The following is a 67830-nucleotide window of genomic DNA, read 5'->3' as shown; positions in this document are numbered from 1 at the left end:
TCTCACTCCAAGCACAAAGCGTGCGCAGCACGAGTCTTGGCACAGCAAAACACTTCCTTTGGCATGCCCTTTGCAGCCTCACTCCAAACGGGGCTCTCCGCTTCATCCATCCCCTGACTCCATACTAGCACCAACGGGCTGCTAAAGCGTTTCGCAGAAAACACCAAGGAACCTGTTTCTCACTCCAAGCACAAAGCGTGCGCAGCACGAGTCTTGGCACAGCAAAACACTTCCTTTGGCATGCCCTTTGCAGCCTCACTCCAAACGGGGCTCTCCGCTTCATCCATCCCCTGACTCCATACTAGCACCAACGGGCTGCTAAAGCGTTTCGCAGAAAACACCAAGGAACCTGTTTCTCACTCCAAGCACAAAGCGTGCGCAGCACGAGTCTTGGCACAGCAAAACACTTCCTTTGGCATGCCCTTTGCAGCCTCACTCCAAACGGGGCTCTCCGCTTCATCCATCCCCTGACTCCATACTAGCACCAACGGGCTGCTAAAGCGTTTCGCAGAAAACACCAAGGAACCTGTTTCTCACTCCAAGCACAAAGCGTGCGCAGCACGAGTCTTGGCACAGCAAAACACTTCCTTTGGCATGCCCTTTGCAGCCTCACTCCAAACGGGGCTCTCCGCTTCATCCATCCCCTGACTCCATACTAGCACCAACGGGCTGCTAAAGCGTTTCGCAGAAAACACCAAGGAACCTGTTTCTCACTCCAAGCACAAAGCGTGCGCAGCACGAGTCTTGGCACAGCAAAACACTTCCTTTGGCATGCCCTTTGCAGCCTCACTCCAAACGGGGCTCTCCGCTTCATCCATCCCCTGACTCCATACTAGCACCAACGGGCTGCTAAAGCGTTTCGCAGAAAACACCAAGGAACCTGTTTCTCACTCCAAGCACAAAGCGTGCGCAGCACGAGTCTTGGCACAGCAAAACACTTCCTTTGGCATGCCCTTTGCAGCCTCACTCCAAACGGGGCTCTCCGCTTCATCCATCCCCTGACTCCATACTAGCACCAACGGGCTGCTAAAGCGTTTCGCAGAAAACACCAAGGAACCTGTTTCTCACTCCAAGCACAAAGCGTGCGCAGCACGAGTCTTGGCACAGCAAAACACTTCCTTTGGCATGCCCTTTGCAGCCTCACTCCAAACGGGGCTCTCCGCTTCATCCATCCCCTGACTCCATACTAGCACCAACGGGCTGCTAAAGCGTTTCGCAGAAAACACCAAGGAACCTGTTTCTCACTCCAGCAAGCACAAAGCGTGCGCAGCACGAGTCTTGGCACAGCAAAACACTTCCTTTGGCATGCCCTTTGCAGCCTCACTCCAAACGGGGCTCTCCGCTTCATCCATCCCCTGACTCCATACTAGCACCAACGGGCTGCTAAAGCGTTTCGCAGAAAACACCAAGGAACCTGTTTCTCACTCCAAGCACAAAGCGTGCGCAGCACGAGTCTTGGCACAGCAAAACACTTCCTTTGGCATGCCCTTTGCAGCCTCACTCCAAACGGGGCTCTCCGCTTCATCCATCCCCTGACTCCATACTAGCACCAACGGGCTGCTAAAGCGTTTCGCAGAAAACACCAAGGAACCTGTTTCTCACTCCAAGCACAAAGCGTGCGCAGCACGAGTCTTGGCACAGCAAAACACTTCCTTTGGCATGCCCTTTGCAGCCTCACTCCAAACGGGGCTCTCCGCTTCATCCATCCCCTGACTCCATACTAGCACCAACGGGCTGCTAAAGCGTTTCGCAGAAAACACCAAGGAACCTGTTTCTCACTCCAAGCACAAAGCGTGCGCAGCACGAGTCTTGGCACAGCAAAACACTTCCTTTGGCATGCCTTTTGCAGCCTCACTCCAAACGGGGCTCTCCGCTTCATCCATCCCCTGACTCCATACTAGCACCAACGGGCTGCTAAAGCGTTTCGCAGAAAACACCAAGGAACCTGTTTCTCACTCCAAGCACAAAGCGTGCGCAGCACGAGTCTTGGCACAGCAAAACACTTCCTTTGGCATGCCCTTTGCAGCCTCACTCCAAACGGGGCTCTCCGCTTCATCCATCCCCTGACTCCATACTAGCACCAACGGGCTGCTAAAGCGTTTCGCAGAAAACACCAAGGAACCTGTTTCTCACTCCAAGCACAAAGCGTGCGCAGCACGAGTCTTGGCACAGCAAAACACTTCCTTTGCATGCCCTTTGCAGCCTCACTCCAAACGGGGCTCTCCGCTTCATCCATCCCCTGACTCCATACTAGCACCAACGGGCTGCTAAAGCGTTTCGCAGAAAACACCAAGGAACCTGTTTCTCACTCAAGCACAAAGCGTGCGCAGCACGAGTCTTGGCACAGCAAAACACTTCCTTTGGCATGCCCTTTGCAGCCTCACTCCAAACGGGGCTCTCCGCTTCATCCATCCCCTGACTCCATACTAGCACCAACGGGCTGCTAAAGCGTTTCGCAGAAAACACCAAGGAACCTGTTTCTCACTCCAAGCACAAAGCGTGCGCAGCACGAGTCTTGGCACAGCAAAACACTTCCTTTGGCATGCCCTTTGCAGCCTCACTCCAAACGGGGCTCTCTCGCTTCATCCATCCCCTGACTCCATACTAGCACCAACGGGCTGCTAAAGCGTTTCGCAGAAAACACCAAGGAACCTGTTTCTCACTCCAAGCACAAAGCGTGCGCAGCACGAGTCTTGGCACAGCAAAACACTTCCTTTGGCATGCCCTTTGCAGCCTCACTCCAAACGGGGCTCTCCGCTTCATCCATCCCCTGACTCCATACTAGCACCAACGGGCTGCTAAAGCGTTTCGCAGAAAACACCAAGGAACCTGTTTCTCACTCCAAGCACAAAGCGTGCGCAGCACGAGTCTTGGCACAGCAAAACACTTCCTTTGGCATGCCCTTTGCAGCCTCACTCCAAACGGGGCTCTCCGCTTCATCCATCCCCTGACTCCATACTAGCATCAACGGGCTGCTAAAGCGTTTCGCAGAAAACACCAAGGAACCTGTTTCTCACTCCAAGCACAAAGCGTGCGCAGCACGAGTCTTGGCACAGCAAAACACTTCCTTTGGCATGCCCTTTGCAGCCTCACTCCAAACGGGCTCTCCGCTTCATCCATCCCCTGACTCCATACTAGCACCAACGGGCTGCTAAAGCGTTTCGCAGAAAACACCAAGGAACCTGTTTCTCACTCCAAGCACAAAGCGTGCGCAGCACGAGTCTTGGCACAGCAAAACACTTCCTTTGGCATGCCCTTTGCAGCCTCACTCCAAACGGGGCTCTCCGCTTCATCCATCCCCTGACTCCATACTAGCACCAACGGGCTGCTAAAGCGTTTCGCAAAAAACACCAAGGAACCTGTTTCTCACTCCAAGCACAAAGCGTGCGCAGCACGAGTCTTGGCACAGCAAAACACTTCCTTTGGCATGCCCTTTGCAGCCTCACTCCAAACGGGGCTCTCCGCTTCATCCATCCCCTGACTCCATACTAGCACCAACGGGCTGCTAAAGCGTTTCGCAGAAAACACCAAGGAACCTGTTTCTCACTCCAAGCACAAAGCGTGCGCAGCACGAGTCTTGGCACAACAAAACACTTCCCTTGGCATGCCCTTTGCAGCCTCACTCCAAACGGGGCTCTCCGCTTCATCCATCCCCTGACTCCATACTAGCACCAACGGGCTGCTAAAGCGTTTCGCAGAAAACACCAAGGAACCTGTTTCTCACTCCAAGCACAAAGCGTGCGCAGCACGAGTCTTGGCACAGCAGAACACTTCCTTTGGCATGCCCTTTGCAGCCTCACTCCAAACGGGGCTCTCCGCTTCATCCATCCCCTGACTCCATACTAGCACCAACGGGCTGCTAAAGCGTTTCGCAGAAAACACCAAGGAACCTGTTTCTCACTCCAAGCACAAAGCGTGCGCAGCACGAGTCTTGGCACAGCAAAACACTTCCTTTGGCATGCCCTTTGCAGCCTCACTCCAAACGGGGCTCTCCGCTTCATCCATCCCCTGACTCCATACTAGCACCAACGGGCTGCTAAAGCGTTTCGCAGAAAACACCAAGGAACCTGTTTCTCACTCCAAGCACAAAGCGTGCGCAGCACGAGTCTTGGCACAGCAGAACACTTCCTTTGGCATGCCTTTTGCAGCCTCACTCCAAACGGGGCTCTCCGCTTCATCCATCCCCTGACTCCATACTAGCACCAACGGGCTGCTAAAGCGTTTCGCAGAAAACACCAAGGAACCTGTTTCTCACTCCAAGCACAAAGCGTGCGCAGCACGAGTCTTGGCACAGCAAAACACTTCCTTTGGCATGCCCTTTGCAGCCTCACTCCAAACGGGGCTCTCCGCTTCATCCATCCCCTGACTCCATACTAGCACCAACGGGCTGCTAAAGCGTTTCGCAGAAAACACCAAGGAACCTGTTTCTCACTCCAAGCACAAAGCGTGCGCAGCACGAGTCTTGGCACAACAAAACACTTCCCTTGGCATGCCCTTTGCAGCCTCACTCCAAACGGGGCTCTCCGCTTCATCCATCCCCTGACTCCATACTAGCACCAACGGGCTGCTAAAGCGTTTCGCAGAAAACACCAAGGAACCTGTTTCTCACTCCAAGCACAAAGCGTGCGCAGCACGAGTCTTGGCACAGCAGAACACTTCCTTTGGCATGCCCTTTGCAGCCTCACTCCAAACGGGGCTCTCCGCTTCATCCATCCCCTGACTCCATACTAGCACCAACGGGCTGCTAAAGCGTTTCGCAGAAAACACCAAGGAACCTGTTTCTCACTCCAAGCACAAAGCGTGCGCAGCACGAGTCTTGGCACAGCAAAACACTTCCTTTGGCATGCCCTTTGCAGCCTCACTCCAAACGGGGCTCTCCGCTTCATCCATCCCCTGACTCCATACTAGCACCAACGGGCTGCTAAAGCGTTTCGCAGAAAACACCAAGGAACCTGTTTCTCACTCCAAGCACAAAGCGTGCGCAGCACGAGTCTTGGCACAGCAGAACACTTCCTTTGGCATGCCCTTTGCAGCCTCACTCCAAACGGGGCTCTCCGCTTCATCCATCCCCTGACTCCATACTAGCACCAACGGGCTGCTAAAGCGTTTCGCAGAAAACACCAAGGAACCTGTTTCTCACTCCAAGCACAAAGCGTGCGCAGCACGAGTCTTGGCACAGCAGAACACTTCCTTTGGCATGCCCTTTGCAGCCTCACTCCAAACGGGGCTCTCCGCTTCATCCATCCCCTGACTCCATACTAGCACCAACGGGCTGCTAAAGCGTTTCGCAGAAAACACCAAGGAACCTGTTTCTCACTCCAAGCACAAAGCGTGCGCAGCACGAGTCTTGGCACAGCAAAACACTTCCTTTGGCATGCCCTTTGCAGCCTCACTCCAAACGGGGCTCTCCGCTTCATCCATCCCCTGACTCCATACTAGCACCAACGGGCTGCTAAAGCGTTTCGCAGAAAACACCAAGGAACCTGTTTCTCACTCCAAGCACAAAGCGTGTGGCCAGTGCTTTTGCCCCGCGCAAGGCTGAGTGCTGCAGCTCGTGTCCCTGTCGGGACCTGGGCACCGGCAGTCCCCATGCGCACAAGGAGGGTGTATGGCTTCTCCAGAGGTACCTTGGGTAGTCGGGGATGCCGGCTCACGTGCTGGCGTGTGTTCCTTTGCAGCAACACAGCAGAGGTGTGGAGGAGCCTGGCGAGAAGCGCCGTGGGCTGCCCAATCCTCGTCCGTTTAACGCAGAAGTTGGGGGCAGCCGGGAAGAGCAACGGGACCGACTGCTGCGCTGGGGAGCTGGGCAGCAGCCGGGCTGCCCTGGAGCCTCACATGGTATGGCCAGTAGCCCCGGCGGCCGTGCCGCTTTGCACGTGCTTTCCAAGCGGTGCTTGAGTGCGAGCGGGATTCCTGCCCTTTGTGAGGGCCCGTGGAGCCTTGTGGGGTGCTGAGCTGGTGTGGTAGCAGCGTGGGGAGCTGGGACAGCTTGTGGCTGCCAGGCTGAAAGGCTCTCCCTGCAGTGAGAACTAGAGAGAGTAAAAGCCCCCAGGCTGTCACGGGGACGTGGTCCGTGGGCAATGGCCTTGTTTTACCAGGCGGTTCTTAACTGAATTTCTCTGTAGATCACTCGCGCCCTCTGTGAGGTGGTGTCAGCGCTGAGGAGTGACACCCTGGTTCGGCGCCTGCTTCCCTGGCTGCTTCCAAGCCTCCTGGAGCAGCTCAGTGAAACGCTCAGCGAGGAAATGGACCTGCCCCTCGGAGAACTGAGGAGGAGTGACCCACCGGGCGGGTGAGGAGCAGCAGGGGCAGAATCTCTGTGTGTGGCCCATGGCCTTGCAGGAGCACCTGCCTATTGCCCTGGTGCTGGGCTGCCTCCGGGGTAGGTGGGACTGGGCTCTGTAGGGCAGTGCACCGGGCATTGGGCCGTTTGTGCACCTCAGCTGAGTGTTGCAGCTGGAGTCCATAGTGGGGCTGTGCTAAAGAGCAGCTTCCCACAAAGTGCTGCGCCTGGAGCTTTCCTTGGCTTCTCCTTGCAGCCTGTTTGTGGAGGCACTGGAGCTGGTGCTGGCCAAGAGCCTGGAGCACCGGTGGCTGCGGCTGCTGCGGGAGCAGGGAGCGTGGGCGTCCTTGGCAGCGCCTCAGGCTCACACAACTGGCGTGTGTCTGCTGGCGAGGTGAGAGCCCCTGGTGGGACCGTGATGGAGGAAGGGCTGCCGGGAGCTGGGGCCTGCCCCGAGCTCTGCTCCAGTGCGAGCGGCGTCTGCACCGGGGTGGGCACAGCTGGGAGCGGTGCCGCGGGGCCGTGCTGTGTGAGCACGTGCTACAAGGCTGTTGGTGCTCTGTGCGCAGTGTGCTGCTGCGCGCGGAGCGGGTCCCGCAGCGCCTGGTGCAGCGGCTCTTCAGCTGGCTGCGTTCCCGCTCGGCGAACCTGCGGCTCACAGCCACCGCGTTCTGTGCCGAGGTGAGGCAGCCGCGGGGCGAGGGGGCTCGCAGGGCTTCCTGCGTCTCACCCAGGTGAGGGGTGCTCCGTGCCAGCACTCACGTGTCTCGATTGCAGCTCATGAAGGACCAGCTAGTGAGGGAGAGGAAGATCGTGACGCCCCTCCTAGAGGCGCTGGCAGAGCGATCGCGCGACCCTGTCAGCAGCGTGAGACGAATGGCCGTGAGGGGCCTGGGCAATGTGGCCACAGGAGCACCCACCAAGGTGAGGCAGGCTCTGGTGGGCTTTGAGTGCAAGTCAAGCTGGGGAGGAGTGCGGAGGCACTCGAGGAGCCGAGGCAGGTGCAGGGCTGTGCCGAGGCAGTGCCCTGGCATCAGGGCTCTCCCCTGGGCTTGCTCTGGAAAGCGCTGCCGCTGGCACCGCAGCGGGGAGCAGCGCTGAGAGACAAGAGCTCATGTGCGTGTCGCTCTGCAGCTGCGGAGGCACTGGGCCACGGTGGTGAGAGCACTGCTCAGGGGCCTGGAGGACGTGGGCAGCCTCAAGGTGGCTGCGGAGAGCCTGGTGGCACTGACCAAGGTGCTGGGACAGCTGGAGGCGAGGGCCATGGGCTCTGCCTTTGGAGAGGTGGCCAGGAGCTGCCGGGCGCTCTGGGGGGCGGTAAGTGGAGCTGCTGGCTCTCTGTGGGCAGGCGGGAGCCCACGCGCGTTGCTGTCCCCTGCGGGCTGCTGTTGGCAGGGGGCAGCCGTCGCCGGTCGCCCGCCCTGTGGGCAGCGCTGCGCGGGTGCCAAGCACTGTGTGCTGGCAGCCTGCCCGACGGTCTTTCTCATCACAGGAGGAAGAGGAGCTGCGCTGCTCGGCCTTTGGCCTCTATGGCGCCCTGGCCTCCTCTGCATCGGGGAGGAGGTCGTTTTTCAGCAGGGAGGTGGAGGAGGCCTTTCCCAGCCTGGTGCTGCACCTTCGCGACCCGTCCCCGGCTGTGTGCAATGTAAGAGCCCCAGGCACCCCACAGAAAGCCCCGTGGAGCTGGCTGAGCCATGGGGGCACATGCTGCCTTCTGCGTGGGGCTGCAGGAGTCTCCACGGGCCCTGGGTGATGCTGCCCTGCTGGCAAGGTTCCTTCCTCAGTGCCCGGGCAGGTGCAGAGCATCCCCATGACAGGGCCCGGGGCTCTTTTGCAGGCCTGCAAGGTGACCCTGCACCTGTGCGCCCCATTTCTGGGGTCGAAGAGGCTGCGGAGGCGCCTCAACATCAGTGTTGGGCTGAGCGCAGAGGAGACACAGGACGAGGTCTGCAGACACCTGGTGAGTGAGCTGTGCGCTGGGGCTGTGTCCCTGTGCTGGCCGCCCACCCCGTGACTCCCGCGTCGTGGGGTCGCCTCCGGACTGGCCATGGGTGGGCAGGCGATTGGGCAGAGGGGAGCAAAGGGGGCTCTTGGAGATGGGGATGAGCTCCCGCTGCCTGCAGTGTGTGTTGTCGCAGGCCCAAGACTGCCCCGCGCTGTTCAAGCAGCTCCTGAGCACATCTTGGAGCTGCTGCGTGGGAAGCCACCAGGCACCGCAGGCGGCAGCCGTCCACGTCCTGGGTGAGCAGCAGTGTGGGGGGCTGAGGCGCTGCTCCTGGCCGAGGCCCCGGGTTGGGTTCAAGGTCGGGCTCTGGGGCAGGTCGGGGCTGCGGCCATGCCCGTGCCCTGGTGGCCATGTCCCCGTACCAGGCCTGCTCCGGGACACAGCTGCAGCCACATGGCTACAGCAGTGGGGCCTGGCTAACGAGGCGCCCAGAGGTTCCGTGGGTGCCAAAATCCAGGGGGCTCGGGGATGGGGGCCTGTGTGGCCCCAGGGGTGCATCAGGGAAGACACCCCAGCCGGGCACCGTGGGGCATCAGGAGCCTTGTGCCCATGCTGCTCCCCTCAACGTCGGTGTCTTTGCAGCTCACCTTAGGCCGGAGCATGTCGAGGAGCCCCGTGCTCGACGGGTGGTAGCTGCAGAGCTCTGCACCGGGGGAGGCCAGCAGCACAGAGCAGGAGGCAAATAAAGCCGTGTCCCTGTGGAGAGGCACTGTCTGTCAGTGTGGGGCTGTGTGCGGTGCGGCAACGACCCTGGCCCTGCCTCCCTGGGGATGTGGGCCCTGCGTGGAGCTGCTGGGGACAGTGGAGAGCAGAGGGACTGGAGGGAGGGGGTTTGCAGGCACTGAGCTTAGGGGGCCACTGCCAGGTGCTTTGGGGCACCAGGGTGACTGGGAGCACTGGGAAGAACCTGGGGGCCCCAGTGAAGGATCCCAAAGCAAAGCCAGCTCCGCTCTCCGCTGGCAGCAGCCCATGGCAGCGGATGAGCAGATCTGCTGCCCCGCAGCCCTGCTCTGCTGCACTGCTGGCCTGGCACAGCTGCAGGTGCCAGGGAGAACCCCCTGCCGCACGGTTTGTTGGTGCCAGCAGCGCGCGGGCAGAGCTGCTCAGCCCCTCTGCAGCACCAGGAGGCTCCATCGTCACCAGAAATGGGAACAAACCCACCCAGCCTGCCCCAGCTTCCCCCAAAGCACCCGCCAAGGACATTACCTGCCAGCAGTTCCCTCCAGCCCCTTTCCCTCTCAGCGCCCACAAGCTCCCACAACCCACAGTGGGGCTGGAAGGCCCAGCAGTGACCAGCTGTTGTTGCTCATGTGCCATTACACAGCAGTCAGAGGTGGCCCATCCACAGGCAGGCCCATCACTGCAGAGCACAAGGTGAAATAAAGCCCCCAGGCCACCAGCAGGCACTTCCAAATGCCACTTTCAAACCTGCATCAACAAGTCCCCAGCTTGGGAACGGGAGGCTGCCACAGAAGCGCTTCCAAAAGGAAACTGTTCAGCTGTTTCCTCTTTCTCATTTGTGTTTTGGGGAAACAGGCACTGCCACAGCAAATATGTGGCCTTTAAAAGCAGGAGAGTCTAGTGCAGCTTTGTTCTTCCTTGCCCCGCTGGCTTGCAGACGACAGGCAGAGCAGGCAGAGCCCTGGCAAGAGCCCTGCAGCCGCGCTGCCCTGTTCCTGTGCCCGGGACACAGCGCTGCCGAGAGCAGCCCAGCCCAGCGTGGAGGGGCTGCAGAGTTTCCCCGTCACAGGGCTGCTGGGAACTGAGCCACACATCTGCTGTCCCCCATGCACAGAGCTTTGGACATGCTTCTCTTTGGCACTCACTTCTTTTGCCTCCTCCTGTCTGCCGGAAAGTTGAGAAGAACATGATGGAGAAATTGAAAGAGGAGCAGAAAAGAGAAGAAAGCAAAAGCCGTCACAAGGTAGAACCTGATCAACTCCAGAGTATTTCTGTGTCTCAAAGTAGCTTTTCCCATGCAGAGCAGATCAGACAGCTATGGGTAGAGAAGTTTGCTCTGAATCAAGAGCTTCTCCTTTGAGCTGCTCTTCAGCTCAGCTGCAAGAAGGTGTGGAAACATCATCAGGAATGATGTTCCTTTTTCAAGAAGATGGAGCACAAAAGCACTGTTGGGGATCCTTCCAGTGCAGCTGGTACCTTCTCACTGGCCTTGAGGAGAGAGCAGTAAGGATGGGCAATGATAGAATATCCAGGTAGGCGCTTCTCCAATATCCTAAAGTTCCCATCAATCCTTGTAATTCTTTCCTAGATGGGGGCATTTGTAGCTCTTCATTTTTTCTTAAGGTATCTGCAGGAATCCCTGCACTGCCAGCTATCCACCAAGGAAGGACAAGCTGCTGTGCTCTTAAGAGATGTGAAGCCAGAACTGTTCCCCCATTCTCCATTTACCTATACTGAACATGAACACACTTTCAACCCCTCACTGAGATTTATAAATGACATTTTAGGAATGACACTTAATCAGTTAATCTCTTATATCTAGCCCTTAGCAAAGCCATATCAGCATTGAAGTATAGGAGAGTAGAGCTTACATCTCCTTCAAAATACAGGCCAGGCTTTTTTTTTAAAAAAAAAAAAAAAAGAAATATTTACCCTTCCAGCAGGTTTTTCTACTATATGATGGAGGAGTGATCTCCAACACAAGACATTTTTAAAGTGCCAGATTGAATTCCTCAAGAAGAGTGTGTTTGGAAAGAAATGTGTCATCTGCTAAGCCTGCAGAAGGAGGTCTGTTGTGCTGCTCAAGAGTTTCTTATACAAGTGCTGGAGACTTCTAACCAAGCTGATTTGTTACTGAAAATATTAGGTACGTGGAAAACTCGGTAAGAGAGATAAAAGAGAATGGATGGGGAATGTAAGAGGAGCAGTGAGAACAGTTGTAGGGAAAAGGATTCTAAAGTGAATATACTGCTGTGAACAGAATAACTGCCCTAAATGCCTGCAGTTTGTCTGTGTGAAGGGGTCTCTGCAAAGCCAAACTGAATTATCTAGCATAGGGAAGAAAAACAAGTAAACCTCTGTTATGCACCCACCTGAGGACCAAAAGAAACCCAAGTTTAGTATCAAGGAATCTCTTCTAGTTTTGTAGCTTTTTAGTTCATTTTACTTAAGTTGCCTAAGTGTCCTTGTATAAGAGCTAAAAGGTAATTGGGATAGGTTCACAGAAGCTAATTTAAATTGTCCTGGCTTCCTCATCTTCAGTGGAAAGAACTAAGATCATTTTCTTTGCCTGGTATTTGGGACCTCTGCCAGCCATGTGCTGTTACTTTTGATAGCAGTTGATTGGTAATTATTTTGTGCGTAGTGGTAAACAAAATACTTTGGGCACAGAAGACATGCCTTATTTGTCATCATGGTCAATTAGTTTTACACTGTGCAGGGCAAGCAGTCTGATATCAAAAGCACTTTTCATTGTTTAAGACCTTGACCTTTCCAGGCTAAACCTGTAAATTATTTCACACTCTTTGCCTGTGGTTTGATTAGACTGCTCTTATTAGCAGTGAAATTTAAGTCATTAAAATGGAGCGTCTTTGAAATTATAGGTCAGAGTCAAGCCTGAATTTCACATGTGAGTAGAGAAAATGATTTCTTCTAATTGTCTTACATGAGGTGCAATAAGGAGCCCAGCTGCTCTCTTTATTCAGGTGCAGTTTCCTTGACGTGTGGGGTCTCTGTTAGAAAAATCTGCAATTTGTTTGCTTCACACGATGTTTTCCTCCAGACATCCTGATGTGTTTCCATGGGCTCACCCTGCAAGGCAGGCACACTTATCTCCCAGTGCATTATCAGGCCATTCTGTGTATTTGCTTCTTGTTAGCTAGAGGATAATTTACAGACTGTTATTATATGCAGAGAGAGAGATGTTTGAGTGAAGTGAAAACAGGATTCAGACTAACCAAGTATGAACTAGTTGTTTATATAAGGACATTTTCATGGATTTGGAGCTTTCTGAAGCTGTAACATTGCCCATGCTAGCTATGGTCTCCTTGTAGCATTCTCAAAACTCGTTATAGACAGGGCAGGCTAGATCTCAAGCATGAACCTGCTCAGCTGGGTGAGCTGCAAGCTGAAGTTTTGACCTTGCATTCACTCTTACCTCTCCTCCAATGCCAGCAGTTGCCAGTCGGCATTTTATGATATTACGCCTGGAAATGCTATTGTGTGACTGCTGCCCTGGTAATATTCTTGCTGACATAAAATTTCAGTTAACGTAGCTGAGGATATGATTTCAGATTCAATTTCTTGTCCAAATATAGTCATCTAGTATTAACTAATTGTTGTGCATCTTCAGGGCTTTTCCGAAGACATTGTATGAACAACATGCAGTGAGAGAAAAAAAAATGTTTTCTATGCTTTGTTGAATATTAGGTTTCTCTTATAGCCTCCAAAGTTCATAACACTTTTAATGGCACTAGCTTTGAATCCCAGATCTGAACAGGAGTATAAAATTAGAAGCAAACATTAGTCTGTCCTGATACCAGAAGATTCTGCTCTGAGGAGTGACAATCTCAGGAGGAACTTTCAGATCAGATACTTTAGCTTTTAACTTTCTTGAGATAGACTTGATCCATGGTTCTGTGTGTTTAAAATTTGAGACAAGATTGCCTTTTCTCTCTGCTTTTACTAAATACGTGTCTAAGTGCCTGAGATCAATCTCAGTGTTCGGCCAAAATTGCCTGGATCTAAATCTTTGTGCTGATCTCTGCACTCAAATAATGTTGGAGGTTGCTAATGGCTGCTTGCCATTGGAAGTACATTACAACATCCTCATGTTGTAATTGTGTTTAAATTCAGGTTACTTGCATAAGATGTGGAAGACTGAAAAATCATGAAGTTTCTCTGGAACCAGAACACTTCGTATTCTTCCTCTAGAGAGTTTGTGTAGGGTGGAATATGGAAATGCTGGTCAGCAAATCCAGGAATTTAAAGTAATAGTGTTTAATAAGGAACCAGAATGACTTTGTGAAGACAGGAAGAGAAAGCATGTTGTTGTTTTCTCAAGAGTTTCCAGCATCAGGCTTCAGGCTAAGCTTTGATTTATTTTTTTCACTTGTGTCACTCTATGATATAAATATATTAGGATACTGCCTTCAGGTCTTCAGTAGGCATGTTCAGGAAAAGATATTTGTTGAAGAGCCCAATATTTGACAGGGAGCACTTGACACCTGCAGATCCTCACCCTGCTAAGAGCAAAAGCAGCTCCAGCAGTGAAACACTGTCTGGGCTGATTTCTCTGCCATCTCCAGGCTCTCCTGTCCTGTGGAAATGGAGAACTGATGAGCCAAGTCCATTATTTCCTTCTTGATAGCTACGGGGATATGATTGATTTTAAAGAGTCTTTCTTCCATCAAGGTTATTCATAGACATATGAAAATTTCTGAACAAACAGGGTATAAAAAAGAGGCTGTTAAAACAAACAAACAAAAAAACAAAAAAACATTATTTTAGGTGAGGGCAGAGAGCTGACACTAAAAATCTGCTTTGTCCCTGATGTCATCTTTGGCGCAGAGAACTGCAGTGGAAATTCTGTTTTGGTTCTTTCTTTTGGCTGTTGGAGTGTCAGAAAAGAAGCACAGACTATGTCAGAAAATGATAGTGAAACAAGAAATGCCCTGTCAGAGCAACAACTCTATCTAAGTGGAATTACTGATTTGGGCAAAACTCGCTGTATCCACAGCCCTGGCACTATAATTTCCTCTCTGCAGTGTATTGTTGCTATGGCAGATGAAGCCCAAACCTCATTTTTCAGTTCTCCAAAGTCAGTGTTAGTGGCCCCTGTGAGGTAAAAGCGCACAATAAAATCTGGGGTTTGGTTCCACAAACGTACATATCCTAATTGCCCACCCAAGGAACTCCATTGAGTTCCAGTGGGATGGATCATAGGTGTCAAACTATCCATCTGTACAGATTCATATGTGCAGGTATCCATATGTGCAGATTCAGGGCTGTATGCTGTTGCAGTAGACAGGAAACTACTTCAGAGAAGAATAAAATGGTTGCTGAAAGCACAAATAAAATACATATTTGTTTAAATTAATAGGGAGACATTTTTTTAATAAACCATTGGGAAAACTTTCAGTTTTCTTAGGAATATCAAAACATTGCTAAAGTATTAGCAAATCTTGTAACATTCCTGGTATGTAGGTAAACATATTTATCCATTTCACAAAAGTCTCATTTATGGGATGGAATGGACAAGCAATTTTTCAAGAGTACAGGGTCACAAATCAGTGTCGTAGGTGGGGGCCTGATTCACCAGATCATACTCCTATGGGAATGAATTTCCATGTTCAAAAGAACAAAGAGAGATTGGGGTGGGAGGGGAAACTCTTGCACATTTATATTCCTTTCCAATAACCATTTCTGATCACAGAGAGGCTTTGTGCTCAGCAGCACACAATTCAAGCCTGCTCTTTTGAATCTCCTAAATAATACAGTACAAAATCATAGCTCTACTATTTTGTGATGCTGAAGTGATGCATATACCATTCCCATGCATATACCATTTCCATATACCATATCTTTATTGACGCGGTACCTCTTCATCGTCACCTTTTGCACTGTTTTCATTTCTGCTCTTGTATTAGTTTCTGATACTTTATTAGGAGAAAGGTATTTTACAGTAGTGTTACACTCAGCTGAGGTGAATATTTAACCTCTTTACAAATACAGCTATTATCTGTGTGTGTCCCCATAGTTATCTCCATTCCTTCAAAACTATGTGAATGATATATCTATAGGTCTCCTTTTTTCTTTTCTTTTCTTTTTTTTTTTTAGATACAGTGTAGCGGTGTATATATATAGCAAATACTACTCTTTTGGCTTTCATCACTTGTATGGTTTTACTGCCACATAATGTTGGTGGTATTTGTGTAGTGTGTGGGCTTAAAGTGCAGAATTTGGGTTGAGTTCATTCATCACAGAGTACATTTGCACAGTGCTTCACTGAAATGCTGCACAAGCTCAACATGAGGATCTGTGTCTCCGCAAAGCGTCAGTCGAAGAGGTGGCGCTGCCCTGGTCTAGCAGGGACAGACATGTAGCTTCAGGGGTAGGGAAGAGCAGCAGCAACTTATACTTGCCATTTTGCTTGTCTGTCATAGATGTGAATGTGCTCTGGAAGAGATGCACTAGCGCACTAGAAAGCAGGGAGCTGGCTCTTTGTTCAAGGCTTTGAAAGATTTTGATCTTTTTATTTGTTTTAGGCTGACAGGAAACGTCCTTGGTTCTAGGTGTAGATTCATCTGTTTAATGTCCTCCAAGCCGAAGGTGGTGGTTATCAGGTAAAACAGGGAATAAGGCAAGGGGTACTTCAAGGAGACACGACTGTGTCCTTGAAGACTTTCTGCCTTCCACAGAAAGCTTGTTAACCTTTGCTTTGGAGGGATGGGAAGCTGCTATTTTTTTTAGCAGTGCTTTACTAGTGTCTCTACAGTCATACAAAGGAATGAATGCATTTCTGTAAAGTACCTTATTCTGATATTGTACGTTCATGAATAACAGCTTAGGCTTCAGCTTCTGTTGCGTAGAAGTGCTGAATGTTTGGTGCAAACTCCATATGTTTGTGTGTGTTTCAGATTCTAAAAGTCTGCAAGTCTCAGAAGTCTTAGTCTTTGACATGATATTCCCTCTTTTTCATAAGGCACTCTGAGGAAAGTATATCTAGACTGTATGGACACTTAAATTTCATCTTCCTCATAAAGTATTGCTCCCATCACTACAGGAGCTTTCATGGCATTGAGTTCTGTCACTTGGAAAGTCCTTTTTCAGCATAATTATGTTTTGCTTGCTGCTGTAGCAGATGCCAACAGCCATGCTTCTTGTATTGGCCTGCCTAACAGCATGCTTCCCAATTAATTTGGCACATTCAGTCTAATGCTTTTTTCTGTACCGCAGCCCCAGACTTGCAGTCTTGGAGATGGAGTTTTGGGAGGCTCCTGCTGGGAGAATAGGTCTGACTTGCCTCCTCACCCACAGAGTGGAAGCCCCTGCATCCATCATTGATCTGATTGGAGCTGCTTCTTCCTGTTCTGATTCTCATCTGTGGATGGTTGCCTCCAAGTTCAGCTCAACTCTGGAGGGAACGAGAGTAGAAGTGGACTAGGAAATATCAGGCCCTCTGCTAGATGGGAAGGGGGAGATAGTGACAAAGGACTTCGGAAGGGACGAGATGCTTAGTGCCTTTTTTGCCTCTGTCTTCCCTGGCAAGACTGGCCTTCAGCAATCTCACCTTCAAATCTCCAGCCAGTCTTTCTTTGCTAGTATAAAGCCCAGCAGAACAGTAGTGCCTCCCCTCTGCCCACAAAATCTCTTGGCTCCAGCTAAACTTTGTGCCCGCGAGTGCAACCCTTAGCTCTGCCTTTCTGCCAAGTAAAGGAGATAGTGTCCAAAGTGTTGCAGAAGACGAGGTAGACCACATGCTCTGCCCTCCCCTCCTCTACCCAGACATCATGGAGGGCTCTCAAGAGTGGGTAAGCATGGTTTCCCCTTGTGGATGCATGTCACTACCCTGAGCTCCTTCTTCCCAGGCTGGAGCTGGCGTGCCCATGGAGCCACCGGGTGCCCTGGGGCTTCTGCGGGGCTGCAGGTGAGGCTGCTGGACCTGCTGTTGCCAATGGCAGTGCCTTGCCTGGCAGGAGCTGGTCCCGCAGCCAGAGCATCTGCGCAGGCAGTGCGGGGCAGAGTGCTCAGGGAGGCATCACTGCTGCCATGAGCAGGGCCAGGAGCAGGGGGCCTTCCTGCCGCTCCATCCCAGTGTCCCCTGCCTGTGCAACTGTTGAGATCAAGGGGAGGGTGAGATTGGGGAAGAAGAATCACTCAACTCCTGCTACACAGCACACAAGTGTTTATTGCACATTTACTGCACTGTCCCCGGTGAGAGGGACACCCGGCTCAGCACGGGGCTGGTTAGCGGTGTCTCTGCCCTGCGCTGAGCTCTCCGGTGCCCCGCAGCTGCTCCTCCTGGCCTGGCAGCCCCATCAACTTCAACAGGACCAAGGCCAGGAAGAGCCGGGGAGGCCCCCATGAGCTCTGGGCCTCCCCCAAGTCTCTGTGTCCTGAGCTCAACTCTGAGCTCGGCTGTTCGGCCACTTCTCAGGCCATCTTCTGGCTGCTCGTCTCGCCCGCGCTTCCTGAGGTGGCCGAGGATCGTTGTTGTGGGAGCCCGTGTGCAGGGAGGGGTCACTGTTGGCAGGGACAGGAGCAGGGGGGCTTCCTGTGGCTCTGTGCTGGTGCTCCCTGCCTGGCTGTCTGGCAAAGGTGAGAAGTTTTGTGGGCAGAGGAGAGGCCCAGGGAGAGGCACTGGAGTCCTGTGCCTCTCTCTGATGACAAGGGCCTCATGTTCTCCATCGCCGTGCACAGATGTTTTTTGCACCGCCCAAAAGGGGACAGGGCACCAGCAGGCCCAGGGAGAGGCACTGATGGGTTGCGCCTCTCCCAGATGACAAGGGCCTCGGGTACCCTGTTGTGGTGCACAGATGTTTTGTGCACCGCCCAAGGGGACAGGGCACCCGGAGGCCAAGGGAGAGGCACTGATGGGCTGCACCTCTCCCAGATGAAAAAGGCCTCAGGTACCCTGTTGCGGGGCACAGATGTTCACCCCAGGGGGACAGGGGCACCGGGCCGGTGGGCGCTGCTCAGCACAGCCTCTGTACAGGGGCTGTGCTTCACAGCGTCCCACTGGTGTCATGGGCGGCCCGGCGGTCCCTGCGCCCTCTCCTCCTCCTCAGGGCGGCGACGCGGCGGCGGAGCCCCCTGCCCAGCGCCCGCCAGCCCCCGCAGGAGCAGCCGGGGCAGAGCAGGGAGCGAAGCGCCGCTCGCCAGCCGGAGCCGGCTGCAGGAGGGGAGGGAGCCTCCGTGTCCCCGGAGTCCACCGTTTCCCAGCGCTGCAGCGCTGGGACAGTGGAGGGCTCCTCGCTCCCGGAGCTGCTAGAAGGCTCGGGCTGGGGTGGAGACCCAGATGGGCTGGTCTCCACCAACAGGATGGGTGCCCAGAGGCGCAGCAGGGTGGATTTGCGCGCCGCAGTTGAGGGCCGATCCAGGTGGGGCTCCCTGGGGATGAAGCCAAGGAGTTCCTTGCCCAGCCCCAGGAACACCACCTGGCTGGCCCCGAACTGCACACGGCGGCGAGGTGGGGAAGGGCCATGAGGCTCCCCGGTCACCCCGCCGTCCGTGCCTGGGCACCTGGGAGGGAGAAGGCAGGTCAGGAGGGGGCCCGGGGCTGCCCAGTGTCCCCAGCAGGAGGCCCTGGCGCTGGCGGGTCTGAGGGAACCCAGCCCAACTCTTGGCCTCCTGGCCCACCCTGCTCCTGCTCGTGGGACCAAGCCAGCGCCTCAGGGCAGCCATGGCAGGGCCGGGCTCCACTTACCCTTCCAGCCCCCTCCCAGCAGGCTTCTCCGGGAGCTCAAAGGGGAACACGGAGACTGTGGGAGAGAAGGCAAGAGGCTGTCAGTGCCGTGGGGCAGCCCCTGCGCAACCCCAGCCAGCAGAGGGGTGGGCGCCGGCAGCCAGGGTGCTGGCCAGGAGCCACTACCGTGGCTACGCTCAGGACAGGGCTGCTCACCTGCAGGGATGAACATCATAGCCATCCAAAAAGACGCCAGGACGCGGCAGGCCGAGGGGATGCCCAGGATGGTAAGGAGCACGAGGCTCAGGGCCACAAGCTGGCACGCGGCTCGCACGCGAGAGTCCATGTCACCGAGGTGACAGGGCCTCGCGTGCGGCCGGCGCCGAGCTCTTCTCCCAAGTCCTGTTTGCAGAGGAAAACATGGCCCAGCTCATGTTAGTGGCCCCAGCAGTGACCCGCAAGCCCAGCCCCAGGCTGGGCAGCGGCACCACAGCCCTGCCCAGCTGCCTTCCCACCCACTGCACCCGCTCCTGGCCCCAGCCCCTCTGCTCTGGGCTCACCCTTGCGCCTGGCGTCCACAGCAGAATAAATCCAATAATAAAATCAGGTCAAGGCCGACGAGAGGATATCTGGGAAGAGAAGGGCACCCTGTACTCACTCCATGTGCCCTCCCTGGCACCAGGCAGCAGCTGGGGGCCCTTGGGAGGTCACTGAGCAAAGGGAGAGCCATGAGGGTAGGGAGGCTGGAGAGGGGACCCTGGAGTGGCTCTTACCCCGCAGCCTCACTCCTTGACCGCAAAGTCAAGTCTTTGCCCGTTCGCGAACGGGCAAAGTGAGCCAAGGCCACCCCAGCACCACCTTTATAACGGGCCTGGGATTGTGATGCAATAGCGGTGTCACAGCAACAGCCCTGGGCCACATGGCAGGGGTTCTGATGCGATGCTGACATCATGGCAACATCCCTGACTCTGGTGACACACGAGGGCTTGGAATGTTGTGTGATGCAGACGTCCCGGCAACATCCCTGGGCCCAGTGATGCCCCTGTGCTGTGCTGACATTGTCATCACCCAAACACCAACACTGCCCAGCACTGCAAGGAGAAGCCCAAGGCACCTAAGATCCATCATGGCCAAGTCCATGTGCAGATTGCAGCCTTTGCCTGGCAATGATGGACTCTGGTGTCCTGGTCTTGCAGGGAAAGGCAGCACAGATGTGTCTCCAAATGCTTTGCTTCCCAAAAAGACCTTGTTCCCATCAGCGCTGTCTCTTCTTGCAGACTCCATCTAAGGAATGACTTTCAGGCAGGAAAATGATGCACTCAATATCCACCTCCCAGACCTCCCTGGCCCAGTAGTTACTGTGAGTGTGCATGATCACAGATTCACTGAATTAAGTGGAGAACAGAGGAAGCGTGTGTGTGATGCGGAGGATTACCCTGGGGTAAAGGAGGTGTGAAAAGTCAAAACGCTAGCACAAAGTTAGTTGGGTCTTTCTGTACTTTCATTGCATATTATTTCCTCTTCTGCAACTCAATATATGTGCCTTGAATATTGCCTTAGAGTACAATAAGAGCAGTTATGCAGACCGTTACTTTTGCAGCATAAAATAATCTTTTAAAAACTGCAATCCAGTAAACAAAGCCCTAGGAGATAAACATCCTTTACAACTGTCAAACTCTGAGCAAATTCTCATTTTTTTCATTGCTGCAAAGCATGCCTTATTCTGAGAAAGGAGAGAGAATAGCCAGTATCATGCCTAATATTTGAATGATCTGTTTGCAAGAACAGATATTGATGTTACCTTAAAGAAAAATGGTTGAGGGCTAAAAGGTAATAAACAAAAGTGCTGAAATACCAAGCACTACGTCTAACCCTACAGCTCAAGGGCTGTAAATTAATGGCATACTTTTTCAACATAGCAATGAACTACAAAAATTGTGCAGTTTCATTCCTTGCAAGGCCAACACATCTCTGAAACCTAAGTGACCTTTTGCCAAGTAAGACTGATCTTGGAAACACATGAGTGTTTCAAATCCTGCTTCTGGAAGGGTCCGTGTGAAACCTTTTGTAATGACGTTTCAGTTTTGGGGTAACGCTGACTGTCATTTTTACTAGCCCAAAGCAAAACCAAACATAGTTAACTAAGTCTCTTGTAGTGGATTCTATCAGCTAGATAAGACATGCAGTACTTAATGTACAGAACATTTGCTGATTGTGGATGTAGTTCAAGAATGTGAGGCCAGCTCATCTTTTTTGGTTAAAAGCTCTGAGCAGGACAGTTCCATCTCTGCATAAAGAGACTATCATTACGTCACAGATAGTTCACCTCTGTTCCCATTTTTCAGGCTTATGCATGCAGTAAAAAGTTTACACAATGCATGCTGGAAATTGGTGGAAGAATTCCTACTGATTTCCATTAGACTGTGCCATAATATGGGGCCTTGTGTTTTATTGCGTTGCCTTAGCACTTGGTCATTAGTACTGAAGTGTCCCCTAATAAAAACTAAGGAGCCTTGGCAATTTTTTTTTTCTCGTATGACTCATAAACAGCTGCATATAAAAATGAGAATATCAGACAAAGGTAAGTTCTTATATCATTTATACCTCCTTAATTATCTTTGCCAGAAGATCATTAAAACCAAAGTTATCATTGCTTTTAATTAAGCAAGCGTCCTTAGAATGGCAAGACGTGCTGCCTTGTGTTTATCCCTGATGGAAATGTTTATTTCTGTTGAGAAATTTTAATATGAAATATCAGGAGGAAGGAAGGAGAGTAGAGGCTTCAAATATCCTGGCTCCTGGTCCTGTATATTATGTTTTCCAAACTGTGCCTTCAAGGTGAGCAGTCAAGATAAGCCACAGATCTGCAGCCCATCTAATTTGTTTTTCCATCATTTCCTTAACTTGGCTTACATGCAATAATCATTATAGTGCAAGTAACACTGCTGGGAAAATCATTTCTTCCTCACTGAATAGAATATAACTTATACTACACTTGAATCATAATTGGCCTTGTGTTTATTTCATGGACTTGCAGTCAACCTATCACTTCTCTAGCTGAGGGAGTTCTGTGTCTTCTGGCAAAGATCCTGCTTGTTACAAAATATTATGAAATCTTCTTCTCATTAAATGTAATTAAAAACACTTAGGAATCTGAACTGATTTTTTATGTCAGATGTTCAATATTATGTTCCTGAAGATTTAAGAAGTTTCTGAATATTTATTGGGAAGGTAGAAGCCTATTCTAGACAGGCTTTGAACTGTGCTCCTTGCTAGAGCAACTGAATGACTTTCCGCAATACATTTGTCACATCTTCTATTATTATAAGGTTATTATTCCCTTCCACTGTTTATCTATAATTCACCTGCAACAATGGAAACGACTCTTATGTGCTATATATGAGCATCAAGCCCGTATAAATGATGTCAGCTATTCAGCCAGAAGATGAACAGTAGTTGACAGAGGTTATCAGTACCCTGCATTGCACTCACACCTCTGGGATGTCATGCAGCGTGCCAGAAACATCTTCAGCTACACTCTCTTTGATTAAATATATTCAGGGCTGGTGGATTGCACTTAGCTTAATTTTAATGAGAAAGTGATATCTGAGGAAAAAAAAAAAGGGGTTTAAATTTGTTTTTGTTTTGTTTTATTCATTTCAGTGATTTAGTTTCCTATGGAGTGCTTATGCTCCTGAGCTAATGCTCAGGGTATTTGCGATAACATCCCATTGAGAGGGGAGCTCATGGGTTTCTTTTTCTGTGATGAGCCATATAAACCCTCTGCATGCAGCAGACTCAGGAAAGACATGGGTTGGTGACCTTGAGTCCAAGAGAGGCTTGAAAAGCTGTTTATCACTGGAATATGGTTTTCCTCAGTTTCGGTATTGGGGGAGGAGAGCACTATTAAGCACTTTTTGAAGTAAAGTCCTCCCTTTGTTACCCAGAGGCAGCTGGGGATACTCCTTTTTTTATTCCTCCCTTTTGGGGTGTCTCTGTGCTGTAACTTTGCACTTGCGCTCAACTTGCAGTGCCAAGCAGCTCCAAACCATGAGCCATGGCATGTAGGTGAAAGCAGTCCCAGGCTTTAAGGCATCATCCAGTAAAATCAAACTGAAGAAGAGAAGGTTACACTCATTAAAACTTGGATCTGCTGCTTTTAACTTGGAGAGACATCCCTCCATAAATCCTAGAGTCTCCTTATTGGTCCAGGTTGCATACTGTAACAGAGAAAGACAATTGCTAGAAAGCAGATGATGCTGAACTTCTTGTCATTCGCACAAGCAAGTCAAGCTCAAAAGTAAGCAAGCCAAAAGAGGAAAAGAGAAACTTTATTTTCAGGTAAGAGTTAGCTTAGTAGCGGGAAGCGGAGCGTTAACTCCAGCCTGCCGGCACCGCTGCAGGCCACGCTGGGCACTAAGTGCTGAGCTGAGCTCGCCCACGCACACAGAATTCCCCGAGGCCGGACGCCTCGGCTAGGCAGGGAAATTAAGCCCCCTCACCAAATACACTAACAGGAGCTCTTCCCAAAGCACGCACCCATTTTACACCTTACCTTAACAGGAAAAGAGAGATGACTTTCACCAAGAGATTCTCCAAAATTAACACATCCAGTTCTTCGGCCCACTCTAAGGGGCCCCTGCCTCCCATGCCCACTGCAGACCTGGAAGAACCTCCTCCCCGTGGGCTGGGGCCTGACCCCCACCGAGCTGTGCCCGGCTCTCACCTGCTCTCTCCTGCTCTTTGCTTGACCGGCCCTGCTGAGCTGGCGGCGCTCCACCCGCACGACTTCCTTTGGCATCAGCAGCAGCAGCTCAAACTGGGCCATGCGAAAATGAAAACGCCGCTAGCGAAGGCCCCAGCTGCGTCCTGGCGCTGAGCAGGCCACAACGGCGCATTCCTCCCGTTCCCAAAGCCGCCTGCCCTCATCCCTTCTGTAGGAAATCTCCCTGACGGATCCTCCCAGCAGAATTTACTGCTGGCTATAGGAGCTCTGTAAAGGAAAAACAAAGTGACTCAAGGCTCTAAGATTACTAACACCCTCAGCATGGCTATTTAAACGGTGCAGCTTGTGCCAGCTTTGCAAGAGGAAGCATCGGTATTTTTTCTACTTTTTCTTTCAAAGTAATACCCAGACCTACTAAAGGAAACACTTAAAGAACACTGAAGGATGTCCAAACTCAAAAGGTCTTCATTACCTTTTTCTTCATTAGAATTTTTGAGACATGGGATTTAGTAATTCAAGGACAAGGACAGGGAACTTCTTCCACTAACTCCAGAGGTTGGAAATACCATCTACTTCCTCACCAGAGCAATGCTGCTCCCCAGCCCTCATTTCAGCAGATCACACATTGGGGCTCCTCCTTAATGTCACTGCCTGGACACTCATTCCAACAATTCCACTCACTTCAGCAAGAACATACCGCTCCCTTACTACTGCAAGAAAGAACCATGAGAAAGCTTTCATTTTGATTTGGGCCACAAGAAGAAGAACAGCAGTTACTGGCTTCTCTTTGATAAGAGTAATACCAAAGGGGAAAAAAAATACCCAAATTTGGATATTTGCCTAGTACACACCAATAGCTTTTAAGGAGAGTTATATATTTCTCCAAAATTATTTTGCTACATTCACTTAAGTGGAGCCTGCTTTAGATGTTGGGAATACTAAACAAAGCCATAGAAATGCCATCTCTAAAATTTGATCTCTTTGCTTCAAATTATTATTTATAGAGCCTATATCATTTATATTGCCTTTATATGGCCAATCATCAGGAGCTTTTTCTTAGACCCAATTCTCAGGAAAAAGCAAAAAAATCCCCACCAAAATTCTTCCCCCAAATAACTTCCCTCCCATCCCAAAATAATTATCTCCCAACATCCCTCCAAAAAAAAAAAAAATCCATTTTCCCATTCCCAGTTCAAAAATTCCCTCAAAAAATATGCCTTCTAAGAAAAGAAATGTTTCCCCCCAAATGTTTCCTTCTGCCTTTTTTCAGAAAACAGCCCTGTTGACCACGGAGCTGCTGCTCGGATCTGTGTCAGCCCCGTTCCCTGCTGGACCAAACTTACTTTGGTGGCCACTTTTGTGGCCCCACGGCCGAGCTCACTCCGCTCCACCGGGGCTGCCGGCAGGTCGGCCCTGAGCCCGCACTGAGCCCAGGGCAACGGCAACGGCAGAAACGCTCCCACCCGCTGCACACAGGACATCCTCTTCGGACACGCTTCCATCCTCTGCATTTGGGAATCACAAATGAACATGAACGCCTCTACGAAAGCCACTTTACCAGCTAATACATTGCTCCGTTTCCAATGTCTGCTCAATCAACACCTCTACAAAGGCAGCAGCTCCCAGATCCCGCCACCCGCTGCAGCAGCGACGGCATCGCGACGCCCCGGGCGCTTCTCTGCAGCGCGGCGCCCTCCGCGGAGCTGCCCTGCAAACCCACCCCAACGAGGGCTCGGGTTCCTGTCACCAGCCCCCAGCGCTCTGCAGCGGCAGGAGCCGCCCGGCCCAAGGACGCCGAGCACCGGGGCCACGTCCTCCCCCGCCGCCCCCCTCTCGCTGCTCCCCGGCCTCCCCCTGCCCCGGGCCCCGCGCGCAGCCCTCCTGGGACACCCCGCACACGGGCAGGCCGGCCCCGCACCCCGGCCCCCCGGCCCCGCCGCCGCCTCCGCGCGGCGCTGCCCCCGCCGGCAGGACGCGGCCGCGGCCGCCCCACGGGCCGCGAGCGCCGCCCCCCGCGCCCTTCCCGCGCGCTCCCGCCGCCGCCGCGCACCTGCCGGCCCCGCGCATGCGCCGCGCGCCACGCGGGGCCGCCCACCGCACTGCGCACGCGCACGCGCACCGCTCCTGCAGCGCCTCCGCCCCGACACGCGGGGGCAGCAGCGAGCGCGGCAGAGCGCACTGCGCATGCGCGCGCCCCCCCCCCCCACGTGGCGGCGCCGCTCCCGGGGCGCGGGGGGGCGGCGGGGGGAGGGGGCGGCCTCTGCCCAGCGGTGGCACCGACAGAGCGAGAGGAAACGGCCGCAAACTGAAACAGCGAAAGTTCCGCAGGAACTTAAGGAAAAACGTATTAGCAGTGAGGGTGACGGAGCACGGGAACAGGCTGCCCGGAGAGGCCGTGGAGTCTCCGTCTCTGGAGATCTCCAAGGGCCGCCTGGACCCAGCCCTGTGCCACGTGCTCTGGGTGCCCCTGCGTGTGCAGGGGTTGGACTAGGTGATCCCTGGAGGTCCCGTCCAACCTTAAGGATTCTGTGATTCTGTGAAGGAAGGAGTTAACAGCTGGAAGTGCCCCCTGGCACCAGCTGCGTGAGGGCGGCGGCTGCGGGGGGACCCTGTCCTGTCCTGTCCCATCCTGTCCTGTCCTGTCCCATCCTGTCCTGTCCTGTCCCAGCCCATCCCGTTCCGTCCCATCCTATCCCGCCCAATGCCATCCCATCCCATCCCATCCCCTCGTTTGTTTTTCGCCTTTTTTCTCCTTTTTTTTTTGCATTTTTATCTTTTTTTTCTCCTCTATAAGCTTTCTTCTATCGTTGTCCCCCTTTAATTTTTTTCGTTTGTTTTCATGCATTTTATCCTTTTTTCTTATTTTACCCCTTTTACATTTTTTCCTTTGTTTTTACCCCTTTTAACTGTTTTCATTATTTTTTCCCTCTTTTAGCTTATTTTTTCCTTCATTCTTTGCCCCCTTTTAACTTTTTTTCTTTCCTTTCTCTCTCTCTTTTAGTTTTCTCTTTGGCTCTACCTTTTATCTTTTTTCATGTTTTTTTCCTCTTTTATATTTTTCGTTGTTTTAGCTTTTTCCTTCATTTTCTCCCTCTTTCAGCTTTTCTCTTTCCTTCCCCCTCATTTTTCAGCCTTTTTATTCCATTTCCCCCTCATCTTTAGCTGTTTTTTCCCTTTTTTCCCCTCAAAGCCCCGTTATTTCGCTGAAGTCACTTTTACAGGTTGAGAGGAGCATGAGGATGAGGAGAGAGGCTGGAGAGCGGAAGGTGCTCTGGGCCTGGGGGCTCCTGAATATCTGCACTGCCGGCATGATCTGCGTGGACATGTATGTTGGCTGCGAATGTGACTGCGTTACGGAAAACATCCTGCCTTGTGCAGGCCTCGGTACTTCCCAGAACCCCATTACTGCCCGTTGGTAACTTTTCCTGTTTTATTGTATTTCCTCACCAGGACTGGAAAACTTCTCAGCACTTACTACAATAGCCCCTTCTGGCCTCTCTGGTTTATTGGTGAGTTGTCACTGCCCGTCAATGAGTTTGGGGAGAGGGGACTATTTCGTGCTTCTGTTTTCTTCCTGGGGAAGTTGTTTTAAAGGCAGCTTGGAAAAAGAAAGGCAGAACTTAATTTTATTTTATTTTACCCCTGTTAAAGCTGTGGGAATTTCCTCACTGTAGTGACAGGGAGGAGTCTCTTGGCGGCCCTGTTGTGAGGCTGCGTGACATTTCCAGGTAATGAAAGATCCTTTCAGTGGAGTAGACTCCGAAGGAGCTGTATCAAATCCTCTTGGAGGATGGAAAGGAGGAGGAGTGAGGCAAATGCGAAGATGAGGGACAGAAGGTTTGGTGGAAGAGCCTTGCAAAGGAGTGTGAAACTTCCTTGTAGAGTTTGTGTTCTGCCTGGAAAATACCTTGCACTTTGGCAAATAGGCATTATAGTGCCATAAATGAGTTCTAGCCACATCAATGAATTTTGATGTAGAAAGGTCTGAACTGGTTCTTCAACAAAATAACCCCTGAAGAAGCCTTACCTCTGTCCTCAGAGGCACTTACAAGAACAGTTGTTTATGTATTTTAAAGCTGTTTTTTAATATTAAAAATAAGTTATTACTCATGGTCATACCATCTAGCATTATAAAACCTTTTTTTTCTTTATTCTAGAACTTGCAATTGCATCTCTGTTCAACCTGAATGCCGTGTTTGATCTCTGGCTGTATTTCGAGTACACAAGGACACCAACTAACCTGGTTATGACTCACAGGCAGCAGGTCCTTCTGGGGATGCAGAACTCAGGTAGGTAGTATAAATGCCTGTTTATCTGTGGTCAGAACAGGCTGCCCAGAGAGGTTGTGGAGTCTCCTTCTCTGGAGATCTTCAAAACCCGCTTGGACGCAGCCCTGTGCCACATGCTCTAGGTGACCCTGCGTGTGCAGGGGGGTTGGACTAGATGACCTCTAGAGGTCCCTTCCAACCTTAAGCATTCTGTGATTCTAAAGCATTCTCAACTCATGCACGCAAGAGTCAGCTGGTGGGTCTTCAGTTTCTTGGATTATTTTGCCAGGATTGAAAATCCACTCCTACCCCCTTTTTTCTTTTTTTTTTTTTAACCTGTCTCTTCAGAAACTTTGACATTCAAGCTGGTGCCCAGAATATCAGGCCCGCAGCAGCCTCCGAGGCCAGCCCAGAGGGGTGGCAAGGGCTGCCGTTGGCGGTGGGAGCTGTGCAAACGGCTGCAGCCTGGTGGCAGCCCCACACTCAGCAGCCCATCCTGGCTGCAGGTGCCAAGGCTGGTGCAGCGCGTGGAGAAACGTCCGCACTGCCACGGACACGTCTGCGTGGCCGGGCACGGACCTTTCTGCTGCCGAGCAGCGTGTGCCCGGACAAGAAGGTCTCCAGCCTGCTGCAGCCACCCCACAGGTGTGCGCCCCGAGGGGACACCCGCTGCCCCTCCCCAGCGGGGTCACACGTGGCCTCAGGTGACAGCGGGGCCCTTTGTGACTGCGCTGCTGTGACATCCTGGCCCGGCGGGCTCAGCCCGCAGTGTTCGGGACGACGGCGACGGGAGAGGACGGGAGCGAAGGTGCTGGCTGAAAAGCCCCCTGAGCACCCAGGAATTTCCCCGTTGCCCCCGGGCAGCTCCGCGGAGTTTGGCCACGCGGCCAGGATGGCGGAGCGACTCCCCGGCCACCGCTCGGTGGCTGCTGAGGAGGAGGAGGATGGGGCGGTTGCAGGGAGCGTGTGCGACCTGGAGCCCCACTCGAGCCGTGCGCCCGAGGAGGCGCCATCGGGTGAGTGCGGGGGCAGCGCTGGCCGCGCCGGGGGCCACGAGCTCTCGCGGTGCGGCCGGCAGCAGCGTGTGCAGGGCAGAGCGCTCCGCTGCCTCCTGCAGCTCCGGGCAGCCCTGCAGCTCTGCCCGCTCTCTTTCCCCACCAGCTCCTGGTGCGGATCTGCCCGGAGAGGAGGCAGAGGAAGCCCTGGAGCACGTGCGCGCCTTTCTCCGGCGTGGAGGGAAGGTGAGTGTCGCCGTCCTGCTCGGGGCTGCCCGGCCTCTCCTGCCGGCTCCCTCGGGGCGCTCCGCGCTCCGACGGCCCCACGTGGCTGCTGGCGCTGGGGCTGCTCCCTCGCAGGCGCCCACGTGTCGCTGCAGCCCCTGCCACGCGCTGGTGCTGCTGGCCGCGCGCCGGCCCCTCTTACGCTCTCTCTTTGTCCCTCTGCTCCTGGCAGCAGGAAGAGGCCGAGAAGCTGCAGTTTCTGGCCTGCATCTGCACCCTCTGCACAGCGTCCTGCTCGCCTAGCCTGCCTGCTCTGCTGCTGCGCCAGGAGCTGTGGCAGTGCAAATCCCAGCTGGCAGAGGCGCTGGAGGTGAGGGCACGCGGGGCTCCGGGGGCTGCTCGGGAGGGCACCGGCCCAGCTCTGCAGGCAGAAGGGGCTTGTGTGAGCGTGGGGAGGTGTGGGGTGCTGGCTGGTGGGCACAGCCACTTGTGGTGCCCTGGCAGCTCCCTACGAACCTTCCTGCTTTTGCTCTCCAGGTGCTGCTGCAAGAGGAGCCCAGGAACCACCTGGGCACGGCAGTGCGGCAGCAAGTCATGCTCAGCATCAGTGCCATGAGGTAGCTGCCCCAGAGCCTGGCTTGGCCACAGCCTCCCCAGCAGATACCCCAGAGGGCCCCAGTCCTGCAGGGAGCCTTCCCTTGTCCTGAGGGAGTCTCCCATTGGCATCCAGTGGGACAGAGAGGGTTGGAGCCGGGAGAGCAGAGAGGGCCCTGGAGCTCTCCCATGGGTGCGGGCCTTTCCCCAGGGGTGAGGCAGGAGGTGGGGAGATGATTGGGCCCCCCTGCCCGCTGTGTCCTCTGTCCCTGGACAGCATGCTGGCGAGAAGAGGTGACTCTCTATGGGGCTCCCTCCCCACCTGACGTCGCTATCGCTCACGGGCCTCCCAAGCCCTGGGTGCATCCACCTTCCAAGGACATAAGGGTGTTGCTGGCTGCTGCCAGCCCCACGGACTGAAAGGTCCCTCTCTGCTTGCAGCAAAGCCGGGCTGCTGCTGGAGAGCGAACTGGAGAGCCTGCTGGCAGCCTGCTTCTCCAGCGTCTTCTCCCTGCCTCCAAGGGAGCACCTGGATGCTGCTCTCTACTCCCAGGTGGGTGCTGGCTGCTCCAGGGAGGCTCAGGGCAGGCTCCCAGCTTGCCTCTCCCTCGCCCCTGCCCTGTCCCCCTTGCCCTGGACAGGGCCGTGGGCAGTGTCCCCAGGGCCGTGGGCAGTGTCCCAAGGGCCATGGGCAGTGTCCCCAGGCTGCGCCCTGTGCAGCAGCAGCAGCAGCTCCCCTGGCCTGGGGGCTCTCCTCCCCTCAGCACTACTCTACATGCCCCGCTGGCACAGGAGGAATTCAAAGCCCTCTCTGACAGCTGTGGGGCAATGGGGAAGAAGCGCCTCAACCCTCTGTCCCCCTTGCAGCTGCTGGATGCCATGGACAGCTTGCTAAAGGCCTTGATGCTCGGCAGCCCTTCCTCCAGCGTGGTGGACATGAAGACCATCCTGCAGGTCTGCTATTTGCCAGGAGCAGAGCTGCCAGCTCCAGGCCCTGTGCTGGGATGGGGGGAGTTGTCCAGCAGCGGCTGGAGAGAGCCCAGTGCTGAGAGGGGACAAGCTCCTGCATGGGAATTGGGATCCCCACAGTTCTCTTGTGTGAGCCCAGTGTCCCTTGGCTACAGCCAACATCCCCTCTTCCTCAACCCGCTCCTGCACCCATTACAACCCCCATGGGCTCCTGCTGTCACATCAGGCCCGTCTGGGAGATTTGCCCCACAGTCACAAAGGACTCTGGACACAAGATCCCCTCTCTGCCGGTGCTCCAAGGCACAAACGTGGCCAGGCATTTTCTGGGACACAGGACAGAGCAGCAGCTTTTCTCCTTGCAGCTCCTACTGCCCTACGCTGAGTGCCAGCAAGCAGCTGTGCACGAGAGGGCTGTGGGACGCCTCGTGAAGCTGGGGGATCTCCTGACCAGCTCTTCTTTGGTGTCGGTAAGGAGCCTATGGGGCAGGCAAGCTGCAGCCACTGCCTGTCCCTTGTCAGCATGCAGCCGTGTCCTGGAGCTCCAGGCTGCCTCCAAGGGAAGCCACCAAGGCTCCGGCTCAGCCGGGATCCAAGCCTGCAAGGAGCGTGGGCCCAGGGCTTTGATCCTGAGCGCTGCCCTCCGGCCTCGTGTCAGCACTGCCTCCCTTTCCCAGGTCCGGGAATGCTTCCAAGTGGGCGGTGCCAGCTGTGGCAGCTTCTTGGAGAAGAGCGTGCCGGTCCTGGGGCAGCTGGTGGGACATCTCACCCTCTGCGGTGCCTGCAAGGATGAGGGGCGCAGTGATGAGGCCGCAGAGGCCCTGTGGCACCTCTATGAGTTCCTCCTGCAGGGAGAGAGTAAGAATTCCTGTGTGGTTGCAAGCGATTCTCCTCGCCCACCCCTTGCAATAGGCCCAGTGCCTCCCTGGCCGTCCTGCTGTGCACTCTTCCCTGCTAGGGCCTTTTCCCCTGCCAGGGGAGGTTTGTCCCTGATGCCTTCCGTGGGCCATGTCCAGCTGTGCAGCCTTCATGCTGAGTGTTCTGTGTTTCCCCTCCCGCGCAGGCAGGGAGCCATCACAGGAGAGTGCCTGGCAGCAGGAGCTCCGAGAGGAGTGGGAAACTGCAGGCACCTTGAGGTTTTCCCGGTCCAAGGACACCAGGGAAATGAGCAGGGTAAGGAGCGCGTCCCTGGCTGGGACTTCCAGCTGTGGGGTCAGCCTGCAACGTGGACGCGGAGAGGGGTGGCTGCCAGGTGGGGCTGAGGAGAGGGCTGGCACTTTCCTTAGGCCAGGACTAGCCAGGGGCTTCCTGTGTGCATCCCACAAGCTCTGCTTCCCTGCAGGAGCAGCGGGTGGGGACCTTAACCCCAGGCACCAGCCCCATCCCAGCGCCGTCACCCCAGCCAGCAGAGCCCCGGCTCCTGGCTCGGAGGGACTCGCTGTGCCAGCGCTGCCCCATGTCGCTCTCCAGGGCCACGCGCTGCTCAGCCAGGCAACGCAGTTGGGAGCCTGGCTGTGACATCTCCCTCAGGGCTGCCTTCTTTTGTGCCCTAGATGTTTGGGAAACACCTCCATCCAGACGAGAAGGCAGAGGCCATCCTTGTAGCCATCCGGGGCATGAGAGCCTGCAGCAGCTATGACACGCAGGCGGCTGCTCACATGCTGGACGAGCTCGTCACAGACGACGCGTGCCTTTTGGAGCATGTGAGTAGCCTGCGTGTGGCACGGCCGGGGTTCAGGCCCTTTGGGGGCTTGTTTTTCCCCTGAGTGCATGTCTACCAGACACCCAACTGCCTCTGTGGCCAGCCCAGAGTGGTGGCAAGGGCAGGCATTCTCCGCGGGAGCTGTGCAGAGGGCTGCAGTGCGGCAGCAGCCTCACACTCTGCCATGTGGGCTGCAGGCACCAAGGCTCGTGAAGAACATATGGGAAAACATCCTGGCCGTGCGAGATGCATCTGCACGGCTCAGCCTGGACAGAGCTCTTCTCCTCCTGAGCAGCACATGCCCAGACAAGGTGGTCGCCAGCCTGTTGAGCTGCTGCCCCTCGTGTGACAGGTCTGTGCTGGCCAGGGGCAGGGGCAGGGACAGGGCTGCGGCCTCGCAGGCCACGGGGCTGCAGCCGCGGCAGCCGCTGACAAAGCGCTCTGGGCCCGCAGCGCCGCCGGGGCCATGTGGAAGGTGCTGCTGTCCAGGCCTGGCGCCGCGGAGCCGGTGCTGCGGGAGCTGCTCGGCGCGCTGCAGGACTGGCAGCTGCCCGAGGCAGCGGCCTCGGCTGTCTCGTCCCTGGCCGTGAGTTTGTGGGGGAAGCCCCACTCTCCCCTCGGGCTGCCCTTGCCCCTGCGGCGAGAGGCCGGGCTCCCGCTGCCCTTCTCCATGCAGCCCCAAGCTGGGGCCTCCCCGGGATGCACAGGCCCAGCGTGGGAGGGGGGCTACGGCTGGCAGGGCCCTGGCCAGTGCCAGCTTGCTGGGCTGCTGGGCCTGCTTTGGGCCCTCTGCACACCTGGGCACACGGAGCTGGCCTGAGCGGCTGGCTGTCTCCCTGCACCTCTGCATGGCCCTGCCTTGTGCGGCACGCGCTCAACCTGCTCTGGGGACAGGACTAGGGGAAGGGCCATGTTAGGGTTCCAGGCAGCAGAAACGTCATCAGGGCTGAGTCAGGGGAACCAGGGTGCCCTCCACGCTACGTGTGGCCCTCCAGGGGGATGTCCTCACTGCCCAGGAAGGCTCACGGTGGCTTTGTGGCACCCGAGCCCCAGGAGCTGCCGTGGCTCTGCTCTGGCCAGGCAGCCCCTCCAAGGCGCAGGGCACTGCTAGGAGTTTCACCCCCGAGCTCCAGCAGCACAGGAGGGACATGTCAGCAGCAAGGGCTGTCTCTGGGCTTTTTCTGCAGGCAACGCGTGCACTCCAGGAGATCCTCCACCAGCCCCACTGCCTGCACGTGCTAGGGGCGTTCTTCCCCCAGCTCCTGCTGGCGCTGCTCTTCCAAAGCTCTTTCATGGCAGCGCTGGAGCAGAACGAGTCAGACGCATTGTGGGGGAAATGCCGAAGGGAGGAGTCCACGTGCAGCAGCCCCGTGAGGTGCTCCATCACGTCCCCGCCGTCCCTGGCAGGCAGGGCTGCAGGCAGGGCCAGGGGTGCGAGTGTGAGCGGGTGTTTTCTCTGCACACAGGCTTGCAGTGCAGACCATGAAAGCACTGCTGTGCCGGGCCGGCTACGAGAACGTGGTGCTGGCCATGGCAAGGAAGGGCGGCTGGGATATGCTCCTGCACGCTGAGACCCATCACCAGGGAGTGGGTTTGCTGGCCAGGTGAGAGCCCCTGTCTCCCCGCTCTGCCGCAGCATTTCACCCCTGCGCACAGGGTGACTCTCAGAGCCCACGGGGGTGCCCAGTTCTCCACGCAAAGGTGGCTTTGTTCTGTGCGTGGTGGCCCAAGGGATGTGACGGGAGGCAGTGAGGGTGCAGGCTCAGGAGAGCTTTGCCTGGGCTGCTCAGGCCTCACAGAGCCTTCTTCCCTCCGCCAGAGAGATGAGGAAGAGCCCAAGAGCGCTGCGCCTGCTGCTGTTCCAACAGCTGGCAGTGCTGCTCTTGGGCGAGGAGCCCTGCACGGAGATCCCTGCCATGGCTTTCCTGGTGGAGGTGAGCCTCGTGTGGGCACTGCCCTTCTGGGGTGCTTCTAGCTCCAGTGCTGTCTGCGACCCCCAGCTGTGGGATGGAGGGCAACGAGCGCAAGTGGGGCAGTGGGTGTTCTGCCATGAGTCCCCTCGGCCTTCACCCCTCTGCAGCGGGCTCCTTCTTGTCCCCACGTGTATTTGATGCCTCCTTTGTGTCGCGTCTCTTTTGAAGGGCTCCTCCAGAGCATGAGGACAGGAGGCTGGTGCAGGGAGGGGAGGAGCAGGCCAAGGCTGTGCCCTGCGCTGTGTCCTGAGGCCCCAGGCAGGGAGGGGGTCCCGGGGGCTCCCTGCCGTCACTGCTGCCCTTGGCCAGGCTTCCTCTGAGCCCGCTGCCCTTGCCCTGAGCTACTGCTGGGATCCAGTGGTGTCCGACACAGGCAGTGCTGCGGCCATTGCCACCTTCTCTGTGCTGTGCATTGCAGCTTATGGCCTGCAGTGACCTTCAGGCAGATGAAGATATCTTCCTGGGAATCTCTGTGGTGTCCCTGAAGAGTCACAGCAGGGTAATGCATAAGCTGGGACTCAGAAGCCTCCTCGTGCTGTGCAGCAGACAGGAGATGGTGAGCAGGGCATCACTGGGGGAAGCTGTGTGAGCTGGGCGCTGGGTGCCAGGGAACAGGCTGGCTTGGACTTTGCTGGGCCTCGGGAGCTGAGGGGGCTGCAGATCTCAGCCCAGCACCTAACAAGCCATATCTGAAAGGGTGTGAGACTGAGGGAAGCTGCTGTCTAATAAGGTGCCAGGGTAGCCTTTTATTTCTGTTTTTTTTAATTGAACTTGTATTTCTCACATACAGGTCAGAAAAATGCATGTCCTGATGCCTCTGCTCATGAGACACTTGCAGGACCAGGACAGGGACATGAGCAGCCAGGCCCTTCTCGTGCTCAGCCGTGTGGTCCGTGTCCTGGAGAGACCAACACTCACGGACACAGCTCCAGAGCTGGCTGAGAAACTCCTGCCACTTTTTGAGGATGTAAGGCGGGGGGCAGAGCCGTGGGGCTGGCCGGTGTGCGTGGGAGGCTGCCAGGAGCCTTTCTGCCAAGGGCTATTGGGATACTGCCCTGTGCTGCCCATGCTGTCCTGGCTGCAGGGCTGCATTGCACCAATGCAGCCTGTGCAGGAAGCTGCCACGTGCGGTGCCAGGGCTGAGGAGCTCTCTCTTCCTTGCCACCAGGAGCGCGAGCACACACGAAAGCTCTCCATGCAGCTCTTCAGCAAGCTCGTGGAGACAGCAGCGGGCACCGCAAAGGAGCAGATGAAGCAGCAAGTGCACACGAGCACGCTGCCGCTGCTCTTCCACCTGCAGGATGAGAGCCCCAGTGTGGTCGAGGTATGGCTGAGCAATGGGACACTCTGGGGAGCCCAGTAGCCACGTTGGGAATAGCTGTGGGAGGTGGTCCTGGCCGAGTCCTGCCTGGATGTCTCTGGGGCTGCAGCCCTTCAGCCTCCTGCTGGCCTGGGCCGCAGCTCAGCAGCTCTCGGGAGTCTCTGCTGTGCTGCCTGTTCAGGACAGGGTGGCTCAGGTGGTGCTTGCTCCATGTTTCTGCCCTCCACCAAGGGGGCCAAGGACCCCAAAGCAGATTCAGTGCCCTGCTGCTGCCCCTTGCCATGAAAGGCCAGCAAATGCCCTGAGTCTTGTCAAGAGGAGGGCGGTGGGGGGCACAGGCTCTTGTCCCATGGGCTGCGGTGGCATCTCCCCGTTTTTCCCATGTGCAGGCTGCTCAGGAAGCCCTCCTTGGTGCCGCCAAGCTCCTCAAGTGGAAGGAGCTGAGGCGCTTGGCTCAGAGCCAGCAGACTTGGCTGATCAGCAAGTGCCTGGTAAGGACAGTCCTCAGGTCGCAGCCCCAGCCCGGAGCAGCTCTTTCCTCCTCCACGCCCAGTGTGGCTGGCGGCTCCGGGTGCAGGAGCAGCACTCGCGGGCTCTCCTGCAGGCTCCTCTGCCTGTGCTGAGCCCTGGGATGCTGAAGTTGCCCCTGGCCCAGCTGGGCCTTGCAGCAGGAGGGCCCCTCAGCGCGCGGGGCAGCAGGGCCCTCCGCTGCCTCCAACGCTGGCTCGGCGCTGCCCGGCCTCTGCGGGGGGTCCTGAGTGTGGTGGCAGGGGGAGGCGGCTGCTCCTGGGGAAGGACGGCGAGAGGACGGTGTGCGCTGAGCCCTGTGCTCTCCCCAGCTGGCCGGGAGCAGGGGCAGGAGGAGGGCGGACGAATACCTGCGCCAGAGCCTGTCCTACCTGGAGAGCAGCCAGGAGTCCCTGCGCGAGGCGGCCGTGCGGTTCCTGGGTGAGCCCCGAGCCCTGGGCTCCATCTCTGTTCTGGGACAGCTCGGCCTCAGCCCCGGCTGCTGCGCTGGCAGCAAAAGCAGCCCTGTGACTGCTGCAGCCCCCGTGCCTGAGGCAGCGCCTGGGCGCCTGGAGGCTCCGTGCCACCCTCAGCCATCTCTGCCCGCAGCGGTGGGGCTGGTGGGATTCCCTCGCAGCAGGAGCCCTGGGGGTTACACTGGGGAAAGGGGACTGGGGTGAGCCCTGCCCGAGGGGAGGTGGGTGCCTGGCCAGGCAGGCAGGACTGGGGGCAACAGCTTTGAGGAGCAGGATTTATGGGGCGCTGTGTGTGTGCCTAGGGCATGCTGGGCAGCACACCAGGGAGCAGAGCAAGGAGACGGTGGAGGTCATCTGTGAGAGTGAGTGAGGGCAAGCAGGGGGTCACACGGGGCTGGTGGGACAAAGAGAGACCCTGTCCAAGGAGCTCCCATCCCTGTGTAGGTGAGGAGGGCTCTGCTGCCCGAGAGGAGCGGAGCAGGAGTGCTGTGGGGAGAGTAGAGAGACATTTCAGGCACCTTGGGCACATTCCTGGGCAGCAGCTGCCAGCTAATCCATTAGAGCCCCTGGCTCCGTCCTGGCTGTGGCAAGAGCTGGGTGGGACTGGTGGTGTTAGGAGGAGAGGCCTGGGGCCCGCGGGGATATGGGGGCTTCATCTGAGCTCGTGCTTCCCCCGTCAGCCCTGAAAGGCCTGCAGGAGGACAGCAGCCCATCCATCTCTTCCCTGGCCACCCAAACCATGCTGATCCTGAGAGCTGCAGGGAAGGGGGCTGCATCCACGGGCGCCCAGGAAGGCCTGTGCAACCGCCTGAGGAGAGCGTGGGAGAGGCGGCACTGCCCTCTGCAAGGTGTCAGTCTTTGCTGCTGGTGCTCAACCACGTCCTGACGCCAGGCTGCTCTGTGCACAGGCCTCATTAAAGAAACGTTCCTGTCTCTTCACCGTGTGTCGTGTCTTTTCTTTGGCAAACCAAGCAGCAGCAAATGCAGCTTGTGAAGGGATTGGGGTCCCCCTCTTAGAGGAGATGGGTACGCACTCTCTGCAGCAGGCCGCAGCCAATAACCTGACCCCTTGCTACTCCTCGCAGCAGTCAGCAAAGCCTCTCCCGCCCTCCAGCTTTCCCCTTACATAGAATCATAGAATCACAGAATGCTGAAGGTTGGAAGGGACCTCTAGAGATCATCTAGTCCAACCCCCCTGCACACGCAGGGACACCTAGAGCACATGGCTCAGGGCTGCGTCCAAGCAGGTTTTGAAGATCTCCAGAGAAGGAGACTCCACAACCTGTCTGGGCAGCCTGTTCCAGTGCTCTGTCACCCTCCCTGTTAAGAATTTTTTCCTTAAGTTCCTGTGGAAGTTTTAATGCTTTAGTTTCCGGCCATTTCCTCTAGTCCTATCAGTGGCCACCACTGAAAAGAGACCATCCCCGTCCTCTGCACTCCCTCCCTTGAGGTACTGACAGACACTGATCAGATCCCCTTTCAGACTTCTCCTCTCCAGGCTGAACAGGCCCAGCTCCCTCAGCCTCTCCTCGTAGGGCAGATGTTCCAGGCCCCTGATCATCCTTGTGGCCCTGCGCTGGACTCTCTCCAGCAGCTCCACATCCCTCTTGTACTGTGGAGCCCAGAACTGGACACAATACTCCAGATGCGGCCTCACCAGTGCTGAGTAGAGGGGCAGGATCACCTCCCTCGACCTGCTGGAGACGCTCTTCTTAAGGCACCTCAGGACCCCATTGGCCTTCTTGGCCACGAGGGCACACTGCTGCCTCATGGTCAACTTGTCGTCCACCATGACACCCAGGTCTTTCTCTGCAGAGCTGCTCTCCACTAGCTCGGTCCCCAGCCTGTACTGGTGTTTGGGGTTATTCCTCCCCAGGTGCAGGACCTTGCACTTGGCCTTGTTGAATTGCACGAGGTTTTTCACCGCCCGGTTGTCCAGGTCCCTCTGGATGGCAGCGCAGCCCTCTGGGGTATCAGCTACTTTTCGCAGTTTCGTATCATCAGCAAACTTGCTGAGGGAGCACTCTGTGCCTTCATCAGCTGCACTGAAATGCCACCATATACATCTTACACCATGTTTCCTGAATTGCTTTTTAGCAATTTTTGAATGGGCAAATTGTTTACAGACTTACTAGGACTTGGGTATTCGCTTCAAAACTTACTGAAAATTGTGACTGGGGATTGAAGAGGCAAACAGACTGCCCGATGCCTCTCATCACATAGGCACAACCAAGCTGTCTGTCCTTTCAGCCTTCGTTCCCAAGTTAAGTTTCTGATCATGGGGGGGAAAAAGAAAAGTTTGGAAAGCTCAGTTAAGTTTTAGCCTATAAAATGCACTGTAGAATGCCTCTGTGTGTTTGTCAGTGTGACGTGACTCGAACTTTGATTCCTCATGACCTGTATTTTTGTCTTAAAATCTCCTCACTTTACAAAGAATGTCCTGTATCGTGTAGTTTCATCAGCTGTGAAAGGCAAATGTAGCATGTAAGCATTTTCTTAAGTCGACTTAAAGCCCATTTTAGAATATTCACTGATTAAAAGCCACTTCCAGAGTTACCTTTTGAGGGTTTTGAAGCCTTCTAATTTCTAAACCACATTTCCTGGTGGCTGCTTTCTGTGTATTTGTTGCTGTGCCTGCATTGCACGTCATCTTAAGTAGTCTTGTGCCCCTGGAGGAGCTGCTGTTGAAGCACACAGCAATCCTTATTGCCTCCTTTTGCTGGTAACTGGAATTCTTCGTTTGGGATGCTGAACACTTCATTTTGTGAGCAGGGCAGAAAGTTGCCTTCGTAGCTTCCTGCTTAGGTCCAAATTCCTTTCAAGAGCTGTGAAGGTCTCCTGTGTGTTCCCGCTCCACACTGCCGTTCCCCTCTCGCTGCCTTCTCTCCTCCCCTGTCCGCAGCAGCAGGCAGTGCCCGCAGCCCTGCTGCTCTTGGCACAGGAGCTGCTCCTGCACTCGGCTGTCTCTGGGCAGTGCTGCCAGGCTGCCACGAGCTGCCTCCGTCCCAGGAGCCTGGCCCCGCTCAGGAGCAGAGGAACAGCTGAACTCACCAATTTCTCTGTCCCTCGTGCTCCCTCCTCCTGGGAAATGTTCTCTGGAATAGAGTGAAGTAATCACCTGTTGTCTCTTCCCATTGAGTGGAGAGTGACTATTTCCAACATTGCAAGTCCTTTCATCAGAGCATGACTAGCTATGATAGATGGAAATGTGTTCCTCTGAAACCTCTGATGCTCATCTCTTCACAGAATGGTTAAGGTTGGAAGGGATCTCTAGAGATCATCAAGTTCAATCCTCTGCTCCTGCAGGGACACCCAGAGCACATGGCACAGGGTGGCATCCAGGCAGGTTTTGAAGATCTCCAGAGAAGGAGACTCCACAACCTCTCTGGGCAGCCTGTTCCAGGGCTCTGTCCCCCTCACAGTAGGTTCAGGGGATGAGTCACTCTGCCCGTCTCATGCTGTTCTAGAAGTCCCTGGCATGAAGTGGGATTCAGAAAAATCCTGCAAACTCCACAGGCAGGTCAAGTGATTCCCCTTTCAAAACTGAAGTGAGCACAACATACAGGTCTGCAAGAGAGCTCCTTATCTAAGCTGCAATTGCAGTCACTGGAGATGGAGGATGAGAGTCAGTTGATCACACACAAACACTCCCTGGTGACAGTCCAAGACTGAGGAGGTCCAAGGCATGTGCCAGTGCCCACCTGCTCTGATGCAGCTCCTGGCAGACCTGCATCATCCTAGAGGATCAGGGTGGGGGCCTCTGAGGAATTGCATTGCCCATCTGAAATGAGCCCATATGCTAAATTCAACGGGAGCCCCAGGAACAATGAAAAAAAGGCATAGAAAGATGCTTGTATTAAGCAGCAGTTCTGGTAATTCAATGCAGATACTTGATTTGATGGCATAGAAAAGTCCTGGCAGGGCCTTGTCAGATGCCTGGGGTGTCCAGCACAACCTCATGTCTCTAGCAGATACAGTAGGGCACCTGCAGGAAACCCCATTGCAGTGCTTGCTGGGCAAGTGCCCCAGAGCATCCTGCTTTTCTATCCTGTACCCAAAGAAAGACATTCCAGCACTGGCTGTAGGGAAAATTGTCCCACCTACATGCAGAACTGTCCCACGGACATGCAGAATGCTGCAAAAAGAGGAGGCACATCACTCCAAGCTCCGTGGTCTGGTCTCTGAGCTCTCAAACCCTTCTTGCTCCCCTCCCCTGAATTCCTGCTCACCCTGCTAGATTATATGAACAGGGACTTCTTCAGTAGCACCTTCACTTCTCTAGAGATTGCTTCAAGAAATCTGCCATCCTGCCCTGTCCCTCAGGCTAGGCAGCTGTGATAGTCACAAGTACTCCATGTGCTCACCTACAGCACCTACACCTGCACACATACACCAATGGTCCCTACGACACTCGCATGGTCTTTGGGTGCCTGGCACCACTTGAGTATCTCCTTTCTTGTGCTTATTGGCCAGATAGGCCCAGCAAAGGTGCTGCTGGTGCTGTCAACAGGCAGAGTGGGCAAAGGCACTTCTGGAGCTTCCTCGTAACCTGCTGATCTCTCCATGGGCTTTGGAGTCTTCAGTCAGTGTCCTTGGGGTGGCCTTTGCTCTGGCACAGTGATGCACAGAACATGCCTCCAGCAGCAGCATCCCTGCACGTCTGGGCATGCACTCATGCAACAAGGGGAAACATGTCCTAAGGATTCATGGTTTAATTCTGCATTTCAGATATGATAATTCATATTGCTTTATTGTACACTCACACCAGCTTATTACAAGCTGAAAATGGAGAGGACAATGAGCAAAGATTTTTTTTTACTTTACTTTTTCTTTTTTAACAGGTTTGGAGGAGGACCTGGAGCTGAGCCCATAGCAAGGTACCAAAGCTATCAGGTGTCACATTTCATTTGGAAGGAGACTCTTCCCATCTGCCAACATGAAGGTCATCAAATAGATGGCCAAGCTGGTGAAGAGAGCCTTAAATTGGGAGTGAGTCAGGGGAGAAGAAGACTCCAGCAAGAGAGAGAAGGTGATGGCCTGAAATGATAGGGAAAGGTGCAGGTGAGAGAGCAGTGGGATGCAGGGAGCAAGGCTTAGGGATGGAAAGAGAGCCAGTCAGGATTGTTGGTATGAGGATTAGTGGGCAGAGCAACAGCTACGGCCTTGTGAAGCTCTCTGCTATAGATCTCAAAAAAAGCAATAATGATGAGGTCCCCATGGTCTTCACCAAGACATGGTGATGGTGTCTTTCTCCATGGTCTCCACCAAGGCATCATGATGGGATCTCCATAGTATCCACAAAGACATCGTGATAGGGGTCTCCACCAGGGCATTGGAATAACGTCCCCATGGAAGCCACCAAGGCTTTGTGATGGCAGTGGCTTCATGTCCATAAGGCCGCTGTGAGGGGACGGGCCCCATGGTGACCATGCCCTTGCTGGGCTCCCCACTCTGAGGACAGCAGCTCCATCAGGAGGGAACAGCTCCCCTCGGTGCCAGTGTCAGGTCCCCACGAGAGGATCCTGAACATGGACAAGGATCGGCAGGTGAACGCCTGCTCCCAGCCCACAGACGGGCTCTCCGGCTTGCAGGAGAGCGGGAGCGAGGTGAGCAGTGGGGCTGAAGGGGGAGGCAGGCGGTGAGGATGGCACCAACACAGAGAGCACAAGGATGGTGTTGAAGGGGAGCCGGGATGAGGGGAAAGTTAGGAGCTGTTCTGGGGAAGGTTCATTTATTCCTGGACCTGGGCGTTGATGTAACTGGGTAGATTTAGTTTGTGCAAAGTTGGCCCTGCCCAAACAGAGCATTTCCTTGAAGCTGGTCCCCAACTTCCTGCACCAGTCGAGAGAGGACGACACCTCCGAATGCGACGTGCTCTGTGCAGAGACTGAGGGGTGGCAGGGACAGCTGTGGGCAGGGGGGCTTTTCTGAGCGTTGGGCTCTCAGTGGGACAAGGAAACCTTACAGGTAGAGGCCTAATGGTAGCAGAAAGGTTTAGAAAATTTGTTTAAAAACAAATCTAGAAGGAAATTAAGAGAAAAAATTAAAGCAAAAAAAATCATTTGTTATACTTTCCGCCTTTATCCGTTGTTGTTTTTTAGTACACTAGACTTTGGCATGATCATTTGTTCTTGAAAAGGGAAGTGATTTTCAGAAGTGGGTGGGCTGCAGTCCCAGAGTCCTGCACAGCTGATGCCATTCCATTCAGACACTTGAGCTCTGCCTGCAAAGAAAAGAGACTGTTTTCACAGTTTTTCAATGCTGATAGAGTGGAAACCTTCAGAAACTTGCTGAATCTGCTGTGAAGAACTGTTTATCTGCCCTTGCCTTTTAGTGTCCACTGCTCTCTCCATTGGGCTGTAGAGGAAATCTCTGTGATCGCCCCCATATTTTCTATGTCTTGAATACATTAATCACTCCTGCAGCCCCTCTGGGCAGCCCCTCTCCTAGCACAGCACTCACCCCCAGTCCAGGCATGTTCTGCCCCTGGAGGTCTCCTGTGCTCCATGGTGGCTCCATAGCCCCTTCCAGGAGGATGGGCATCTGTCCCAGCTCTGTAATGAGTGGGACTGTCCTCAGCAGATCCCTCCTGAGCACTCACCCTCTCCAGGGCCACTGGACACCCACAAGTGGCAGCTGAATCCAGTCCTCTTTCCCTAACACAGGAACATGGCTGCACAGCCCTCTGGTGTATCAGCCAAGCCTCCCGCATTTGTATCACCACAAAATTTGCTGGGAGTGCACTCTGTTCCTTCTTCCAGGTTATTGATGGAGAAGTTGAGTAGGATTGGACCCAGTACTACTCCCTGGGGGACACAGCTGGCTCCAAGCCCCCAACAGACTCTGGGCACAAGTAGGAAAACCTGAGAGAACCTGGGGTCTTTTCCTAGCAACTACTAAAGAAAGGCAGAGATTCCTCATAGCTCCTGCACATACAGATGTGCTAAAAATCCCAGGCATGTATCATGGCCCTGCAGGCCTACTTCAGTGTCACTGAATCAAGTGTCCAAAATGAATTACAGTCACAGTTTACATTGTCAACATCTCCATGTGTCTCAGCTTCCTAGTGAGTGTGGCTCTAACACTAGTGAGCATCTAGTGCTATTTCAGATGGCCAAGGACGATGCCCACCAGGCCCTGACCAGGCATTCTAGAAAGATGTGAGTATTACATTTGCTCTATCAGAGCAATAGACACTAGCCCGTGCCTGGGACAACCCTGTCTCTTCAGATGTCACCTGGTGTTCACCTGTCACCAGGCAATTGACTCCCACCCTGCATCTGATGTGGTTACAGCAGAAGCTTAGACGAGAACCTCCCCTGCAGTCATCGTTGGAGTTCATTCTTCAGCTTGGGAAAGGGGAATCCCACAGCCTTTATGTTCACAGAGTTCTGGGCAGGGAGCTGAATCCCACTGCATGCCAGGAGCTTCTAAACCAGCATGACATGTCCATGTTGACAGATTGGAATCAATATCTGAACCATGGTTAAATGAACTCCCTTCTTGTCCCTATCTAGATGTCCTGTCTAGCTGAGAGACGTGTATGAGCTCTTTCAGAGCAGGATATTTACAACTCTTGCAAATAAGAGGTAGAAAATTTCTGATGAGAGCAATTGCCCTTCCAGCATCAGTCTTCCTTCAATACGTAGAGATGGAACATCAGGGAGTGTTGAAGTCTATTCCAGTGATAACTTCCCAGGTATAATGAGCACAAGGGACAGAGAAATTGTTGAATTCAGCTGGGACTGTACTTCTGAGCCCCTGCTCAGGAGCAGCATCTGGAGACAGATGCAGCTCGTGGCAGCACTGCCCAGAGACAGCCGAGTGCAGGAGCAGCTCCTGTGCCAAGAGCAGCAGGGCTGCGGGCACTGCCTGCTGCTGCGGACAGCAGAGGAGAGAAGGCAGCGAGAGGGGAACGGCAGTGTGGAGTGGGAGGACAGAGCAGAGCTGTTGTGGGAGCAACCTTCACAGCCCTTGACACAGTGAGTCTGGCTGCAGGGCAATGCTGCTGATCTTCCTGGAGGGCTCTTCTGAACTCACTGCATGTAATTACGGATTGAGATTTTAAAGGTTTCTGTCCTAGAGTATCCAGGGTTTAGCAGGAGGAGATGCTTCAGAGCAGGGATTCCCTGCCACACGCTCACAGGGACAGGGCATCCTGCTCCCTTCTCGCAGGGAAGACACAGGGGTGTGAAGCTGTGGTCTGCACCCAGCTCTGCACGGGCTGTGATTGAGAGCAGCATCCCCCAGGCCCAGGGTGCTGTGTGCCCGGGACAGTGACTCTGCAGCCTGCGAGGGGCAGCACTGCCCAGGGTGCTCCCCACAGCGCTGCGGGGAAGCGCTGCGTGGGGAGACAGACACCCATGAGGGCAGGTTCATTCTGCTGCTAAGAGGCTGCTGCAGAGTGAAGTCTGCTCACAGCTCCAGCTCATACACAGGGCATGTGAGAGGGGTCCTTTACAGGAGCAAGATCAGAATGGCCACTTGAAAGGGAAGGAGCTTTCCTTCCTCTCTCTGCTCTTTCAGCCTCCTTAATATTGCAGGGGGAAGGAAGGAACAAGTTTTCTGTTTTGGCAGAGAACTGGGAGTCCCAGATCTTCATGCCTAGAGATCAATAGGTCTGTGAGAAGCCTCAGCAAGCTGCTTCATGCCCACCTTAGCCTACAGGTAGCATCCATATCGTCTTTGTGGACTCATTGGACCTCATGTGACCAATTCCTTAGGATCTGCAACTGCAGAGCTGCCCCTGGACATGGCCCAGAGGTTTCTGCAGGGCAGAACTGAGCACACAGATGGTGATACGATATGGGATCTGTGAGCAATGGCAGGGACGGGGCACTGGGATAGAGGAACAGCTGCCGGCAGGGACAGCTGCAGGCAGCAGAGATGGGCAGGGAAGGGGCAGGAGGTGCAGGGCAGGAGCCGCCTCCTCTGCAGCCAGACCTGCAGCAGAGGAGAGGGGCAGCTCTCCTGCCACAGGTCATTGCCTGCCGCCCCACCGAAGGGCTAAGAGGGACTGCCCTGCGACGTCCCCCTCGGAGAGGTGACATACCCAGACGGTAAAGTGGAAGTTTTCCAGAAGGCCTCTCTGTCCCTCTCCTTGCCTCCCTTGGCAGCACACTGATGGTGTTGCTCCTTGTTTCCCCTCCCGTCCATGCTTTTCCTGTTCTTGCTCTCAGCCTTCTGCAGCTGGATGTTTTCAGCTGCAGTTCAGACACTGATGCTACAAGTTGTGGAACAGAGGGGTCTGTGTGGGAGTGTGATTTCACAAGCCCCCTTTTGTCCTGTGGAGCTCCTAGAAATGCAGCCTGTGAGCCTAGGAATTGCATTGACTCTCCCTTAAGGAGAGCCCATCTTTAGTGCTAACGCTCCTTTTGCTGTTTTCCTGTGGTGTCCTGCCAGGCTGCCACCTGCCCTCCAGAAAGGCTCTGCTGTCTCATGGCCATTCTGTGATATCTGAGCAATGCGTGAGGAAGCTGCTGAGATGCTGAGGGTATGGAGGTGGTGGTGGGAGGCTCTCCATGAGCAGCTGGAATGAGCCCTGTGTCATTCCAGATTGTGGAGATCTCCCTTAGGTGTGTGGAGAAAGGGTAAGAAATTTGGAGATGGGCACTTTGAAACTGCACAGCTCTGCTCTCAGCAGAGCCTGGCCTCCTTTGAGGGCAGCATAATAAACACGATGATCCTCTAGCTCAAGGAGACATGAGTACAGGACAGACCAAGACTAATAGATAAACAAGATGTCCCCACTCTGCATATAGAGACAGTGGATGCATTTCTCTAAGGATTCAGGGCTGAAATTCCAAGGATTTGTCCTTTGTGGAACATTCCTCAGGAGTGACAAGGACATCTCAAAGAAACTACAAAATATTGAACAATTCCATAAAACTATGTTCTTCAAAGAACTTTGTGTAGTCTTGGCCGTAAAGATGCTGAAAAGCCTGTCTACATCTTAAGTAGATTTCATAGAAAGTGAATGTCCAAGCGTGCCTCCGTTCCTGCTATTGCACGACATGACAGACTCCCTGGAGTTCCTGTGTTGACGTCCCTCCTCCTCACAACAAACAGCACAAAATGGAGCTCAACCAAAGCAGCTAAACTAAGACAATCTTACTAAAGGGAAGTAATAGAGGATGGTGTCGGACAACTGAATGACTTCAGGGCTTTTTTCTTTAAAAGTTTCTCTTAACTTCTCTGTATCTTCTATGCTTTAGACAGTTCCACATGACTGGAGGGAGTGAATGTCCAACAGCAGCTCCCTCAACGAGTTCCTCCTCCTGCCATTCTCAGACACGCGGGAGCTGCAGCTCTTGCACTTCTCGCTCTTCCTGGCCATCTACCTGGCTGCCCTCCTGGCCAACGGCCTCATCATCACAGCCGTAGCCTGCGACCACCGCCTCCACACCCCCATGTACTTCTTCCTCCTCAACCTCTCCCTCCTCAACCTTGGCTCCATCTCCACGACTGTTCCCAAAGCCATGGCCAATTCCCTGTGGAACACCAGGGCCATTTCCTATTTGGAATGTGCTGCCCAGATATTTTTCTTCGTCTTCTTGCTTGGAGGAGAGTTTTCTCTCCTCACAGTCATGGCCTATGACCGCTACGTTGCCATCTGCAGACCCCTGCACTATGGAACCCTCCTGGACAGCAGAGCTTGTGTCAAAATGGCAGCAGCTGCCTGGGCCAGTGGTTTCCTCAATGCTCTCCTGCACACTGGGAACACATTTTCCATACCACTGTGCCAAGGCAATGTGGTGGAGCAGTTCTTCTGTGAGATCCCCCAGATCCTCAAGCTCTCCTGCTCAAATTCCTACCTCAGGGAAGCTGGGCTTCTTGTGGTTAGTCTTTATTTAACTTTTGGGTGTTTCGTTTTTATTGTGGTTTCCTACGTGCAGATCTTCACAGCTGTGCTGAGGATCCCCTCTGAGCAGGGCCGCCACAAAGCCTTTTCCATGTGCCTCCCGCACCTGGCCGTGGTGTCCTTGTTTGTCATTCCTGTATTGTTTGCCTACCTGAAGCCCCGCTCCATCTCCTCCCCATCTCTGGATCTGGTCATGTCTGTTCTGTACTCTGTAGTGCCTCCAGCCCTGAATCCCCTCATCTACAGCATGAGGAACAAGGAGCTCAAGGAGGCACTGAGGAAACTCATCCAGTGGGTACAAGGTCAGTGGTAACAACTGTTTCATTCACTCACCAGGATATCTGGCATCAAGGCTGTATTTTATCCATTTCTTTTATACTTCTCTCTTTTACATCCATCTTAAAATAATAAATACTAAAATAAAGATACCTAGTTTTTGTCACGTCTGCACAGGAATCTCTCCTTTAGCACTTAAACATAGACCATGATAAAGCAGGAAGCCAGGCTTCCCCCTTCACTAGCAGAGAGGGGGGATTCTCTGAGCCGCTTCTTTGAGCTCCCTTGGATGTGCCCAGTGCAGGGAGGAGAGTTTCCCTCTGCAACCAAGGGTCACCACAGCTTTCCATGCAAAGCTCCAACACACAAAACTGAACATGAGTGAATTGAAGGAAAGTCTAGAGGCAGCCTTCCCATGGCAGTTCATCTTTCCTGAAGACACATTCCAGGAGGGGAGCAGGACTTTCTCTCTTTAGAGCTGTCCTCCTCATTTCTGTTCTGTCCTTCCGCACTTTATTCTGCAGATATGGCCCAGGAACTCTCATAACCAGGTAGAGAGGGACTTGTTTTCCCTTGTACCCTGGAAGAACAGGCAGGAGCAGTCCTTGGGCTCCCTTAAGCCAAGCTGGACTCCAGAATAACATTTCCATAATAAAAGGGGATCTGCCCTATGACGGTCCTGAATCTGGCCTCTCTTTAGAAACTGAAATCAAAAAATATGCCCAAGGGTGTGCAACCACAAATGGGCCTGCTCTTCTGCTTGTGAACTCCATGAGATCCAGGGGGTGACCTCAGCATTCCAGGGTGATCTGTTAGCCTCAATCTAGGGTTCATCTCTCAGTGACCACTGCAGATAGGCAATGGTCTCTGCATTGCCTGTGCCAGGCTGCCCCACACGTGACTGTGCTGATGAGAGAACCCCCAGGGGATCTCCAGGCACAGGGTTTGCCTGGGAGTGGGCACTGAGTGCAGCTTTAATGAAACAGGGATGACTCACAGTGCAGGGACCAGAAGGCAGAGCACTAAACCCAGGTGCACATGGGGAAAGGAGGGCTCTGCAACCCCCAGAGAGGCAGTGGGGACCCAGGAGGCCCAGGGAAGGGGCAGTGGAGGGCGATTCCTGCACCCGCAGTGAAACACCACAGCCTGGAGCTAGTGGCCACCCAAAGACATCTCCTGCCATTGCAATATTGTGGGGGCACTCTGAGTACCGTCAGACCTCAGCCACCAGTATCAGTGGCCACAAGGGCAAACTGACGACTCATGGTTAATTTGTTGCCAACCATGATTCCCAGGTCCCTTTTTGCAGAGCTGCTCTCCAACAGGTCAACCCCCAGCCTGTGCTGGTGCATGGGGTTATTCCTCCCTAGCTGCAAGACCCTGCACTTGCCCGTGTTGAACTTCACGATGTTCCTCTACACCCAACTCTTCAGGCTGTCCAGGTTCCCCCTAAAGCCTGAACTGGTGCCTGGGCTACCAGCCATTCCTCCCACTTTTCTATCCTCAGAAAACTTGCTGAGGGTGCACTCTGCCCCTTCAGGTCACTGATTAATAAACTGAACAGGTTTTGACTGACTCCTGATACCAATAGTTGCAGGTCTCCAACTAGGCTCTGCACCACTGATCACAACCCTAAAGCCTAAACCCCAAACCCAGCTGCTCACATGGAGATGACCTCACAGGTGCAAACCCACCACATCCCTGATGCTGCCTGTGGCCTTCAGAGACAGCAGCTTCCTCAACCCCCTTCCCCACACAGGAACTACTGCTGCCCTCTCAGCTCCTCTCACCACAGAGACCCCCCACCCACTGCCCACGCCTGCCTGCCTGCTGCCGGCCAATCAGGCACTCACAAAGACATGACGTCACAGCGCCGTCCCACCCAGCTCTCTGGCCCTGCCCTCCAGGGCAGCAATGGCCTCCCCAGCCCTTCCCCGCCAGGAGCCCAGCCCGGGCTCAGCAGCTGCTCCGCGGAGATGATCTCAGCAGCGCAGAGCCCCGCAGGGCCCGGCTGCTGCCCAATGAGGCGCTGCGGGAGCGGTGACCTCACAGTCACCAGGCAGAGCCAGCCCTGCTGCTGCCCAATCAGCTCTGCCCGCAGCGGGGACCTCCCAAGCAGCAGCCACGCCCTCTCCCTGCAGCTGGCCTATCAGGGGCTGCGGCAGCAGTGACCTCCTCATGCCCAGCGCAGCCATTGGCTGTGAGGCCCCGCGGGGCTCCTGGCTGTGTTGGGGGCTGTGCGGGGCCGGGGCAGGGAGGGGAGCCCAGCTTGGGGCTGCGGGTGCTGGGGGTGCTGGTGTGGGGGCCTGGGGGGCTGTGTGAGCTGCTGTGTTGGGCTCAGCCAGCACTGCCCACCCCGGCGTGGGGGAGAAGAGGGGCAGCCAGTGCCACGGAAACCTGCCCTGGATTCTCTCCTTCTGCCCCCAGCACCCACACAGGAGTTGGAGCTGCCCCACGGGAGCCTTGGGGCTTGGGGAAGCTCCAGGGGTCCTGGCTGCCACGTTGTCCCCTGAGCAAGGTGGGACCCTCAGGCAGGACTCCTGCGGCAGCCCTCAGCCCTGAGCAGCTACTGCCACAGCCCCGAATCCACAGGGGTCTGCATAGTCCTCGGGACCATCTTAAAGAAGAGAAATCCCATCTCCTTGGAACTCTGTCAGGGATGTGGCTTTCCAGGTCACTGCCAAAGGAAGGACTTCTTTGGGTTGCTTATTCAGTTTGTGGCAGCTCATCAGTGATGCTGTGAGCCCAGCTCTTCGTGCTGGGGGTCTTGGCCCCTTCTCTCCCTGTCTCCTGTGCTTCTACCTAAGTCTCCCATTCTCACGTCCTGCTTAAACTGGCAATTTCACATCCCCTTAGGACACCATCTGGACACATTGTGACTCCTCCCGATACTCTGTTCACTCAGAGACCCAGCGGCTGGTTTGCCCTTTAGGGAGGCTAAAGCTTGCTCTGTCTCTCTGTAGTTTGCCCCATTAGCCAAGTCGTAACTGTATGTATGGGTTGTATTGACTTAGCACACATTCAAAGCGTGTCATTATTTTCCATGAAACTATACTTTGCTCTTTTTTGTTTCCTTGTAACTAAAACAAGATCCTCCTATGCCTGTTTGCAGCCAGTTGTCTAAATAAAGCAGGTGGGAATTGGGGCAGCTGAGCTCTAACATTCAATGCAGACCTTGGTGGACTAAGGCTAGCTTTCAACAAGAGTGATTTGAATTCCCAAGAGACTGATGAGAGAAATGGCAGGGCTGGGGAGATGGGGAGGAAGATTGTGCATACAGTGCCTTATTTCTGGGACAATGCTTTTCCTGCATTTCCTGACTTTATTAGGAGTCACTCTGGATGGCTGCGAATTGGCAGTGTGCTATCACCTATTCTTTGGAATAATAATGCAAAACCATAAAAAGATGAAATACTTGTATATGATTGTTGTCTTCATCTTTAAGCTACACTCCTGAAACCTCTCCAATTAGCCATGGACACTTGAAGGAAATTGCAAAGAGAGTCCTGGTTTATCAGGACTTTTTGCTTTTTAATGAGCTCCATGCAGTACTTGGAGCTGAGTCCATGAATTGCAGCTATTGAAAGGAGATTGAAGAAATCAGTGAAGAAGTCAAAACCAGAAGGAAACCCTAAAGTTTTGTAGAGCGTTAATGGATCCCACTGAAGCCATTAACTACAACAACTCACCAGGGGCTGATTAAAGCTACAAAATACAATCATTGGTAATAGTTAGGGAGAGGAAAAACTCATGTGGCTCTGATGCTGAATACACCCTTGATGTGTTTTATCTAGGAAAATGCAGAGCACAGGCAGAGAAACCCAGGGAAGGGAGATCCTTTCCTCCATGTGTTGCCCATGTCCTCCCTGGCATCACTGTTTGGGTGAGGTTGTGCAGAGCTGAGTGCAGGACAAGCACAAAACACCTCCCAGGGTCCCCAGAGGGATAAAGGGGGTAAAGAAGTCCTGATGATTCGGCGTAGGCCTCGGTGACAGACACAACAGCCATAGTCAAGAGGATAAAGACCTCCATTCTGTTGGGGCTTGGCAGCACCCTTGGCCATCTCTACCACAGGTCATCCTAGACCTGCTCCTGTGTCCCTGCAGACTATGGACACCCGATCTGCTTCCCCAGCAAGTTCTCACAAGAGGTTCTCCTTCCCTTCCTTGATGGCTTTTCCATCCTCAGTGCCTGTTCCTTTAAACATAAAAACTCACTCTGGGTGCCCTGTAGCACCACTGTTCTACCCCTCAAGTGATACTTCTTCATCCTATTGCCCAATCTGAGCTTCCCAAGCTGTATTTTGGTCCTGTTTCCTCTTTTCATGCTGCTTCCCACTACCAAGGAAATCTCTTGGCAGCCCCACAATGTGGGGTCGAATATAACCTTGTGTGTCACGACAGAGTGTAATATGAGGAACTGAAGTGCCAGGGCCTGAACGACAGGCCCGAGTCGCGGTTAACTTGGAGATGAATACGGCACTGCCTTTGCAGTGCACAACACTCGCCTGTAGAATTGCTCATGCCAGCTTACACGGAGTTTATTAAACTGTGGCTTTTTTAAGCTCTCGTGCGGCTGTTTTTGACCTTGAAGGGAACCCTCCCATCTGAGGCCTGAGCTCTGACCAGATCCCCATCCCACATGATAGGGAAAGGATGCCACATCAGATGTTACCGCTCACAAACCAAATGCAAGTTATCATGATTTCCTGATTTGTCTCTATAAAAGATGGACACTCTTGCTGCAATTTTGGAGACCTCATGGGTGGATGCACCACGTAAGACCTCCCATTTGCCGGGAAGGTTCTCCAAATCCTCGCCACAACAGGGACTCCCCAGCGACTGCGGATCTGGAAGATGATGACATATGTTTGCAAATTTAGGCAATTGGTGATGTATCTTTTAATCACTATTCCCTTTCTCATATAGTAATGGTTAGGTGAATTATCTTGGTTATTTTGTGTCATGCTAAAACTAGTGTGTAATAAGCTTATTTTTGTTAAATGTATCATTCTGTACTGACTTAATATTAATAGTGAAATATGACCATTCTTTCCAGTGGCGTCTGGTTCTTTCTGTTGCCCCGTATGCCCCAGAGCTGTGCATGTGCTCTTCTTTCTCGTGCTGCTTTGCATGCCCCAAACCCCCAGCCCTTATGGCCCTGAGTAACAAGTGTGTGTTACAAGCAGGATGCAAATTATTGCCTGATGACTTTTAAAAGAAGGGAAAGATGCCTCTTCTCTTGCTGCTCTCCAAGAAAAAGCAGCCCAGCCTGAACCAGGCAATGCTTGTAACAAGACCAAGCAAGGTAGAGCAAGGTCCTTCCTTGCGCTCAGCTTCTTCTATTCCCAGTTGTCACTTTGACCATGCAGGTGGCAGGTGAAGTTGTCTGAGGTGGGAAACACAGGAATAACACCAGAGGAGAAACTGCCACTTGTGCACTTTGAGATGTGATCGTGACACATGCAATGGTGCAGTGTGACAAACAGAGAAGGGGTAAAGGGTAGCAAGCTAACCATTAGGAGGCATGAAAGCAGTGCGAGATGCAGTGCCATAAATGCAGCATTCCAATGTAAGCCCCTTTTTGCATCTATCAGGCGGTGCTCAGAGAGTCTCTGATGTGTGAAGGTCGCTTGCCAAGGGCCAGAGGTACAAGCAGTGTAACTGGAGGGACTCGATTTAATCCAGCTCATGGAGCTCTGTCGAACGTGGGCACTGAACAGTGCAAGAGAGTCCCCTCAGAGCCCATGGTTTTGTGGGTGTCCAGTTTGCTGAAGGGAGCCCTACTCAGATCCTCCTCCAGCAAGGGAAAGTCTTCCTTTCTCCATTTCTCCATGGTCTCCAGGGCCTAAGATTACTGAGGGTCACTCTTAGCACTAAAGCCTGAGGCAAAGGTGGCCTTTTCTGTGTCCTCTCTCACCAGGGCTCTTGGCCCATTTAGCAGCAGGCCCATATTTTCCCTAGTCAGCCTTTTGTTCCTGCTGTAGTGCTCTATTGTATATTAAAAAATTATTTATTATTATTTTATAAGGAAGGTAAGAGTAAGAATTCATAAAGAAATAAATGAAGAGCACATGTTTCATGCCAGGTACATGGGAATGACAAGTGACTGCACACAGGACAGTTTTTGGCACTGACATTGTACCCATTGAGGAAGTTTCCTCAGTGCCTCCTTGAGCCCCTTGTTCCTCATGCTGTAGACAAGGGGGTTCAGTGCTGGAGGCACCACTGAGTACCGAATGGCCAGTACAGAGAGATCCAGAGCTAGGAAGGATATGGAGGGGAGAGAGGGGAGAATAAAGTGGCTAAGGGTGACATTTCAGTGCCCCTGTGACTGGGGGTAGGAGTCAGACCCAACCAAATGGGTATCATGACCTCTAATCCCTCCAGGGGACTGCAGATGACTGCACAGTCCAGGGCACCTGGACTGCAGAGCATTTCCAAGGGTGCTCGTTGTGTCCAGTTGTGCCTATACATCCTGCCCCTGGTATCTGATAGATGGTGACCCAGAAGGCTCCCCGTTCTCCCTTCTTCCTGACAGTTGGGTCCTCACTGCCTCTCCTGAGACTGCAGAGTCCTCTTTTGCCTGCGAATACCCAGTGCTTTACCTCTAAGAAACTCCATCTTTGAGGACCTCTCCCTTTATGAGGCTCTGCTCACAGTCCATCCCAGGCATATGCTGTCCCAGGGGGATCTCTGTGCTCTCCTGACACCGCCAGCTTCCCCTCCATGAGAACAGCCCTCTGACACTGCCTTAATACGTAGGAGAGCTGTGCATGTGTAAATCCATGACCATTCAGCCTCTCCACTATCCTTGGACTCTGATAGGTGAATTCTCAAACCAGCCCTTGGTCTCTAAAGGATCATTACATGATTCTGAGCTCTGTGTTGCTGAACCCATGGAGAATCCTGTGCAGCAGGCCCTTGAGGGGTGCAAGTCCTTGGGCCTATTCTTGACACCAGCTTTGGAGGAAAAGCCCAGCTTTCACACACTGTACTGATAGAAATTACTTTATTACAGAGATCCTGTTAGGGAGCCAGTCCATGTCCAGCATTTGACATAACTGAGGGTATCAGGTGAGACAGAGGAGGCACCGTAAAAATGGGAATGAATACAAGTAGTTGTGTAGCAAAAGATAACAATTATTATCACTAGTAAAAGTCATAATAAAAATAACATGAAAAAAACAATGTTCAATCCAGTTACAGGATACAGAAAGAGTCATTTGTGGAGAGATATGTAAAAATTACCACTGCTTAAAAAGGTCCATGAAATCACTTTCCTAATGGCATCCTTGAGCTCCTTGTTCCTCATGCTGTAGATGAGGGGGTTCAGTGCTGGAGGCACCACCGAGTACAGAACAGCCACCACCAGATCCAGAGATGGGGAGGAGATGGAAGGGGGCTTCAGGTAGGCAAATAGGCCAGTGCTGAGAAACAGGGAGACCACGGCCAGGTGCAGGAGGCACATGGAAAAGGCTTTGTGCCGGCCCTGCTCAGAGGGGATCCTCAGCACAGCTCTGAAGATCTGCACATAGGACACCACAATGAAAGTGAAACACCCAAAGACTAAACAGGCACTAACCACCAGAAGTCCAACTTCCCTGAGGTAGGAGTGTGAGCAGGAGAGCTTGAGGATCTGGGGGATCTCACAGAAGAACTGCTCCACCACATTGCCTTGGCAGAGGGGTAGGGAAAATGTGTTCCAAGTTTCAAGGACAGCATTAAGAAAGCCACTGGCCCAGGCAGCTACTGTCATTCTGACACAAGCTCTGCTGTCCAGGAGGGTCCCGTAGTGCAGGGGTCTGCAGATGGCAACGTAGCGGTCATAGGCCATGAGTGTGAGGAGATAATACTCTGCTGACATGAAAAATGTAAATGTTAAGACCTGTGCAGCACATCCCAAGTATGAAATGTCTCTGGTGTCCATCAGGGAATTGTGCATGGATTTGGGGATAGTTGTGGAGATGGATCCAAGGTCGAGGAGGGAGAGGTTGAGGAGGAAGAAGTACATGGGGGTGTGGAGGTGGTGGTCACAGGCTACGGCTGTGATGATGAGGCCGTTGGTCAGGAGGGCAGCCAGGTAGATGGCCAGGAAGAGCGAGAAGTGCAAGAGCTGCAGCTCCCGCCTATCTGCGAATGGCAGGAGGAGGAACTCGTTGAGGGAGCTGCTGTTGGACATTTCCTCCCCATCCATATGGGAGACTCACCAAGGGAAAGATAGAGACAAGTTAGAAGGACACTCTTAAAAGGAAAATAAACAAATTAATGAAGTTTTCTCATCTATTTGTCTCATTCCCAGATCTCTGAGGCTCATGGTTCTTCTAGCTAGAAAATGATGTCACTCTAAAAAGAGAGCATCCCCTGCTGAGAGCAGAGTCTGGTTTCAGAGTGCCCATCTCTGACCTTCTCACCCTTTCTACATGCACCTGAGGGTGGTCTCCACACTTCCCTTCTAGCAAACAACACATACGACCCTTTTCTGCTGCCCATTTACAGCCTCCCACCATCACTTCCATACTATCAGGATTTCCATAGGTTCCCCATGGGTCGCTGAGATACCACAGATATGCCATGAGACAGCAGAGCCTTTCTGGAGGGCAGGTGGCAGCCTGCAGGACACCACAGGGTAACAGCCAGATGATTGTGAGGATTTAAGAGGGAATTTCCTTAAGGGACAGTCAACTCATTTCCCTGTACTGCATTTGCTGGAGCTCCACAGGACAGAATGGGGCTGTGGAGACCTCACTCCTTTGGAAATCCTTCTTTTCCACTACTTGTAGCTTTGGTGCCTGAACTGCAGCTGAATACTCCCAACCACAGGAAGCAGAGAGCAAGAACAGGAGCAGCATGGACAGGAGAAGGATTAAGGGGCAACACCATGACCCTGTTGCCAAGGGAGGCAAGGAGAGGGACAGAGAAGCATTCTGGAAAACCTTCGCTTTACCGGCAGGGTATGGCACCTTGCAGAGGGGGACATTGCAGCACTGCCCCTCTCAGCCCTTTGGTGGGGAGGCACCAAAGAGATGCCCCTCTCCTCTGCCACAGCTCTGGCTGCAGAGTTCAGCCAGAGTCCCATGTCCTGCAGTTCCTTCTCCTTCCATGCCCATCTCTGCTGCCTGGAGCTGTTCCTGCTGGCAGCTCTTTCTCTGTCCCAGTGTCTTGTCCCTGTCACTGCTCAAAGATCCCCTGTCACCCTCTGGGTGCTCAGTTCTGCCCTACAGAAACCTCTGGCAATGTCCAGGGCCAGCTCTGTGGTTGCAGGTTGGAATGAGCAGGTCACATAAAGTCCTGGGATGCTGCAAAGAAGATGCTGATGCTGCCTTTAGGCTAAAGTGGGGATGAAGCAGCTCACTGATGTTTATCACAGACCTTTTAATCTCTCAGAGAGAAGGTTTACGACTCCCAGCTCATTGCCAAAACAGAAAACTTGTTCCTTCATTCTCCCTGTCAAAATTAGGACAGTGAAAGTGCAGAGACCTGAAGGAAAGCTCCTTCTCCTTCAAGCAGCTCTTCTCTTGCTTTTCCTCTTGAAAGGACCCCTCAGACATGTCCTGCGCATGTGCTGGAGCTGTGAGCAGAACCTGACCCCTGCAGCACCCCTCAAAGGCAGAAAGAACCTGCCCTGCCAGGGATCTCTCTTCCCACCCAAAGCTTCTCCCCACAGCACCACAGGGAGCTCCCTGGAGAGGCTGTGTGCTGACCCTCACAGGTGGCAGAGTCACTGCCCTGGGCAAACAGCACCATGAGGTACAGGGACACTGCTCTGAATCACAGCCCCAGGCAGACCTTGGTGCACTCCCTGCCTTCACAGCCCTACAGCCCTGTGCTCAAGTGACATACCCAAGAGAAGCATACCCTGATCCTCTGACCATGTGTCAGGGAATCCCTGCCCTGAAGCATCTCCTAGTCCTGCTATGTCCTGCTTACCCCAGGAGAGAGACCATTAAAAATCCTATGAGCTGTGGTTTGGCTGGGATGCAGACCCCCTCTAGGAACCTCAGCAGCATTGCCCTGCAGACAGAGACTCACTGTTTCAAGGGCTGGGAAGATTCCCCCACAATGAGCTCTGCTCCCGCTCCACACTGCCGTTCCCCTCTCGCTGCCTTCTCTCCTCCCCTGTCCGCAGCAGCAGGCAGTGCCCGCAGCCCTGCTGCTCTTGGCACAGGAGCTGCTCCTGCACTCGGCTGTCTCTGGGCAGTGCTGCCAGGCTGCCACGAGCTGCCTCCGTCCCAGGAGCCTGGCCCTGCTCAGGAGCAGAGGAACAGCTGAACTCACCAATTTCTCTGTCCCTCGTGCCCCCTCCTCCTGGGAAAAGTGCACTTCAATAAACTAAAAAAATCACCTGTTGTCCTTTGCTAACAAGTGGAGAGAGAGAGATTCTAATATTTCAATTTATTTCATCAGAGAATGAAGATCTATCAAAATTGGAAATGTCTCACTCTGCAAGGCTCATTTCACATCCCTTAACTAGACAGGAGACTGAGGAGTGAACAAGTAGGGAAGTCATTGACACAGGGTTTAGGTGCTGATTCAGAAATATCAATCTGGGCTGTACCTGCTTAGATGTGAGTCGGAAGTCATATTCAGATCCCTCCTGTAAACTTCACAAATACAGAAATGGTGGGATTGCCCTTGCCAAAATTGAAGTGAGCAGAGCACAGAGATCTGCCCACGAAGTCCTCGTCAAAGCTCCACCACAATCACTGGAGATGCAGGGTGAGAGTCAGCAGTTCCCACAGAAACACCTGGTGACAGCAGAAGAGACTGAGGAGGTCCAAGGCGTGTGTCAGTGCCTGCTTGCTCTGATGGAGCTACTAGGAGACCTGCATGATCCTAGAGCACGAGTTGGGGAATTGGCCATCTTGGCCATCTGAAATGACCCCAGATGACAACTACGACAACAGCCACACTCCCCATGAAGCTGAGGTATGGGAAGATTGCAGGATTAACCAACAGCTCTTGTAATTCAATGCAGAGTCTTGATTTGATGTCACAGAAAAGTGCTGGCAGGGTCTTATCTGATGCCTGGGGTGTCCAGCACAACCACACGTCTCTAGCAGATACAGCAGGTCACCTACAGGAAAACCATGTCCCTTGGAGTGATTGCTGGGCAAGTGCCCCAGGGCATCCTGCATTTCCATCCTGTACACAAAGAAAGACATTCCAGCACTGGCTGTAGAGAAAGGCCATCCCGTCTACATCCAGGGTGCTGCATAAATGGGAGGCACCCCGGCCCCGCCACGTCTCTGCTCCAGGCCCTGCACTCTCAAACCCTTCTAGCTCTCCTCCCCTGAACTACTCTTCATCCCACCACATGACATGAACAGGCAATGGGCTAATGAGGAACCCTGGGTGGCTGCACCGAAGGCTGTCAAGGCCCATGGACATCTTCAGTGGCACCTTGTTCTTCCTGAACCAGCATCAGCTACAGGAGAGAGTGCCCGTTGGTCTGCTTTGTGCGAGAGGAAATGCCCATGGCCAGGAATAGGTGTTCCCTCACTGGAGAAGCTCCAGCCTGGCTATCTTGGCCCAGGTCTCCTTCCCTACCATCCTCATGCTCTCTGTGCAGGTCCCATCCCTGCTGCCGCCCACCTCTCCCTCCAGCCCCACTGCTCACCTCCCTTGTGCGCTCCTGCACTCCAGGGATCCTGTCCATGGATGAGGAACAGCTGTTCACCTGCTGCTCCTTCTCCATCTCCATCTCCAGGACTCGCTCTGGGGACAGCCCTGCACGGCCAGAGTGTTTCCAGCCTGTCTTCTACACAGACAGACGCGTCCTCACAGCCCATGTCACAGCCCTGTCCTCTGATCAGCTGCTCACACTGAGGGGACCTCACAGGCCCTTGGCTAGGGCTGGTTCTGCTGCTGGACAATCCCGCACGGGGCAGCAGTGACCTCACAATGTGCCCTGGAACCTTCAGCTGGCTCTGGCCTACCAGCAGCAGGGACAGAGGTGACGTCACAAGAAACCTCAGCAACCCAGAGCTTCCTGATAGCATCGCGTCTACAGTGAAGGATGTGACCCCACAGTCACCATCAGAGCCAAATCCATGCTTTTGGCCTATCAGGATCAGGCACAGCAGTGACCTCACTATTAATATCCAGGCCATGTCCCTGCTGCTGGCCTATCAGGGACTGGCACAGCAGTGACCTCACTAACAACATTCAGGCCATGGGCCTGCTGCTGGCCTACCAGGTCCCAAGGCAGAAAGGCCAACACAACCAACAACCAAACCATGGGCGTTTTCTGCCTTGTCACCACCAGGCACTGAGGTGACATCACAACAGCCTGTGGCAGCTAGGAGCCCCCTCTGGCCCATCCAGAGCAATAAGTGTCCTCAGAGTCACAAGTCTGGGGCTATCAGCTACTCAGGCAGAAAGGACCTCCGAGCACGAAGGGCAGCCATGGCCCTGCTGCTGGCATGTCACGTTCTCACACAGAAGGGACCCTGTCATTGGTCCCAGGAACATGGGCAAGGTTGTTCTCCAGGGTGTGCTTGCTCCTGCAGTGCTTTCCCAGGAGAGGGTCTAGGGAAGAGCAGTGCCCTGGCCCCAGACACAAGTCACCACCTGTGGAGGTCAGCCTAAGGTCAGTAGCAAAGAATGTCCCCTCGGCATATGGGGGCTGAGCAGGAGAGGCAGGAGCTGCAGCCACCTGGCCAGCACATGATCAAGGAACTCACTGGACAGCCTCACGTGTGGTCAGCGCCTGATCATCTGGTTGATGGGTTGGTTGGGTTTGGGGCTTAACATGCTGCCAGGCAGGGCGGGGGCTGTCTCTGGGGTCAGAAGCTCTATAAATTGTGTTTAAATAAAGGTCTTTGGTTTCACAACACCAAAAACCATGGTTGCTTCAGACACTGCAAATGGTGCCCAAAGTTGGGGCAAGAATACAGAGGAAGCTCACAAAGCCTGAACCCGGCAACACAGCCCAGCTGAACCAGGAACGGAGCAGGAAGAACTCCGGTGTGCACCCATCGCCTAATTAGAGGACAGCAGCCTGGGAACCACGGGAGGCGGAATGTCTCAAGGGCAGAAACGCAGCCTGGATGCGCTGCAGCACATGGTGCACGAAGAGAACCGGCAGGTTTCCAGGAAGGATTTAGTCAGTCTACTAGAGTGGATTCGGGAGAAGGTACCTACTTTCCCGAAGGAAGGCACACTCCAGCAAGAGGTGTAGGAAGAACTCGGAAAGCGCCTTAAGGAGGCAATGGTGGATGGTGATACAGCCGCAGTAAAACATGTGAGCACCTGGTGGCAGATCATGGTCGCCTTGAAAACGGCCTGGGATCTTCAGGGGGACAAAAGCAATCAGCCACGTGCAGCAGCACCATCAGCACCACCATATGCTGAGGCGGCTGATCCTCCATGCAACCATCCGTTTGACCCAGGCCCCAGGGACCCGGAGAAGGAACATGATTTACAGCCCCAGACCCACATAAGGAGGTTACAAAAGGGGATCAAGGGTCGAATCACTGGAAATGGTTAGCAGAGAGGAGGTTCAGCGGGGGAACTTAGAAATATTAACAGTTATGCCGGTCATGTGCGCGTCGGCGGTGCATTTCACTGAGAAAAACCAAATCCCGCCTTAACAGGGAGAGGCATGGAAAGTGTTTTCAATGTGGAGAGAATGGCCATCTCAAGAAAAACTGCCCCAAAGGCCGGGAGGCGGAGGCAAGCCAGCTCCAGCTCGCTTATTCACGTGCCATATGGGTCATTGACAGATCCACTTCGAGTGCTGGAATGGATCTTTTTACCTCATGGACAGTCAAAAAGAAATTATCACCGCAACAGAAGAATATGCACAGTTAATTCAGAAAGCAACAATGCGCTTAAGAATATTAAACAGCAGCGATCCAAGATTCATTTATCTTCCTGCAACCAAGGAAAATTTGCAATGGTTATTAGCAGAACATTTAATCATGCAGGTGGCTTTAGCAGACTTTGCAGGACAGATGAACATTCACTATCCCCTGCATAGGTTATGGTCAGAACTTCCTAACATTCCCTTATTAGCAAGGTGTCTTTGGCAGCATACTCCCCTTTCAGGTATGACTGTCTTCACAGATGGATCAGGACAAACTAAAAAGGCTGCCATTGCCTGGAAAACGTCAGCGGACGCAGAGCGGCAAACTGAGGTTCAAGTACCAGGCTCCACACAGCTGGTGGACTGGTAGCTGCAACCATGGCTTTTTAAAAATTCACAACTCTAAATCTTAATGTTGGAAGAGATTCCTTAAATGTCGAAGGCCTGGTGAAGCACTTGGAGGGAGCTACACTTTGAGAGATTGCCAATCCTTTGCTGATGGCCCAATTGTGAAATTTATGGACTTTGTTAAATCACTGAGCCAATCCCTGCTTTATTACTCACGCATGGTCACATACTGGGGAGAAAAGTCGGGATGTGTGTAAGCACTGGTTAAAATGTTTTGCGGTCACGGATGTTCCAAAAATGATAAAAACAGACAATGGGCCTGTGTATGTTGCTATGCAAACCCAGGACTTCCTTAAACAATGGGGCGTTCAACATATCTTCGATATTCCTCATTCTCCTACTGGGCAGGCAGTTATTGAACACTCGCACCAGACCCTAAAAAATATGTTCATTAAACAGAGAGGGGGAGCTCAGAGAGATGGCCCCCAAGAAAGATTGGATAAAGCTTTATATGTATTTAATTTTTTAAATCGTAATATAGCAGGTGAGGGCTGAGTTACTCAACACTTCGGCCAACAGTCAGAAAATTTACAGCCAAGATCCCAAGTTACCATAAAAGATCTAGTTACAGGGAAGTGGGAAGGTCCAAAAGACTTAGTAACTTGGGTAAGGGGTTATGCTTTTGTTTTGACACACGGGAAACCAAGACGGGTCCCTTCACGATGTGTACGGCCCTGGCTTTCCTCAGCAGCTGTGCAAACTTTGTCCCAAACTGGGTCAAACAGCCAAGAAACATATGGGTAACGTTAGCCATGTCAACAACAGACAATCCCTTTCAAACATGTTTAATAGGAGTATTTTCTTGGTTAAGACAGTTTGGGCTTTGGAAAAAACAAATTGTAAAGTTTTTGATTATTGGGTTAATTGTATTTTGCTTGCTGTTAATTGTCTACTTTGTCTGTTATCATGTGTACAATGGTTAATTGTATGATCAATCAATCAAGTGATGACCGCTCAAATAAAAACTAAATAAGGAAGGGGGAGATGTGGAGGTCAGCCTAAGGTCAGTAGCAAAGAATGTCCTGTGGGCAGGTGGGGGGCTGAGCAGGAAAGGCGGGAGCTGCAGCCCCATGGCCAGCGCATGATCAAGAAGCTCCTTGGACGGCCTCATGCATGACCAGTGCATGATCATCTGGTTCATTGGTTTGTTGGGTTTCTGGGCTCCACGTGCTGCCAGGCAGGATGGAGGCTGTCTCGGGGGTCAGGAGCTCGATAAGTTGCATTTAAGTTAAGGTCTTTGGTTTCACAACACCGAAGTCTGTGAATCCTTCATATGCTGCAGATTTTCCATTGTCCATCTTTTCCCTGCTGTCTCCCATGCAATTAATGTGGCTTTCCAGGAAAATCCTGCTGCTCTATGCCCTCCACAAGGTATTTGTGCACAGCATGAAGATCTCTCCTGGCCTTCTCTGGTCTAGGCTGAACAAACATCCCTCTTCCAGCCTCTTCTTACCTGCCTCATTCTCCAGCCCCTGACCAACTTCTCGTCCCTGTGCTGAACTCCCTCCCGTTTGTTCATTTCGTTCCAGAATTGGAGAGCCCAAATGGGATCTGGTATAGAGACATGGTGTCCACTGTGCCAAAAAGAGCGATAGAACACGCATGTGTTCTATCTGGCCGTGCTCTCCCAGATAAATACCCGTGAGAATGACCGAACTATGGCACAGGGACCCAAAAGGCCTCCCCTTGCTGACCACTAAGGCATTGAGATGAGATGTGGGTGCCCTTGGCCACCACCAGGACATACCCCTGGGAGTCCCTATGGCAACGGCCAGGGCTTTGTGATGGGGGTGGCATCATGTCCCCAAGGCCATTGTGATGGGGCGATGCCCATGGCAACCAAGGCTGTGTTGGGCCAGAGCACCACCCTCAGGGTCGCACTCTGAGGAGAGCAGCTCCAGCAGAAGGAGCAGCTCGCGTTGGTCCCCAGAGCAACAAGTCCCTGGGTGCAGCGAGTGCCCTGGAGATGGAGAAGGAGAGGCAGGCGAACGCCTGCTCCCAGCCCAGCAATGGGCGTCCTCCCAGGTGCAAAGCGCACAAGGAAGGTGAGTGCTGGGGCTGGAGGGGGAGGCTGACAGCAGGGATGGGAGCTGCATGGAGAGCACAAGCATGGGGGGCCAAGCCAGTCAGATCTCACCTCCTCTGGCCAGGGGCTGCCTCTTGCTGGCTGTGGGGATTTTCTTGAATACAAAGAATGACTGGGATGCTCCAAAGCTCATATGGATCCTGGGAGCCCTGTGTGGAGAGTCAGAGATCCTCTTTGGACCACGTGTAGCTGGGCTGTTCTTGACCATGAGCTTCCCTTCGACATGGGACTGGGGCTTCCTGTGTCTCAGGGGCTGCTTGTAGCAACACAACCCTCTCCATCAGGTGCCTCCTTCTCCCTGCAGGTGGGCAAGCGGGAGCCGCACGCAGCGAGGTGGCGCAGGTGGACCCTGACTTTGTCCCCACAAAAGGACAGGCGGCCTTTGCTGTCTGACCCCCAGGCCTTTGAAGATGCTGATCAGGCCATCGCAAAGGTACCGAGCTGAGCAGTGAGGTCGGCAAAGGCCCTGCCTGACCGCTGCCCTTCTCAAGACGACTCCTGTGAGGCCCAGGGAGACCCTACCCAGCAAGGCTGGGCTAAGAGCGGAGGTGCCACATCTGCCTCCCAAACCACCGCGCGCTGCCAGGGCAGCCAGCCAGGCACATGGAGGCCTGGAGGCTTCTGCATGTAAAACACCAGGGTCTACAGGGAAAAAGAAGCTGCCTGCTCCAGAAAAGCCTTGCAGAGCTTCTGCCAGGTGCAGGACCAAGGCCATCGATACGGAAGATGTGGCCAGGAGACTGGTGGACATAGTGATGGAGGGATTAGAGACAGTGGCAATAACTTGCAGGGAAGCTGCTGCCAGGGAACCCTCGGGGGCTGCTGGGGGTGCTGTGATGTCTCTGGAGTGCAGGAAGAGACTGGAAGAGTCCATGTCTCTTGATTTGCCTGCCCTTCAAAAAGCCAAGCGAGATGCTGGTGTTCCCCACCGGGCAATTCCAGAGCATGGCCACTGCTTGCCTGAGGCCAGACCTGGGCCTTGTGTGCTGGGAAAAACAAGGATGGTGCCAGAAGTGTGGTGCTTAGCCCAGTGTGTCCTTGATGCAGAGGCAGGTGTAGGCTGAGGACCCTCTGTTTAGGTGTGCAGGTAGTGGCGTGCTGCAGTGCTCTGCTCCAGAGCCCAGCCTACCACCCCAGGGTCCTGCTGGGACAGCAGAGGGAGGACTGTTGTTTTCCCTGTTCTCTCCTTGGAGCATCCTGGTGCGACCCAGGGGTTCTCACAGTTTCATGGTTTCTGTCAGCTGATGTTCAGGCTTGCAGTTTCTGATCATCTTGATGATTATCAGCGTCTTTGAGATTTGAGTCACTCTGGTGGAGTAAGTTATCTTAGAATCATAGAACCATAGAATCATAGAATACTTAGGGTTGGAAGGGACCTCTAGAGATCATCTAGTCCAACCCCCCTGCATACGCAGGGACACCTAGAGCACGTGGCACAGGACTGCATCCAAGCGGCTTTTGAAGATCTCCAGCGAAGGAGACTCCACAACCTCTCTGGGCAGCCTGTTCCAGTGCTCTGTCACCCTCACTGTTAAGAAATTTTTCCTTAAGTTCCTATGGAATTTTTGGTGTTTCAGTTTCCGGCCATTTCCTCAAGTCCTATCAGTGGCCACCACTGAAAAGAGACCATCACCATCCTCTGCACTCCCTCCCTTGAGGTATTTATATACACTGACTAGATCGCCTCTCAGCCTTCTCTTCTCCAGGCTGAACAGGCCCAGCTCCCTCAGCCTCTCCTCATAGGGCAGATGTTCCAGGCCCCTGATCATCCTTGTGGCCCTGCGCTGGACTCTCTCCAGCAGCTCCACATCCCTCTTGTCCTGTGGAGCCCAGAACTGGACACAGTACTCCAGATGCGGCCTCACCAGGGCTGAGTAGAGGGGCAGGATCACCTCCCTCGACCTGCTGGAGACGCTCTTCTTAATGCAGCCCAGGATTCCATTGGCCTTCTTGGCCACGAGGGCACACTGCTGCCTCATGGTCAACTTATCATCCACCATGACACCCAGGTCTTTCTCCGCAGAGCTGCTTTCCAGAAGGTCAGTTCCCAGCCTGTACTGGTGTCTGGGGTTATTCCTCCCCAGGTGCAGAACCTTGCACTTGGCCTTGTTGAATTGCATGAGGTTTTTCACCGCCCAGTTGTCCAGTCTGTCCGGGTCCCTCTGGATGGCAGCGCAGCCCTCTGGGGTATCAGCTACTCCTTCCAGTTTTGTGTCATCAGCAAACTTCCTGAGGGAGCACTCCGTGCCTTCATCCAGGTCATTGATGAATAAATTGAACAGGACTGGACCAAGGACTGGCCCCTGGGGGACCCCGCTAGCTACAGGCCTCCAACTAGACTCTGCACCGCTGATCACCACTCTCTGGGCCCTGCCATCCAGCCAGTTCCTAATCCACCTCACTGTCCACTCATCTATCCCACAGTGCCGGAGCTTGCCCAGGAGGATGTTGTGAAGGACTCCTTTTAAGGCTTTCTGTTGAAGCTAGATCCTCATTACATAGAATCATAGAATCATAGAATCATAGAATGCTTAGGGTTGGAAGGGACCTCTAGAGATCATCTAGTCCAACCCCCCTGCATACGCAGGGACACCTAAAGCACGTGGCACAGGACTGCATCCAAGCGGGTTTTGAAGATCTCCAGAGAAGGAGACTCCACAACCTCTCTGGGCAGCCTGTTCCAGTGCTCTGTCACCCTCACTGTTAAGAAATTTTTCCTTAAGTTCCTATGGAATTTTTGGTGTTTCAGTTTCCGGCCATTTCCTCTAGTCCTATCAGTGGCCACCACTGAAAAGAGACCATGACCGTCCTCTGCACTCCCTCCCTTGAGGTACTTATAGACACTGCTCAGGTCCCCTCTCAGCCTTCTCTTCTCCAGGCTGAACAGGCCCAGCTCTCTCAGCCTCTCCTCATAGGGCAGATGTTCCAGGCCCCTGATCATCCTTGTAGCCCTGCGCTGGACTCTCTCCAGCAGCTCCACATCCCTCTTGTACTGTGGAGCCCAGAACTGGACACAATACTCCAGATGCGGCCTCACCAGGGCTGAGTAGAGGGGCAGGATCACCTCCCTCGACCTGCTAGAGATGCTCTTCTTAATGCAGCCCAGGATCCCATTGGCCTTCTTGGCCACGAGGGCACACTGCTGCCTCATGGTCAACTTGTCGTCCACCATGACACCCAGGTCTTTCTCCGCAGGGCTGCTCTCCACAAGCTCGGTCCCCAGCCTGTACTGGTGTCTGGGGTTATTCCTCCCCAGGTGCAGGACCTTGCACTTGGCCTTGTTGAATTGCATGAGGTTTTTCACCGCCCAGTTGTCCAGTCTGTCCAGGTCCCTCTGGATGGCAGCACAGCCCTCTGGGGTATCGGCTACTCCTCCCAGTTTGGTATCATCAGCAAACTTGCTGAGGGAGCACTCTGTGCCTTCATCCAGGTCATTGATGAATAAATTGAACAGGACTGGACCAAGGACTGACCCCTGGGGGACCCCGCTAGCTACAGGCCTCCAACTAGACTCTGCACCGCTGATCACCACTCTCTGGGCCCTGCCATCCAGCCAGTTCCTAATCCATCTCACTGTCCACTCATCTATCCCACACTTCTGGAGCTTGCCCAGGAGGATGTTGTGAGGGACGGTGTCAAAAGCCTTGGTGAAGTCGAGATAGACGACATCCACCGCTCTCCCCTCGTCTATCCAGCCGGTCATTTCATCATAGAAGGCTATCAGGTTAGTCAGGCAAGATTTCCCCTTGGTGAATCCATGCTGACTACTCTTGAGCACCTTCTTGTCCTCCATGTGCCTGGAGACAACAGCCAGTATGAGCCGTTCCATCACTTTTCCGGGGACGGAGGTGAGGCTGACTGGCCTGTAGTTGCCTGGGTCCTCCTTCTTGCCTTTTTTGAAGACTGGTGTGACATTGGCCTTCTTCCAGTCTTCCGGCACCTCCCCCGTTCTCCAGGATCTTTCAAAGATGATGGAGAGCGGC

At 53.7% G+C, this 67830-nt stretch overlaps 1 protein-coding gene and 1 pseudogene across 1 annotated transcript; both read left to right on the top strand.

Annotated features, from left to right (window-relative positions):
• The first annotated feature begins 7159 nt into the window (after positions 1 to 7159).
• Positions 7160 to 29760, top strand: LOC148593213 (maestro heat-like repeat-containing protein family member 2A). Its single transcript, XM_088531742.1, has 10 exons — positions 7160 to 7207; positions 7418 to 7600; positions 7776 to 7928; positions 8121 to 8243; positions 8422 to 8524; positions 27538 to 27669; positions 27997 to 28051; positions 28513 to 28664; positions 28810 to 28889; positions 29740 to 29760. Exons 1-10 carry the CDS (start codon positions 7160 to 7162, stop codon positions 29758 to 29760), a joined length of 1050 nt encoding a protein of 349 aa, XP_088387868.1.
• Positions 29761 to 33612: 3852 nt separating this feature from the next.
• On the top strand, positions 33613 to 37153 carry LOC148593212 (maestro heat-like repeat-containing protein family member 7; annotated as a pseudogene).
• Positions 37154 to 67830: the final 30677 nt, after the last annotated feature.

This window comes from Tinamus guttatus, unplaced genomic scaffold, assembly GCF_059628265.1.
Source record: "Tinamus guttatus ecotype Peru unplaced genomic scaffold, ASM5962826v1 Tinamus_guttatus_pri_ptg000429l, whole genome shotgun sequence".
Lineage (NCBI taxonomy): Eukaryota > Metazoa > Chordata > Aves > Tinamiformes > Tinamidae > Tinamus > Tinamus guttatus.
The sequence above is the reverse complement of the archived record's forward strand: the minus strand, read 5'-3'. Positions and strand labels throughout refer to the sequence as shown.

Bases quoted from the DNA above. Each gene is read 5' to 3' on its own strand.
- LOC148593213 (XM_088531742.1), top strand. From the start codon at position 7,160: ATGGCCGTGAGGGGCCTGGGCAATGTGGCCACAGGAGCACCCACCAAG. The intron at 7,929-8,120 runs GTAAGAGCCCCA...GCTCTTTTGCAG, and splicing joins CGTCCCCGGCTGTGTGCAAT to GCCTGCAAGGTGACCCTGCA. The intron at 28,665-28,809 runs GTGAGTGCGGGG...TTTCCCCACCAG, and splicing joins GCCCGAGGAGGCGCCATCGG to CTCCTGGTGCGGATCTGCCC.